General features: G+C 37.1%; 5 protein-coding genes across 6 annotated transcripts; 3 read left to right on the forward strand and 2 right to left on the reverse strand.

The window, feature by feature from the left end:
- Positions 1–15,077: 15,077 nt before the first annotated feature.
- On the reverse strand, positions 15,078–18,493 carry LOC138899263 (uncharacterized). Its single transcript, XM_070185407.1, has 4 exons — positions 17,783–18,493; positions 17,528–17,696; positions 15,580–17,431; positions 15,078–15,510 (listed from the first exon to the last, which is right to left on the reverse strand). The coding sequence occupies exons 1-4, from the start codon at positions 18,491–18,493 to the stop codon at positions 15,078–15,080; spliced, it is 3,165 nt and encodes a 1,054-aa protein (XP_070041508.1).
- A 6,072-nt stretch (positions 18,494–24,565) lies between these two features.
- Positions 24,566–29,851, forward strand: LOC104111504 (peroxisomal membrane protein PMP22-like). Of its 2 annotated transcripts, XR_011411043.1 has the most exons (8): positions 24,566–24,730; positions 25,694–25,792; positions 27,635–27,736; positions 28,019–28,094; positions 29,159–29,229; positions 29,320–29,405; positions 29,514–29,682; positions 29,721–29,851. XR_011411043.1 is itself a non-coding variant. In XM_009621216.4 (7 exons), exons 1-7 carry the CDS (start codon positions 24,659–24,661, stop codon positions 29,563–29,565), a joined length of 558 nt encoding a protein of 185 aa, XP_009619511.1. In that variant the 5' UTR covers positions 24,566–24,658; the 3' UTR covers positions 29,566–29,851. The 2 variants fall into 2 exon arrangements, 1 of the variants encoding a protein (XP_009619511.1); XM_009621216.4 differs by having other exon boundaries at positions 29,514–29,851.
- Positions 29,852–37,612: 7,761 nt separating this feature from the next.
- Positions 37,613–38,993, forward strand: LOC138899264 (uncharacterized). The gene is made up of 2 exons (XM_070185408.1): positions 37,613–38,166; positions 38,453–38,993. Exons 1-2 carry the CDS (start codon positions 37,613–37,615, stop codon positions 38,991–38,993), a joined length of 1,095 nt encoding a protein of 364 aa, XP_070041509.1.
- An 8,812-nt stretch (positions 38,994–47,805) lies between these two features.
- On the forward strand, positions 47,806–48,924 carry LOC104111507 (probable F-box protein At4g22030). Its single transcript, XM_009621221.2, has one exon. The coding sequence runs from the start codon at positions 47,806–47,808 to the stop codon at positions 48,922–48,924; it is 1,119 nt and encodes a 372-aa protein (XP_009619516.1).
- Positions 48,925–52,597: 3,673 nt separating this feature from the next.
- On the reverse strand, positions 52,598–55,136 carry LOC104111503 (S-type anion channel SLAH1-like). The gene is made up of 2 exons (XM_009621215.4): positions 54,213–55,136; positions 52,598–53,110 (listed from the first exon to the last, which is right to left on the reverse strand). Exons 1-2 carry the CDS (start codon positions 55,053–55,055, stop codon positions 52,847–52,849), a joined length of 1,107 nt encoding a protein of 368 aa, XP_009619510.1. The 5' UTR covers positions 55,056–55,136; the 3' UTR covers positions 52,598–52,846.
- Between the last annotated feature and the right edge of the window lie 16,953 nt (positions 55,137–72,089).

Consider the following 72,089-nt stretch of genomic DNA (forward strand, 5'->3'; position numbering starts at 1 on the left):
GAACCCGTAGCTGGGCCATATAAAGAAATGTAGAATCGATGAGAACTTTGTTACTTGAAATGAAACTTTGGTTAATTGGTATTTAGTATTTATACATAGTCAATTGCCCCTAATATTTTCAATGTTTTCCTAGTCTCTTAATTACTCGCCACATCATATTGGAGCTTGACCGAAAATGTAGCCAGCCTTTTCAATTTGGGACCTCATTGATAATTTTGATTTCAAGACCATTATTTATATGAATATATGTAGGTTTATATGAAAATCTGAATTAATCCAGATAGGATATGAAACATTAGGGAAGAAACCAAAAAAATAAATAAAAAATCATGGATTGTAAATTAGCGTTCTTCTTTGGGTCTTTATGACATCTTACGATGTGATGATGCGCGCATTCCTACGCCATTCCTTTACAATTGTCATTCTACTTAGCTATTGGACAACATCACTCAAAAATGAGAAATTAGAACAATTGCCTACAACGTTTTCACAGTCACGTATAAGAAAGTAATTATGTACGGTTGGTTATTAAACCACGATTTCTGTTGAACAAGGGTGTACATGACAGGAACGGCTCAATGAATCCCGTGGCCTAAAGCAAAATTATATTGAGAGATCCTTAAATTTATTTTATAAAATATTTACACTAATAATAAAATTTACTTTCTAATCAATAAATTAATCATTTAAGACAAAAATAAGCGAATTCCAAAAAAAAAAAAAAAGAAGAGCACAAAAAATAAAATGGTTGACTATTAGATGTTAAGGTCCACAAAATTTTAATTTGGGTATCATCACAAACAAGAAAAAGAAATAAACGTACATAACGTAATAGCTTAAATTTGAGCATTAACGGTGTCAAAAATATTTACTTCTTATGATCAATTTAAATGATAATCGTAATTCATTCTATTAAGTAACACTTATTGGTGAACATCTAAAATAAATTATAAATAACCTAATATAATATGTCGAATTACACTAAAAGAAAATCGGTGTGTAGACAATAAATTGACGTCAAGAAAATAAAATTAAGACCGAAAAATATTGCAACAATCGTAGTATTCGATTTCAAGTAATTTGAGTGTACAATCTCTATGAATCCTCTGATTCTACTTTTTCAAAATAAATTCAAGGGCCTTTGAGCTTGATCTTGAACCTATATTTGTTTTCACGGACGATGATCTTGGATTCAACTAGCACGAATTTTGATTTGAACTCGTACTCCTTGAATCTTGATTTGTTCTTCGTTTTTGAGCTTGAGCTTGATTTGAGCTTGAACTTGGCTTGTTCTCGTTCTTGAGCTTGAGCTTGATTTGAGCTTGAACTTGGTTTGTTCTTCGTTCTTGAGCTTGAACTTGATTTTTGAACTTGAACTTGATTGCTTGAAGCTTGAAACTTGTGGAGGAATTTACAGCATTTGATCCACGAGCTCTTTCTTGCTTCTTGTGATAACTTCTGGTGTCTTTTCTGGGTTATGAAGACCCCTATTTATAGTTGTGGGAGGGAAGAGTTATGATAAGAATAAACTCTTTCCGACCAATCAGATTGAAGAGTGACAAGGCCCTATTTGATTGGCTAGAGCATGTCGCTTGCAGATATGGCATGGCCTTTTAATGTGACTTGGCATGCCTTATCATTTTGACACGTGGCATGATCCAATTGGCTCTTCCGTTTGACTTGGCGTGCCACGTCATTTGACACGTGGCACCAAACTGAGCCTCTAGGAAAATGACATTTTGGGCTTAATGAAGTGGGCTCATTATTCGTAGCCAAACTAAATAGGCTAGCCCAACACTTTGGATTTATTTATTTAATCCATATATATTGGATCAGACTTATATAATTAATCCCTTTATATTAGCTCATAATATTTGTTTAGACTAATATATATTAAATTTAAAATATAGTCCAAATTATTTTACGAATTTAATTCCAATAAAATTTGTATGCCTACAAATGCCCCTACTTCAAGTCTTGTCGGATATATCAAACCTTTAAAGACTAGGCCTGAAGTATTAACTTGAGTGCGCGATACCTTTTATGTATACCAAAAAGAGATAATAAATCAATGTCTTGCAACACATCAAATGAAAACGTGGAAGACCCAAATCAATGTCATGTTTGTTATTAACTTCGTTTGTTCAAGTTGGAATTCACAAAAGTGCCAAACATTGCTAGTGACAAGAAAAGCAATATCAATAATCATTACAATAGTCATTAACATTGCATTGTTTCAAATTTTGTTGAACGATTGGATCCACGCTTTGTCTTATACAATATGAGACTTTGTTCTCTGATGGGATAAAAGCTTCAGTGGGCATAATCGAGTCCTTTTAGGAGTTGTCTATTCCACCACCGTCAATAAATCGAGTCCTTTTAGGAGTTCGATTTAAAATTTCAATCCCACATCGGCAGTATACTATTGTAAGCGGCCTATGGAGATCTATATAAACCCCTGGGCTTGTATTTGTCGAGAATCAATTCGCAGTGTTTGCCAATTTCTCGAGTGCATATTTGACATGTAACTTCTTCTTCTTTTTTCAATTTTCGTCACTTTTTTACAGCCAGCACATCTTGTGGTATAAAATTGATATCTTGCTGTAGAAAAGTCCAAATCATGGTCTGTTTGATTTTATAGAAGCTAGACTTTTAGTTCTAGAACATATCCAAAATTTAGAATTAGAATCTTCGCGGATCACCCTAGGTGAGTTTTCGAAATTAGCCTTAATTTTTGTTATACTGATATTTTTAGATTTGTACGACTTCACCAAAAGTTTTATATCTTGATGTAGGGACCTTGAAATCGCAAAATGTTTGATTTATCAGAACTAGAGTTCAAGATCTACAACATATCTAAAATTCAGAATTAAACACTTTCAGGATCATTTTAGATGATATTTTGAAATCAGCTCTACATTCTAACGCGCTAACAATTTCAGATTATCGTGGCTTCACCAACAGTTTTATATCTTGATGTAGGTACCTTGGAATTACAAACCGTTTAATTTATCAGAAGTTAGAGGTCACGATCTACAATATATCTGAAATTCAATATTAAACATTTTCAGGATCATTCTAGATAATTTTTTGAATTCAGCTCTACATTCTAACGCGCCAACAATTTTAGATTATCGATGCTTTACCAAAACCTTTGTATCTCGATTTTGGAATGTCAGAATTAAAAACTATTTTAATTGATAGAAACTAGACTCAAAGAGCTTTGTGCTCACCAAAAACCATGGCCCGCATCATGCCAGATTACTTTAGGCAATACTTTGAACTCAATTTTTGAATCTGACATGCCTTAGCAGGTAACTATCTTTCTTGTACTTGTATTCTTTTGTTGCCTTCTTTTTTATTGTTGTAGGCAATGGAGACATCTTCATCAACAAGGTTAGATGCACGCAGAAGGAGAAATTCATGGCAAAAAATAAAAGGACAAATCTTCAACATCATATGGGAGGACAAATCCATGACGCATATGGAAGGACAAATCCATGACAGTATATATAGAAGGGCAAATCCATGACAACATATAGAAACATCAAATTCATGACAACATATAGATGTATCAAATCCATGACAACATATAGAAGTATCAAATTCATGACAACATATAGAAGCATCAATCCATGACATCATATAGAAGGATCAAATCTATGAAGAGGACAACTTAAGGTGCAAAGGGACTTAAACGTCCACCTTAAGGTTGAAAAATTAAAGTTCCTTTTAAGGAAAAACCTATGAAGTGGTCAACTTAAAGTGCAAAGGGACTTCAACGTCCACCTTAGGATTGAAAAATTATAGTTCCTTTTAAGGACAAACCCGCGAAGAGGCCAACTTAAGGTACAAAGGGACTCAAATGTCCACCTTAAGATTGGAAAATTAGAAAGCTTTAACTCGAAGACTTGCTGGACTTGATGAAATCGACTTGAACACTTGGCAAACTTTGAAGATTTGGCGGACTTTGCAGACTTCAACTTGAAGAGTGGTGGACTTTTAAACTTCAACTTGAAAATTTAGCAGACTTGAAGACTTTAACTTGAAAATTTGGAGGGCTTAAATAATTCAGCTAGAAGACCGGTGAATTTGAGGATTTCAACTTGAAGACCAACAGACTTGATGACTTCAACTTGGAGACTTGGAGGACTTGAATATTTCAACTTGAAGACCAGCAGATTTGGGGACTTCAACTTGAAAACTGACAGACTTCAACTTCAAGACTAACAGACTTCAACTTGAAGACTTGGAGGACTTAAATATTTCAACTTGAAGAGCGGCGAACTTGAAGACCGGCGGACTTAAAGATTTGGCGAATATGAAGACATAGTGAATCTCTGGACTTCAATGCATACTTAGTAGCCTCCTAAAAGAATATAATTATTCCATTGAAGATACCAATTTACCATAGAGGCTTGCCCCCTTTAAATCAAATGGGATCTAAAGTTCAATAGAAGAATGGTATCTCAGCTCGATTTTCAAGTGATGATTGAATGGATTACATTCCATCATACTCCATTCGAACAATGATTGAGCGATATGCATCTTTTGAACTTATGCGACTGAACTCATAATGAAACTCTAAGCTGCCTACGTACCTTGGTGAAGAGGATCAAGTCATATAGTAGTTCAGAATGAGTGATTTTTTTTATTTTTTATGTCCTAACTTTTGCCTAGGCCGCCTCTTACGAGGTTTTCAACCTAGCGGACTCTTTTTTTTTATGTCCTAACTTTTCCCTAGGCTGCCTTTTTCGAGGTTTTTAACCTAGCAGACTCTTATTTTTTGGTGGGCCGTACACAATTTAGACTCATGCGGGCCAAGAGTGTAGGAACATGCAGTTTAGGCTCATGCGCCAAGGAGCGTTGCAACTTCAAGGATAATACTTCTTCAAAAACTTGCCATTGATAGGGCCAATTCTCATGCCATCTGCATCAACCAGCTTGTAAGCCCCACTTGAGTAAGCTTCTTGTACGATATATGGCCCATCCTATTTTGAAGTGAACTTCCCTTCAGGTTTATAGGAAGTAATTATAGGTCTTCGTACGGTAAAAACTTAATCTCCTGCTTGAAAGGATCTCGGGCAAACTCTTTTATTGAAGGCACGAGACAATCGAGCTTGATAACATTCAAGACTCTATTGAGATTCCAATCTCTTCTCATCAAGAGCCTCCAACTCTGCTAATCGAAGTCGAGCATTTTCTTCATCGGCGATCCCTTCTTGGATAGCTAATCGTAATAAAGGTATTTAACGCTCGAGTGGTAAGACGACTTCGACTCCATAAACGAGTGCATAAGGGGTCACTTATGTTGGCGTGCAGTGAGTTGTCCTATATGCCCACAGAGCTTCTTCCATACGGTCATGCCAGTCTCGTTTGGATTTAGATACGACTTTCTTTAACAAGTTGCATAGAGTCTTGTTAAATGCCTCGGCTAGACCATTGGCGGTAGCATTGTACATAGAAGAGTTGTGTTGCTTGAAGCCAAAGAGATCACAAATCTTGTCCATCAACCTATTGTCGAATGGCTTGCCATTATCCGTTATTATGTAACGAGAAATGCCAAAGCGATAGATTATGTTTACTCAGATGAAACTTGCAACATTCTCCTTCTTTACTTCCTTAAGAGCAACAACTTCAGCCCATTTCGAGAAGTAGTATGTTGCAGCCAAGATGTATAGGTGCCCACCAGAGGACTTTGGCAGTGGTCCAACAACATCTAATCCCCAAGCGTCAAATGGACAGGACGCAACAGTCGGATGTAACACTTCAGGAGGCTGATGAATAAAATTTGCATGAAATTGGCAAGCATTGCATCTTTGAGCGTAGTCCAAGCAATATTTCACCATCGTTGGCCAATAATATCCCATCTTTTTTATATGGAAGTGGATCTTTGGTCCAGACTGGTGTGACCCACATACCCCAGAATGTGCCTCTTGCAAAGCTTGGCATGCTTCTTCTTCCCCTAAGCATCACAAGAGCACTCCGTCGAACGACCTTCTGTATAGAGTATCTTTGTAGTAAAGGAAGTGAGGTGCACGACAACGGATTTCAGTCCTTCTTCTCGGATTTTCTAGAAGTATCACATAGCTTAAGTAGTCGATAATGGGTTGTAGCCATTATTATTTCTCAGCTTCAAAAATAGCGACAAGATACTTGAGATCATTTTCTTTACCTTCAGCCTCATTTGGCGGCGGTACTACCTATTTTCGGTAGACAGTAACTTGCACTTGATCAGGCAGGGTTAACGATGAAGCTAGAGCAGCTAAAACATCAACTTTCTTGTTTTTTTCCTTGGCACATGTTGAATAGTCACGTCACCGACCCACCCCGTTAATTTTTTAGCATAATCATGATATGGGTGTAGTTCAGGTTTCTTGACCTCGTAACTACCTAAAAGCTGGTTGATCACCAACTGGACAAAAGACTTGCAACTGCAACCACTTCATAGTAAACCGATGGGCCGCGACGGGCACCTGGTACCTTACTCAACCGAGTACCAACATAAAGTATCTTTTCATATCATACTATCATAGATAACTGAGTCGGAGAGGCTGCCGTGAGATAGATAGAATACAACATGTAATACCAATTTATACATAAGACATATGGGCCTATAAGACCAAAATAATCACTTGTACACTGAAAACAGGCCGACAAGGCCATACAATCCTTTACGTACATGACATCTGTCTACAAGCCTCTAAGAATATATAATTATCATAAAGGTAGGGACAGAGCCCCGCCATACCAAACAATATATATCTAAATCATACTGACCAAACAAACAACTCCGGAGCAAATGGAGTGCACCAACATCTTTCGCTGAGCTGATCGCCTACTTGGAGGACTCTCGACCTGTCTATCGAGACCTTCGGGCATGAAATGCATCGTCCCCCAGGCAAAAGGGGTGTCAGTACAAATAATGTACTGAGTATGTAAGGCAATATACTGAAAGCTGAAACTGAACTGATAATGTAATAACTGGGAGTCAAAGATAATATGAAGATATGCTTACCTACTGATACTAACTCAACTCTCTCAATATAGTAAGTAAAATAGTTGTCCGGCCCTATAAGGCTCGATATATATATAACTGCTCTGCCGTAGTAGGCTCGCTCATAGGTGCTCGGCCATACTAGGCTCTGTATCTCGGCCAACTGGGCTCGCTCATAGGTGCTCGACCACAGTAGGCTCGGTATATAACTTACCATCTGATCAGAAGTTGCCCTATAGGGGCCTGCCCAACGATTATAGCTCGATGGTAATGAAAATACTGTAATACCGTATATATAGGCTCTCTTCTCTCTTGACTGGAAGAAGATAATACTCAATTAAATATGAAGTCCTGATAAGGAGACTACTGTAATTTATGAGACTAGGATAATGTTTATAAATTCTGGAGTATGAACTTCTCTTTATGCCTCGTTATCAAACACATATAATTACGAGATCATGCCAAAATGAAGGAAGGGCTTAGCTTTAACATACTTGGACCGATTCTCTTGATAATTTCTCTAATACACATCTTTTGCGACGAAACACGTAACGGCGAGATCGAAATATGGAACAATCCTTGTGATATTCTTGAGAAAGATTGCACCGTACTCCCTTAGAATTGCAAACCCCACGTTGCTATAGTATTAAGTAGTCTTTGTATGGAACATTTGAAGCAATTACGCTGCCATTGTTAATCAACATCTTTGCTGAAGTTTTCTGTCACGTTTTGCTTTAGTGTAAAGAGAAATATCTACCTTTGTAGCTCAAATTTCTCAAGGGCCATTTCTAATCTTATTGAGAAGAAGCAACAAATGTATTTCTCTTGCTAGAAACATTGCTTGACCTACATGTTATAAGTATATCTTCCAAAAAGTGAATGGAAGGAAAGGAAATAACTCTTATATTTCCTTGCTTTACGTACTGCCACCGCCACTATCCCTTCTCCAAGACTCATTTTGATTCATGCCACATATTAAATGAATGTAAGAGTCACAATATTTTTAAGGCAAAAGCTGCCACGTAAGATTATCTAACTTTATCCAAAGATTTTTAATTCTCTCCCACTAAAATTTATTAATTACCCGATTATCCACATAATCAAGAATTATCTCAATTTACTTAAATACTACTCACTTTTAAAATACTTTATACACCTTAATATCATGGCCATGTGGTACCTTGTATGGTACTAGTCCATAAATACCGGGTATTTTAGCTCGGATCGTATTTTATCCAAAATGCCAAACTTCTACGAAATTTATTTTCTTCTATTTTCTTAAACTCTCACCTTTACGAATTTACTTATCCCTTGTTTGAAATAGCATAATACTTATAATTCCAAAATAATCTCATTCCCGAGCTTACGTCGATTAACTTACGACGAAACTTTAACGTACAAAAATGCGGGATGTAACATCTCATGTCCGAGCTTTCTTCAATTTATTTATGGCGTACTTTCTTGTACAAAAAAATATGGGGTGTAACATTATTCCTCCCTTTGGAACATTTGTTCTCGAATGTTGACTGATGCACTTAACATTCTCATAACCCATAGCTCTTGCGAATACTTTAATATTCTTCTTGCCATTTAGGCAACTGTTCTTTGAATAAATCCAAAGGCCAGGGCATTCCCCCCTTTATTCCTCTTTCTCATACCACGACTTTCCTCTAGCTCTTAGCCAATCTTTAGGCCTCACTTTGTGAACATATACAAAATTATGTCAAGTTGTCCCTCTGGGCGTCATTAACTTTACTACATCTAAGTAGGCCATACTATACCATAACTCTTACTTCGATTTATTGTTACTGAGGTATGCAACCAAACTCCAGGTTACTCTCGTTGCTTATCCTATATGCATAAAGCTAAGTCTTTTAATGCTTCCCCATTACTGTTCATCTTAAGAATGACGACCTAATCTCAGCTCATACTTTGTGACTTTTGTCCATCCATTATGATTCGCCTCAATATTGATCTACAATAAACCACTGATAACTTGAAACTTCTTGCGTAATACATTGCCACTAGGGCTTATGTTACATCGAGGAATATTTGAAGTGATTTTCCTGATCCACTTAGGGGTGATACTGTACTTCATTAATTGTATTTTATAGCATCCCAATGTGATTCACCTTACGTGGGTATTTTAATTCTGTACAATCCATGAAATCCTCTTCAAATCATTACTCAATTGAAGGCCTAAACGTTATCCTTCATATAACACAATTACACTTTCATTCTACTACCATGCCAACATTTCATCTCTTCTAAATGCTACTAGTCTTAGATTCCTTTGAGTTCATTCAGGCTATACTAATCTTTCTATAACTTGGAGAAACCATCAACTCTCTTGTTTTCATGGGCTTAATCCCGAGGACTCATCCATTTCTCGTTACCTTCTCACTCTCCCTTTCTTGTCCTTACTCCTGTCTTCCTAAAATCTTGTCGCTCTATCATACTTTAGCTTGCGATCTACACATATTCATTTATACAACTCGCAACCTTCCTTCAACTTGTTTGCACCATAGATTTCCTTATGTTATTCTGGAACATCAAGCGAGACATCACATCGTCTCTAACTCTTCTTTACTCTCTTGACTAGGTCTCTAGGTACATAGAGACCCTAGGCTGGAAGATATGCCATCAATGACACCGCTATTATTCCTGGATATTGAATCCCAACGCTTCTAGTCCTTTATCTGAAGTATGGATTGTTCACAACCTTCCGCATTTGAGTATCTCGTACGTTGTTCACCTTTACCTTACTTACCTTAAAATCTCGTCTCACATCTTCTATCTCTTTTATGACCTCCCTTCCACATAGGTATAATTCACATCCACGACTTGAAGCTCTATTATAATACTTGCACCTCTAGTGCATACATAATCCGGTGGGAGCTTCATACTGACTTCTTATGAGGTTGGTACTCTTCTAACTGGCTTTCTCATGGAGCCATTATGGAATACGGTTGTTGTACTATCTCTCTTGCACCTATGATATTAAGGGTGATTCTGCAATGTTTTTAATCACGATTTCTATAATTTTCTGGGTCTAATAATTAGACTCATGATTTACTTGGTTGATGTAACTCTTTAGTTTCCTCTTCCTTCTTATCACCCTTTGTGTAGGCTTAAGCTATCTTCCGATTTACGGCTCCTGGTATTAGTTATTACTTTAGCCTTTCATGGGCGCTATGGAATATCCATGATACAATCTTCTGACAATTCAATCCTTTGTCTATGCCCTAGGCTCAATTCCTTCTTTTAACTTATACCGGAGTCTTCTACGGCTGTATGAATGTCAACAAATATGCTGCATGGATATCACTATGAAGTCTTAAGTGCATAATCCCTTTTGTTCCTTCTGAGCTTCCTTTAAACATAAACTATTACTTTTCCTGGTCTTTCTGCCCATATGTTGCTTGTATACTTAGATTATCTTCGTTCCCATGCATGCCGAAATTTTTGTGCAACTCACATGATCTCGAATATTACTTTTGGTTTCATTTCCCGCTCATTAGATCCGATAAGTGCCACTTTCTTATGGAGTGCATACAATGTTGTAGTGAGACTGCTATTACAAGACCATTTCTTTTTCAAGTTACTATGCTTAGGTTGAAGGCTTATTCCTTATTTCCTCAGCTAGTCTTTCATTGTCGTACTTAGGGAGGATCCTCTGACTCTTGTAAAGTTGCGAGCTTATTACATCGTATACTTGACGAAATTTTTGATGTTCTTCCTCCCCTATAATTATCCGTAGTTACTTATTTCCACGCACTTGTGCTTGTAGGGTTGCTCCTGAACTGAAGTTTTGACTGTCTTCCCAGTAAGACTATCTTTTATTTCGATAACATTCATACGGTACCTTTAATTACCTCAACTCTTGTCTGAATATTTCCCAAGGGTCACGATGTCGTATCTGCGAGACTGAATTCCCCATGTTGGGGTTCACTATGTTCGTCTTGCACAATCTGTTGATTTGTCTGTGTCCTCTTGTTTAGCCATAACCAAGCTCTTCCTGAATCAACTACTAACTACTCGTTGGCCCATTCTCATATCAATATTCCACGTAATCTTTCTTAGGTTATTTCCTTTGTCTTAACTTACGTTTCGCATTGGTTCCTTATCTATCAATAACATCTCGGGTAGGAACCCTTACTTCCTCTCCTTGACATCGTGCTTGCATAATGTTCTAGAATCATAGCATATCTGTTGGATTTGAATGAGTGCAACCTCACCCCTTTCTCATTTTTTTATCGCATTCATCCTTTACCATTCCATAGTTACTAGAACCACTTAATTCTGACTTAATGCCATATCACACCATATTCCCCCACCTTTAGGGGAGCACTAAGATTTAGTGCTACGATGATCTACGTATAGATGTTTTACCTTTTCATCTTTGGCATCTTTTCACCTCATCGATGATCCTTACTCGCCTCGCGGTAATCTTTCTGTACCAAGGATAACAGAATTCCTCACTCGCGAGGGTGACACTTAGTGTAACCGGCACATACAATCCCTTAAGCTTAACTTTGCTCACCTTGCTTGCTTTAGGGAAGCGTCTTCCCGAATGACCTTTAAAGGGTATTCTTCTGTCCTCCATTCTATTATTGCCGGGACGCAATCTCTGAAATTCTCATGATGCCGACTATTACTTAGTCCCTAGTTCATGTTTAGTTTACCTTGTTCATCAGTCCATACTGATTTCTATTACTCTGGGGTCTAACGTTTTCTTCTGGTAGTCGCGTTGGAGTCACAAACTTATTTCTCGAAATGAGGATATGACTTTATGGCCTATACTTTTTTGTTGTCTCAAGGCCTGTCATCTCTCATCTTTTCCTTAACTTGACTATAGACTCTATAATACTGTCATCTTTTGATCTACCGTTGTCATCCATGTATCATATCTTACTCATAATGCTTCATTAACTCTTTTCTTATTTCCCGCTAATATTTATGTCTATCACTTTATTCTGAAAACTCGAACAAGACATTCTTTTGTTCTTAGCTCCCCTTTGCTCCATCCAGTGGCTCTTCTGGTTGCTTAACGTTCTCGTTCTACTAGGGATGCGAGCCACACTAAGCTAATATTTATCCCTTCCAGGCTTTTAGTGCCTATCTTCTGAATTTATTTTTGATCATGCTAGTATTCACATCTAATTGTAATATTCTATAGTGCACCATCTGGGTGCCTCACAAGGAGATCTATCAGCACCTTTGTAATATCCTTCGAAAAATGTCAACTAACACCAACAATTCATTCACCATTTTGGGTTACTCTAACCCAGCCGGATCCTGATATCCTTTCCTTTTCTAAAAATACACCTATTAGCCCCTAATAGGGTATAACTGAGATGGGTATGGCCAATTATACATACCTCTGTTATTGTTGAAGGTAACTCAAAAGGCTTATATTTCTCTTCATGAATGGTAAATAATGATAATCTTCACTAGCTGGGTACCTCGTACCCTCCTTCATCTTGCTTTTTTTACTTGTTGAAACTTGTATCTATCTTCTGAATCTTTCATTGCCTTTCACCATAGGAGTGGATAGATATTCATGCCTTAAGGCTCCTTATCAAAAGGCTTACACGTCTTAGTATACCCATGATCTACTGAAGAACTTACATTTATCCATCATAAGCATCATGCAGAATCGAGTTCCTCTGACTCAACTCTTTCACAGCCACATGCAATCTCTTACCAACCGTCTTTCTAGATGTAGGCATAGTCGTATTATGGATAAGATAGAGTTTAGGAAATTGAGTTCCTACAACTGGGCTCTACCACACGATCTAGAGTAAGAAGAAAGAGTGACAATCCTAAATGCCATGTAGCCTCCTGCTTATAAGTGTGGTGCACAACACACCCATAAACAAGACTCTACTAGACACGACTTGTAGACTCCCTAGGACATAACTGCTATGATACCACTTTTGTCATAACCCAAACCGATGGGCTGCAACGAGCACCCGATACCTTACTCAACCGAGTACCAACATCACGTATCTTTTCGTATCATACTATCATAGATAACTGAGCCGAAAAGACTGACGTGAGATAGGTAGAATACAACATGTAACACCAACTTATACATAAGACATATGGGCCTATAAAACCAAAATAACCACTCGTACACTGAACATAGGCCAACAAGGCCATACAATCATTTACGTACATGACATTTATCTACAAGCCTCTAAGAATACATAATTATCATAAAGGTAGTGACAAAGCCCCGCCATACCAAACAATACACATCTAAATCATACTGACCAAACAAACAACTCTGGAGCAAATGGAGTGCAACAATATCTTCCGCTGAGCTGATCGCCTACTTGGAGGACTCTCGACCTGTCTATCGAGACCTGCGGGCATGAAACGCAGCATCCTCCAGGCAAAAGGGGCCTCAGTACAAATAATGTACTGAGTATGTAAGGCAATATACTGAAAGCTGAAACTGAACTGATAATATAATAACTGAAAGTAACTGGGAGTCAAAGATAATATGAAGATATGCTTACCTACTGATACTGACTCAACTCTCTCAATATAGTAAGTAAAATAGATGTCCGGCCCTATAAGGCTCGGTATATATATAACTGCTCTGCCGTAGTAGGCTCGCTCATAGGCGCTCGGCTATACTAGGCTCTGTATCTCGGCCAACTGGGCTCGCTCATAGGCGCTTGGCCACAGTAAGCTCGGTATATAATTTACCATCTGATCAGAAGTTGCCCTATAGGGGCCTGCCCATCGATTATAGCTCGATGGTAATGAAAATACTGTAATACTGTATATATAGGCTCTCTGCTCTCTTGACTATTAGAAGATAATACTCAATTAAATATGAAGTCTCGATAAGGAGACTACTGTAATTTATGAGACTAGGATAATGTATATAAATTCGGGAGTATGCACTTTTCTTTATGCCTCGTTATCAAACACATATAATTACGAGATCATGCCAAAATGAAGGAAGGACTTAGCCTTAATATACCTGGACCGATTCTCTTGATAATTTCTCTAACACACATCTTTTGCGACGAAACACGTAACGGCGAGATCGAAATAGTTAACAATCCGTGTGATATTCTTGAGAATGATTGCACCGTACTCCCTTAGAATCGCAAACCCCATGTTGCTATAGTATTAAGTAGTCTTTGTATGGAACATTTGAAGCAATTACGCTGCCATTGCCAATCAACATCTTTGCTGAAGTTTTCTGTCACGTTTTGCCTTAGTGTAAAGAGATATATCTACCTTTGTAGCTCAAATTTCTCAAGGGCCATTTCTAATCTTGTTGAGAAGAAGCAACAAATGTATTTCTCTTGCTAGCAACGTTGCTTGACCTACATGTTATAAGTATATCTTCCAAAACGTGAATGGAAAGAAAGGAAATAACTCTTATATTTCCTTGCTTTACATACTGCCACCGCTACTATCCCTTCTCCAAGACTCATTTTGATTAATGCCACATATTAAATGAATGTAAGAGTCACAATGTTTATAAGGTAAAAGCTGCCACGTGAGATTATCTAACTTTATCCAAAGATTTTTAATTCTCTCCCACTAAAATTTATTAATTATTCGATTATCCACATAATCAAGAATTATCTCAATTTACTTAAATACTACTCACTTTTAATACGTTTTATACACCTTACTATCATGGCCATGTGGTACCTTGTATGGTACTAGTCCATAAATACCGGGTATTTTAGCTCGAGCCGTATTTTATCCAAAATGCAAAACTTCGACGAAATTTATTTTCTTCGATTTGCTTACCCTCTCACCTTCACGAATTTACTTATCCCTTATTTGAAATAGCATAATACTTATAATCCCAAAACAATCTCATTCCCGAGCTTACGTCGATTAATTTACGACGAAACTTTAACGTACAAAAATGCGGGATGTAACATCTTATGTCCGAGCTTTCTTCAATTTATTTATGGCGTACTTTCTCGTACAAAATAATATGGGGTGTAACATTCATATCAACAGCCATTTCAAGCCCAAGTATTAATGCTTGATACTCAACAACATTGTTGGAACAATGTTGTGTCAAGGTGTAGGACTAGGGCAAAACTTCACCTTGGAAAGTGACAAATACTACGCCAGCATCAGCTCCTCCGCGATGCGCAACATCATCAAAGTACATCTTCCATGGAGGTTGAACTTCAACAACTATTGCGTCCTCATCAGGTAGTTTGTCAGTTAGTTCCCAGTCATCAGGTATCGGATGATCTGCCAAGAAGTGTGCCAATGCTTGTCCTTTTATAGCCTTTTGAGAGATGTACAAAATCTCGAATTTTTGAAATTGGAGATACCATCTCGCTAGTCGATCACTAGGAACAGATTTTGACATCACGAACTTGATGGGATTTGCTTTAGAAACAAGACAAACAACATGAGCTTTAAAGTAGTGCTTCAACCTTTGAATTGAGAAGACTAGCGCCAAACACAACTTTTCAATTGGCGAATAGTTCAGCTCGTTTGGTGTCATCATCCTGCTCAAGTAGTAAAGAGAGTTTTCTTTCCCCTCACTATTTTCTTGGGCCAACAGCGCTCCAACAGACCTTTCTTGTGCTGAAATATATAGTATCAACGACTTTCCAAGTATAGGGGCTGCCAAAACTGGAGGCTTTATCAAGTAAGTTTTAATACTTTCAAAGGCATTGCTACAAGCTTGGTCCCACTTGAAAGGAACACCTTTCTTCATGAGGCGACTGAATGGTTGGCACCTCCTAGCTAGGTTTGAGATGAATCTTCTCAGGTATGCTAACTTTCCTTGCAGACTTTTCAATTCATGAATATCCCGAGGCTTAGGCATTTTCAAAATGGCATCCACTTTGGCTTGATCAATTTCGATCCCTCGATGTCGGATAATGAAACCAAGGAACTTTCCAGAAGTAACTCCAAAGTCACATTTCAATGGGTTCATCCTAAGTTGGTACCTCCGGAGCAACTCAAACACCATTCTCAAGTCTTTCAAGTGGTCGCTCTTCTCTCTTGATTTTACCACCAAGTCGTCAACATAACATTCAAAAGTCTTGTGGAGAAGAGCGTGAAAAATATTCTGCATAGACCTTTGGTAAGTAGCACCAGAGTTCTTCAAGCCAAAAGGCATTACCTTGTAGCAATAAATACCCTTGGGGGTACGAAATGCAGTAAGCTCTTCATCTTTTAGCGCCATGCAAATTTGGTTATAGCACGATGAACCGTCCATAAATAACATTTCCTCGTACCCAGTAGTAGCATCAATCATCAGCTCTGGAATAGTAAGCGGGAATTCATCTTTCGAACATGTATTGTTGAGATCCCTCAAGTCAACGCACACTCGAATCTGGACATTTTTCTTCCTTACAGGGACAATACTTGAAACACAAGTTGGGTATTTAACTTCGTGAATAAATCCAGCTTCGATGAGTTTGTTAACTTCAGTTTTAATCAAGGGAACCAAGTCCGGTCTAAAGCACCTTTGAGCTTGTTTAACAGGACGTGCACCATTCTTGATTGCAAGGTGATGGACTGCTACTTTCGGGTCCAAGCCAGGCATCTCTTTGTAAATCCAAGCAAATACATCCTTGAACTCCTTGAGTAACTCGATATAAGTGCTTTCTTCATCGATTGCTAGTAAAGCACTTATGTATGTGGGCCTTGGTTCTTCATCTGTTCCAAGGTTAACTTCTTTTAAGGCATCAATCATTGCCTTCACCCCTTCTTCAAGTTCTGGGGGAGCATCTTTTGCATCTTTATCTTCTTGAGGGTCTCCATCATTGAAGGATATGTGATAACACGGTGAAACATCCTCTAATTTCTCATCATCCTCCATTATAGATGAAACACCATTCCCGCCTAGTGCACTAACGTGATAAGAACCCATACTTTCTTCATCTTCATCACGTTCCTTAGTGTAGACCACAGTATATGGCTTTACCTTCAGTATTTCTTTACATGAAACCACAAGTTTTGTTAGTCGCCTCATTCTGGAAGGAACCAAACTTTGGAAATCCTTAGAGATCTTCTGGATTCTGGGTGAAGCGGGTGTTTTTATGCTTTGATAATTTCTCTGGAACTTGTTCCCGTTCTTTAATAGACACAATCTATCAAATCCGGAAGTCCTCACAGTTGATTTTCCAAGTCGATCAAATACAGAAGGCCTGTAAGAAGCGGTAGATTCATCTTCTACAGTAATATAATTATTGCTTGCCCTTCTTATGGAGATACGCACTAGTGAGGGTTGTTTATATCCCAAACCTTCACGTGGTTGCCTCGTAGCAGATTCTGATGGGAGCTTCCCTAACTTTGATGGTTCATTGGGATTGTATCCATCTTTTTCAAATAGCCTGTAAGCGTTAGGATCAAAACCTTTATTTGTTCGCTTTGTAGGGAGTGCCACATTCTGCAAACGATTTTGGGCCACAAACCCTGCAAGTGGCTTTGAGGACAACTTTACTACCTCAATTCATTTTATCAGAAGAGTTAACTCCTTTAGCATGTTAGTTTCGAGATTAGATAAGTCACCTTCATCTTTCTTCCTTCTAGGGGAATATTGGAGCGCACGAGTTACTTTCTTGCCATAAGACGCAATATCCCCTCTATAAGATTTATTTGAGTTAGGTTGTACTTCCTCAGTAACAGCTTTGGCTCTACCAGCAGTCACCTCAGCTCTTTTAGTTGTGGTCTCATCATTCTTGCTTTTTAGCCATCATCAGCTTTTAGCTCCTTCACAATGCGGTTCTTCAAGTAGAACTTTGCATCGGCGAAGTGTGACTCAACCTCGGTGAATGGCTCATCATCAACAACTATCTTCTTCTCGACTTCACTCTTATAGTATTTTAAACATTGATGGTAGGTAGATGGAACTACTTTATTCTTATGTATCCAAGGCCTTCCAAGCAAGACGTTGTATGAAGTCTTTTCATCGATCACATGCAACCATGTACTTGATTGCATATCTTCAATGGTGATTCCCAGCCTGATCAAGCCTATGGCTCTTTGCCCCTCTTTGTTGAATCCTTGGATCATCACATGACTTTCTGAGAGTTCGTACATGGGAATACCAAGTTCTTTCACAGTGCAAATTGACAAGATGTTCACTGAGGATGCTCCATCAACCAAAATTCGATTTACCCTTTCATCACGCATATAGCCAATCGAGTACAATGGGCGGTTATGAAGAGTGTCACCTAGCAGAAGATCATCATTTGTGAACGTGAATTTTTCCTCGCATGCGTTAACTTCTTGAGGAATAGACTCGATGAGCTCTTTTAAAAATGGTGCCAACGGTAGGTCATCACTCTTTTCTTCCCCTTTATCAGCGTTGCAACAAGAGGCCTCAATACCGTCACGGAAAATCTTCATGCGGAACCAACATGGCAAAAAATCCTCCAAGGTCACTGGATGTCGTGGGTTTTGAGGGTGGCGCGCCTCCACTTTTCCTTTCTTCAAACGCCTAACTGGATTATGTTTCATTGGTCTTTTTACCATCATCTTCCTTGTTGTTTATTCTATTGATTCTTTTCATAGGATCCTTTTGTGGCGCTTACGACGAGTCATCAACGTCCAACCTTCATCGTCATCATGTTGATCGACTTCAACTTTGTTGTTCTCCAGTAATTCTTCATCTTTACTTTCTTTAAAACCACATAAGTCATCCAGACTGAATGAACCAAAGGTGATAGAGACTTGGTTTGCACTTGCTTTATCATCTTCAAGCACGATCTTCTTTTCACGAGCCAAGTCCATAACTTTATCCTTGAAGACAAGGCACTTCTCTAGAGGGTGGCTCACAAGTCGATAGTATTTGCAGTAATTTGGGTCATTCGTTTGACCAGCTTCATTTGGCCGCTTCATTTTCGGAAGCTCAATGAGATTTAGATCGAGGAGTTCTTTCAAAAATTGTTGGCACATCAGAATCCAGAAATGGGTACTCCTTCTCTTGCATTTCTTTTAGAGTCAACTTCCTACTTGGTTTATCTTGAAAAGAAGTGGATTTCGTACTCTGCTTTTTGCTCACCTCCATTGTGAACTTCACAGGTAATGTGTTGACATTCATAGTTTCTTTGTTTTCAGACCTAGATACAAACTTGCTCCATTTCCTGACTTCTTGCTTGTCGTTCCTTTTGCTAGGCTCATAGATAGGCAACCTTTCGTTTCCAGCGGAGGTCATGCTTAACTCCATGTCATGGGCACGATTTGCAAGTTCTTCAAATGTGCTAGGATTGATACCTTGCAGGATGTAGCGGAGTCCCCGATGCATGCCTTGGATGCACGTCTTTATTCCAGAAGCTTCACTAACCCTCTCTTTGCAGTTGAGGCTTGTATTCCTCCAATGATTGATAAAGTCAATAACTGGTTCACTTTTTAGTTGACGAGTATTTGTAAGTTATATCATACTCACAATATGTCTCGTGCTATAAAAGTGATTGAGGAACTCTTGCTCTAGTTGATCCCAGCCAGCGATAGATCCAGCCTCGAGGTCTGTGTACCAGTCAAAAGCATTTTCTTTTAGCGAGCGGACAAACTGCTTGACGAGGTAATCTCCATAAGTCTCAGCATTGTTTCACGTCTCAATGAAGTGCGCCACATATTGCTTTGGATTACCTTTACCATCAAACTGTTGAAACTTTGGAGATTGATAGCCGGCAGGCATCTTCAACATATCGACCCTTGCAGTGTATGGCTTTGCATATGTAAGGGAGGACTTGGCAGCAACTTCATACTTTTTCTTAATGGTTCCTTCAATGAACTCCTTCAGTTGATCGATTGGAATCATCCCTTCAGATGAGACAGGGATAGCCTTAGCGAATGCTACTTGTCTTGGGGGAGAATCAATCTCTGGAACTTCTGGGAGCTTGCCAGGTGCATGGGTGGAATTTTCTTCCATCAAGATTCCCACCCTGTTTGTTAGCTTGTCAATTCTAGTATCTTGATTTTGCATGCACTTGGTCAAGCCATGGCTTGCATGTTTGTTATAGATGATGGGGAGTAGCATGAATTATCATACAGATTGATTCTCGAATGGCTCACGCTATGTGGTGTAAGTGGGGAGGATCCATCACTTGAAGCATCATCATCTTCCTTCACATCAGAGTTCTTGGATCCGGAGAGGTCAAGCAAAGCAAGAGTTTTCTTGATATTTTCAGCAACATCGCTTCCTCCTTCGGGTGCGTTTGTGGAAGATCTTGCTCCTCTTGAGGATGAAGATTCGAAAATAGGGGTTGATGCGGACGACACTTGGAGTGCTTGTTGTCCTAAAGAGCTTGCTTTGCTCCTCGTAACTGGTCCAAAGCTTCCAAAGGTAACATCGAGGATGCTCTCCACATCAGCATAGAACCTGGAGTTAGCAGCCTTGGTGGAAGTTGATCCGGGGTTGATTTTCTTTAAAACCATTTTGATGTTCTTAAACTTTGGCGATTGAAAAGTTGAGATGGGAGGTAGATATTGTCCCACTGGGCGTGCCAAAATTTATAGAGAATAAATTTGCGTCGAGAAAATAAAATCGAGACCGAAAAATATTACAACAATCGTAGTATTCGATTTTAAGTAATTTGAGTGTACAATCTCTATGAATCTCCTGATTCTACTTTTTCAATATAAATTCAAGGGCCTTTGGGCTTGATCTTGAACTTATATTTGTTTCCGCGGACGATGATCTTGGATTCAACTAGCACGAACTTTGATTTGAACTCGTACTCCTTGAATCTTGATTTATTCTTCGTTTTTTGAGCTTGAGATTGATTTGAGCTTAAACTTGGTTTGTTATTCGTTCTTGAGCTTGAGCTTGATTTGAGCTTGAACTTGGTTTGTTCTTCGTTCTTGAGCTTGAACTTGATTTGTTTTTCGTCCTTGAGCTTGAACTTGATTGTTGAACTTGAACTTGATTACTTGAAGCTTGAAACTTGTGGAGGAATTTACAGCGTTTGATCCACGAGCTCTTTCTTGCTTCTTGTGATAACTTCTGGTGTCTTTCTAAGTTATGAAAACTCCTATTTATAGTTGTGGGAGGGAAGAGTTATGATAAGAACAAACTCTTTCCGACCAATCAGATTAAAGAGTGACAAGGCCGCATTTGATTGGTCAGAGCATGTCGCTTGCACATGTGGCACGATTTTATTGGCCTTTTAATGTGACTTGGCATGCCTTATCATTTTGACACGTGGCATGATCTTATTGGCTCTTCCATTTGACTTGGCGTGCAACGTCATTTGACACGTGGCACAAACTGGGCCTCTAGGAAAATGATATTTTGGGCTTAATGAAGTGAGCTCATTATTCGTAGCTCAACTAAATAGGCTAGCCCAACACTTTAAAATTATTTATTTAATCCATATATATTGGATCAAACTTATATAATTAATCCCTTTATATTAGCCCATAATATTTGTTTGGACTAATATATATTGCATTTAAAATATAGTCCAAATTATTTTATGGATTTAATTTCAATAAAATTTGTATGCCTACACGGTGCATGAATGCTTTTGTGTTCATACAGTTTGAGAGAACATTGTAAAAGAAATTCATTATGTTGTCAATATATATAACTTAATTCCTATATAAAAGGGATAAAATTAAAATTGAAGACTGAAGCAGATATACTAATTAATCAGTAAAGAACATTATTATAATTTATGAATTTATTGATATAAAATAACCTCAAATAACCAAAAAAAATATACTGTAACACTTTTCTTTATACTAATTATTTATATGATTTATATAATATATGGTAATAATAATAATAATAATAATAATAATAATAATAATAAGACTAAGAATTTAAAATAAATTTTGGGCCTTTAAATTTTGGGGGCCTAAGGTGACGACCTCACTGCTCAAACCTTTAGAGCCGCACCTGGTACATGGACCAGGTTGGTTTGACTTTCATCAAAATCAAACCAAACCAGCTATATCGATTTGGATTGGTTCAGGGTTGTCGAATTTTTCGGGTTTTTCGGAAGTTTTTGATTTTTTCGTTACATAAGTATTATTCAATCTTACTTTGTTAAAGTTATAGATAAAGTTTTGATAAAAGAATATATGTTTAGCAAAAATTGAAAATACTAACAAATATATGATCTATTAAAATATTCTTATGGGAGAATTTATTTTAGTAATACATGATAGTAATTTTCTTAGTAGTCTAACAATAATTTTTCATTAATGTACATTTTCAAGGTTAATTGAATTTAATAATTCAACATAAAAATCAATATGATACCTACATAATGATATATTCTATTTAATTTTAAATTATCAAAAAATCATTTCAAATTCAAAAAGATATAAGAATTTAATATATCTTGACATATGAATATGGAAGAGCAAGAAGATTTACGCATTTTAGTAACACTTGATAAGCAAGTGATGATACAACCCATTATCTAAAGTAAACAAGAATGGATGCACTTCATAATTCTATTAAATATTACATCCTATGAGAAAATTCCAAATATATCTAGACATTTTAAAAAAAAATTTCTATATGGAGCCTTAAAAGTATATATAAAAATTATATATTTATATGTCGGTTTGGTTCAGGTTATGTCACTCAATACCAAACCTTTTCGGATTTTTTAATCGGTTTGGTTTGACTTTTCGACTTGGTGCGATTTTTCGGTTTGGTTTGAAAACCCTACTCTTTAACATTTTAACATGCCATCTCTTGCTACAACCACGATTTCTATGCGACATTAATTTCCTTTTAAAGAGATTGTTAGGTTTAAGATTTCAAGTTACACTGCGTTTGTGTTAATCCAATAAGAGTATGCAGTAAAGAGGTGAATTCTAAATATAACTCATCAATAGATAATATTGTTCGAACGCTCTAAAATATTGGCGTACTTGAGTCACATTCTCCAAATATGCATAGTTTTTTGGAGGATCTAATACATACTATTTTTAGAGAATCTGACACACACTCGGTTTCTTTTTTTTCTTTTTTCTTTTTAAATTCGTGCAACATAGTCAATAGGTGAATTTCCAAACGAAACCTGCATATATTGCAATGGAAATCCAATCCATGCTTACATTCAAAATTTAAATAAGATTTTCATATCCTATGCTCTGTGTGATACAAAACCAAGATCATAGCTAAATATAATAAACTAGAAATATATTAAATCTAATCCCAAACTGAATCATTCAACTCCAATCACAAAGTCTGCAGCAATTATACAGTTGAATCATTCCATTACAAACCACAAGGGACAACAAGGGAAAAGCATATTCTTAACCTCCCCAAAGATGAAATACCCAATAAATTAACATAAAAATCGCACATTCTCTTTTACAAATTATGGGTTTCTCCGCTAATCAAAATTTAATCACATGCTCCAAATTAGGAGTGTTCAAAATCGAACCGAAATCGTTAACCGAACCGAACCGATGGCTTATTGGTATCGAATTATCGGGGTAATGGATGATAAACAGATTACAATTTTATAATTAACGGCTTATTTGGGGGCTGATTACTCAATTTTCTTATTGGGTAAATCATTAATCCGTTAAATTTTTTTATATTTATACTTTTACCCCTATATATATAAAGTACTATTAAAACCCTAAATGGCTAAATCCCTAATTTGTATTTTCTAATTCTCAATTGTCTACAGCCACTAGCGACAGAGAAGTCGTCAGTCTTGTCTCTCTTTTGAACTGAGAACTAAGAAGTCGAAAAATCGAAATCTCAATAATTAATACGTGTATGCCTGTATGAGTAGTCTTGATGGTATTAAAAATTTGGTTAATACGTGTATGGTAATATGAGTAGTCTTGAAGACTCTTCAATTAAAAAATACTGTTTGGTTAGATCTTAGATGGTATTAAAAATTTAGTATTAATTTGAAACTGTTTGGTATTGATTGAATGATTGTTCAAAAAATTTCTATTTGGTTTAGACGATAAGCCGCCCGATAATTGTTAATCCGATACCAATCCGCCAGTTGTCTTATTAGATGGCTAGCGAATTACTATATGTATAATCCGATAACCGTTAAGCCGAACCGTTAAGCATAATTATCCGCCTGATTTGCCCGATAAGCACCCATACCCCAAATGGTTGCCTTACACTACTCAATTTATTGAGTTTAAGTTAGATGCATTGCAGTGCAAAATATATTTAAATAATCAGATTATTTATTAAGTAATTACAGATAAATTTTTCGATAAGTATTAACTGGTAGTCTGATTAAAATGTTAATTAACCTACTATCATATCTAAAAATTCATTAATAATATAGAAAAATCTTTACTAAAAATATGCTCCATGTGTCTCAATTTATACGAGGGTTTGACTAGATACAGAATTTAAAAAATAATTAAAGTTATTTAATATTTATTATCTAAAACAAGATATATACAAATTTATATGATTATAACTATTATATTTATAAAAAATTTAAAATTAAATTATTTATAAATATAAAATTATATGACAAAGAGTGTGACATAAATTTGGAGAGAGTGAGTATTATTTGAATCCAAATCTAATTACATGGTCCAAATGGGTCCCGCATACTATAACATAGTACTACTATTCTTCACTCCAGATATTTAGCTGAAACCAAACTGCGGAAGACTGAAAATAGTCAAACAAAGATCAAAACTTTCTTCTTGTTACAGTTGATGAACTGAAGAAGAGCAAGAAGAATGGGGTCAATTGCCAAAATTGGGTTGCAAAAATACTTGTTACAACTTCAGCAACACCCTTTAAGAACAAAGGTCTCACCTTTTTCTCGCTTTCTAACAATTCTTTGACTAATCTCTCTTTCTTTGCTTCATTTTCTCTAATTTGTTAAGTGGGTTTGGGTTATTTCGAGCTGTTAGTTCAATTCTTGATCTGGGTGTTTTTTTATATCTCGAAAAGTTTCCATTTAAGAACAAAGATCTCAGCTTTTCCCCTCTCTCCTAGTTTCTTTATATTTTTTGTTTTATTTGTTTTAATTTTTATATTAGTGAATATGGGTTTTAAAATAGAGACTAACTTAAAAATAATTTTAATGTAAAGTTTAAATATTTACACAATCAGGTCAGTTAAAGGTTAATTGCAGGTAACTCTATTTGATCATTGATTGTTAAACTTTAATACGTAAATGGTAAGTAACTTGTTATAACATGTTAAAATTATACTGATAATGTAAAAAAGTTATGACACTGTTAGTGTATATAACTTAAATTCTTAATGCAATGGCATCATGGCACCCAATGGTGTGGACTAGTCGTTAATGAAGTAAGAATGGATCACGGTAAATTACAATGGCAAAAAGTTAGGTGATTTATTTCTATTTGTCTAAATCTTGATAGATAGAGTTACTTGCTATTTGCACCGGTGGGAGGTAGCAAATATGGAGTTGATTAGTTAAGGTGCACTTAAGTTGGCCGAACACCACCATTACGATAAAAGAAATAGTATAATTATGATGAATTCAAATGCATTATATTGGAATCTGGGTGTAGCAAGTAAGAGGTTCATCAAATCGTTGCCTGTGTGTGTGGTGTATGAATGGACCTGAATTGAATAGAATGAATATAAAAGATTCTTGTAGTTGACTTTAACTAGTTTGGGATTAAGATGTAGGTTATCAAGTGGAATGGTGTGGGTTATTTTTAAGTTTTTTTTTTAGTTCAATTGGTACTGCGATTTTGTTGTTATAGGTTTCTAGTGTTTGCAATTTATAATTGCAGGCAATAACAGCGGCAGTTTTGTCAGCGATCAGTGATATAGTGGCTCAAAAGATCACTGGCATTAAGAGACTTCAAGTCAGACGCCTTCTTCTGAAAGTGGTACTGTTTTCATGGTTTCCTTTTAAATACACCCGTTTGCTTCTCTTTTTCCCTTTTCTTTTTGTGTGTGCTGTGGAAATCTGAAGTGCTAATGATTTTGTCAAATGTGTTCAACTTTATTAATTTTATATTCTGCATCTTGCTCGAAGCAAGGTAAAAGGCTACCAGTAGAATACTTTTCCAACTCTGCCCTGATCTTATTCATGAGTTCTTGGTATTCTGCTTTTTTTGATTAAGATTAACCTGATTCTGTAGCGCACTATCCTAGTCACTCATACTGTATCGTCAACTATAGATCACTTTTAGCCTCTTTGTACACTTTTGTGAAAACATCATGAAGTAAAGACTGACGAAGCAGACAATACCTTCTTAACATACTGTCCGACTTTATGCTTATAAATGCTATAGTAACCCACAGTACTCTCGTCCTGTTTCAATTTGATGAAGTTCAATTTTATTGATGTTGTGGGGGGAAACCCTGTCTACAAGACTACAAGTAGTATACCGGAATGTAAAAAACCTGCATCATATGATTCTCTACAAAAGACAACAACTCAATCTATACTAATAGGACTGTCATCTATGTTCATTGGGTTTGTTGTTTGTTGTTGTCATCAATGTTATCACATAATTTAGTCAAATTTTCTATATGACCGTTCTTAAATTAATTCACTAAAGAGAACTTCTATTATATTTCAGAAAAAAATGGATGTAAAAGCTTGATGATTTCCTAAACGAAGAAAGGATAAAATAGAAATTACTAACTTGAAATCCAATTTGAAAAGTAATAGATTAAAATCAAGAAAATAAAGTAATAGTAAAGCAAAGTCATAGTAAAATACAACGATTTTTCTAAAGTGTTGGGCGTTCATGTCACATAACCTTTCTCTAGCCAAGAATCCCATTATTGATCGAATTGGGATGGATCCAATTCATTGGCTAAAGAAAAATCTATCGTTTTAACACTCGGAAAAAAAACCTAGAAAAGAGGAAGTAAGCTCCTTACATTTAAAGTTCCTCTCCTTCGAGGGATAGGGCACATTCCGCCATAACCATGCTTTAAACCTCGATCCAGCTCTCAAACTATGTGATCCTCGTCACCAGTCAGCTTAATGTTGATAGTCTGATGAATCATTTTGGTTCTAGAGAGTTCTGATCTTCCCTTATATTTGAGTAAATTGATGTTAACATTTTTTTTTTCTTAAGTTAGAATTTCAAAACTTTTGCAAATCAATTTTGGTTACGTTGGTTTGAGTATGAGCTGCAAAGGATGTAACAGCTCCTGTCTTTGTTGGGAATCTTTTCCCTCTTCTTTTCCCAGAGTGAATCACCCTATTCATATGCTTGATCTGGTGTGCAAGGCTTCTGCATGGAGTCTAGCGAGGTCTGTTCTATAGGCTTACCCTTGCTTAGAAGAGAGATTATTTCTGCCTAAAATTGACAACCAAATTTATCAAGACGTTGAAAGAAGTTTGGATCTTATAACTAGCTTCGGGAACTTAATGACTTATCACTGTATTGAAGAAATCAGTAGGATAAGTAAAAGTTTGAGAAAACTTACAATGATATGAAAGTGGTGCTTGAAAACACTTTGATATCTTTTAGCTGCTGTGAAGTTCTGTCTTTTTTTGTTTGGAGAAAATGGAAACAGAACAAACAAATAGCAAGTAAGCATATATTAGGACTTTTCAGCTCTGAGGCATAGTCCAGTTGTAGTGCTATGTCAAGTTTACTTCCATCTCAAGGTTCATTTCTGATGTATCCTTTATATCTTTTCCTTTGCTTACCATATATAAGTTGCTATCTGGGACTGTCATTGGCTGCTAACATAACTGCGTGCAGCTTTTTGGCTTTGCCTATCTCGGGCCATTTGGGCATTTTCTTCACTTATTACTGGACAAACTTTTCAAGGGGAAGAAAGACACAACAACAGTTGCAAAAAAGGTAATCGAAACCCTTCTTTTTTGGACAATTTACAATAAGTGTCGGGAAAAGAAGTTCCAGATTCCTATTGAATCCACATCCTTTAGTGTCACGATTACCCGTCAGTCCTTTTTTTTCTCTTTTCGTTGTAATAGATTATTTTCAACATTAATCAATCGTAATGAAACTCTTTAGCTAGATTACCATTTTGGTCAAACAGTATTTTCAGTTGGGGAAAACTCTAAAAGAGTAATGACCAGATTAGTACACAAGAATATGAAACTTGCAATTTAATTGTTTCAGGTGGTGCTGGAACAAGTGACATCTTCGCCTTGGAATAACTTGCTTTTCATGATTTACTATGGGTTAGTTATTGAAAGTGAGTTTTATTCTGAGCTACAACTATATTTCATTTTTGCAACACTAACTATTTCAAGGATTCCATGATGCTTCTGCAAGTAAATGTGCGAGTAGATATATTGAAGTTCTGAGAATTGGAACCTTAACTGTTGACTTAGAATGCATGAATCATTTTTGGATAGGAAGGTGTGGAGGTTGGGAACTAAGGTAGAAGGCTAGGTATCCCACCGTTGTCCTTGCTCGTTCCAGTAGTTTTAGACTTTAGTGCATTACTTAGTGTTAATCTTGTATTTTCTTATTATTAGATTTTTGTTATTACTTGTTGTTTCTTTCGCTTCGGTTTTCCGATTGGTTTGCTGGTGTTGTTGCTGGTGTTGTGCTCATTCCTCTTTATCTTTCCTGAGCTGGAGGTCTACTGAAAATCTCCTCTCTACCTTCTTAGGGTAGGGGTAAGGTCTGCGTACACACTGTCATTCTCAGATCCCACTTGTGGGATTGCATTGAGTTTGTTGTTATTGTTGCTGTAATCTACAAAATTTGTGAACGTCAAATGCACTCTGAAGCACTACACCTTTACAAAATCTGCAAAAAGAAAAAGGACTGCAAGAGATATTTGTACATTCATAATATAAAAGCAGGAAACAAAAGCTCAAAGCTTTAGCGGAATCCCAGTTAAATAAAGTTTCGGTAACGTATCTTTTAAAAAATAATCATTCAGTTATTGGGGAAGTATGTATATACATGCGAAGACACTTTTTGATCTTTGTTGCTTTTATGCTATTTTACATGTCCAAACTCTTTCTCACCGAATAAATTCTTTACAGTGTACAAGCTTTGATCAAAGGACAAAGTTCTCTCATGTGAAAGAAGCCTGAAACTATTTTTCTTGTTCCAAAGTTGTTCATCTATATTTTCTAGATTTCCTATTTTAACTTCTAGGAAATACCCTGAAATTAAATTCTTGTTCAAAAGAAGTATTTTGCTCGAGTCTTTTTATATTGAGTATTTTCATTAGCTAGAAGTATAGCAATATATATGCACATAACAAAGCTTTGAGTTGATAGAATCTTATAATACGTACAGGTAGACCCTGGATCCAGGTGAAGTCTAATATTAAGAGGGAATATCCAAAAGTGCAGTATACAGCTTGGACGGTTTGTCAAATTCCCCCTCTTTCAGATTCAATTTTTTTAATTCTATTGTATAGTGAACTATAACTCTATCAATCGTTCAAAACTACGCAGTTTTGGCCAGTCGTGGGTTGGATTAATCACCAGTATGTGCCACTGCAATTCCGTGTAATCTTTCACAGCATCATCGCGTGTGGCTGGTATGCTACATTTACCTACTCGTCGCTACTGTTTATGATATGGTCAATTTCATTTTCACCTCAATTTTTTCACAAAATAGTTGATCCTTTCTTGTATTCAACTTGTAGGGGAATATTTTTAAATCTACGTGCTAGATCAATGGCTTTAAAGAAAGCTTGAAAAAATCTCAAAGTTGCAATTTGGACATGGTAACATATTCATATATAGTTCAAAGATTATAGGGGCTTGCTTCTTCAAGCTCCATCCAACCTATACAGGACGTCGCTCGCTTTGTCTCTGCTACTAGTGGCTTATGTAGTGGTTGGCGTTCCGACGTCCTACTAGTGGCTTGTCTTTAATGAATGCTGTCAGTTTTTAGTTTGTTGTATTTTATCTTTTTTTTTTTGGGGTTTTTATTTTCTTGAATATTAGGACATCTTTTTGAATTAAAAGGTTGGTTATCATAGAGCACCATTCTAATTGATGATGGCCATATTATTATTATAACTACAAAGCGTATATTAGGAATAATTTGACAAGAGGGGTTGTTCAGATGGTCAGCACCCCCACCTACAACCCCGGGTCGTGGGTTCGAGTCACTAAAGGAGCAATAGCTGCTGCAACAAAGGGAAATCAAAGGTGAGGGGAATAAAAAAAAAGGATAATTTATTTCTTCCGAAATGCTTTTTCAATTTGATTTCTTTATTTGCATTAGTCATGGATGACTAAACAAATGCAAGAATTCAAAGAATGCCAAAGCTATGTGCTATATTTATGGGCAAAGTTCATTTTTAGTTCGCGGCCGAAACTATTTACATCCGGTAGCCGCAAAAGTGTATAAAATTTGTATATTTTTTTTTATATATTTAACATACATTAATGCATATACATACAAAACATATATATTTATTCGGCTATTATTTTAAGAGCGGTTATACAATGTCTTTTTCCCTATATTTATTTATTTATTTATTAGTCTTTTGAAGGAGAGTCTTGGCATAACCGATAAAGATGTTATGTGATCAGGAGGTTACGGGTTCGATCCGTGAAAACAGGCTATTGCAGAAATACAGGGTAGGACTGCAAACAATAAACCTTTGTGATCCGGCCCTTTTTCGGACCCCATGCATAGTGGGAGGTAGGGCTGGCAAGTGGGCCGGTCCCGGGCCTAAACTGGCCAAGTGGGCCGGTCAAAACGGTCTCGGGCCCGGTCCCCGGCCGGACCCAAATTAAACGGGCTTTTTGTAGGGACCGGCCCTGGACCGGGACCGGGCCCAACATATTTTTTAAAAAAAAATTAAATAGATATTAGAGACAAAAGGATGTTAAAAAAAATATCTAACACAATGTTTGTAAATTTTATTATAGAATTGTGTCCTAAATTTTAATATTCAATATTTAATATCGAATATATATAGTATATAAGATGTATATATAGTATATCGATATAAGATATATATATATATATATATATATATATTAAATGTATAGTATATATATATATATGTATACACACATACATATTATATCGATATATATATATAAAAGCTATATTCGATAAGCTATATATATACATTAAATGTATAAAAAGTTTGGGGTTAAAACAAAGTTGGGGGGGTTAAATGACTTTTTTATAAATAGCCAACGACTATATTTAAAAAAATATATATATATTTAAAAAAAAAATATAGCTGTTGGGACTGTTTGGCCCGCTAAGGGACCGGTTCGGTCCCGGGCCGGTCCCTATCGGGCTAAATGGTCCCGGGCCTGGCGGGTCCAAATCATAGGACCGGCCAACAAGACCGGCTCAGGCCCACTAAAACCGGGCCAAACGGTCCTGGCCTGTTTAGCCTGTTTGACCCGCGGTTCCGGACCTGGACCGGCTCACTTGTCACCCTTAGCGGGAGGTTTGCTGCTACTTTTTCTTTTCCTCCTGACCCTTCAACTGTGACTTCAAAAGGGAGATTCTTGAGAATAAAAAGATTGATTTGTCACATTGACAAACAATCTTTATTTATTTAGCCAGGTTATCGAGGCCTTGAGCCCTTGACCAATTTCCCTTGGCACCCCACAAACGTTTTCATCATATTTTTAACGAGGCAGTGAGCTGAACTTCTGCTATTTCTTCCTTTTGTTTAGTCATTTTTCTCTGTTTGGAGTGCCATGTTGATGAATATGTTTTTTCCTAGATGCTCGGCTAGAGATCATTCATCTCGAGTTATAAAAGTAATTTTTCTGAGTTTAAGTTCTATGCCGTAACACGATATAAAAAGTTGCATAATCAATCATTTATAAGATAATTATAGGTAAATTGATCACGCCCAACTCTAGTTATAATAAGAATATGCGATCGCTGCAAATATAATCCGGTATAAGAGTCCGAAGTAGAATTTCACAGAGAACTAAGGTTTAGTTACAACTGTTCACTATCACTATGAAGACAAGCTCGAACAAGTCCTAAGTTATAAATATTAAGATTCTTATATCTAATTAACTAACAAATTAAAGTAGTAGATTAACAACTAAAGACACTACGGGTTGGAGAATAGATTAAGAAGGTCTAGAGTTATAATTTTTTCAATTGTCGGAATCCTTCCCACTACGTCTTCTATAATTTCGCCTAAGTATTCTCTACCGATCGTGAGTATTTTGGGTGTCACGACCCAATTTCACCTATAGGTCGTGATGGTGCCCTACACTACAACTAGGCAAGCCAACTAATAATTTAAACCTATATTCAATTCTTTTAAAATTAACCGAGTAATTAAACTCTTCTTAATTTCAGGAATTTAAAATAATATGAAAAGATTCTAGTAAATTAAAAATAATCAAGTCCAAAAATTCTATTAGTGTGTGTGCCAAGACCTGGTGTCACAAGTGTATGAGCATCTAGTGGATTATACAAAAACAATCTCAAACACTGTCTGAAATAAAATAGACATAATACAAATACAAGAAGAAGCACCGATAGCTACAGAATGGCTCAGAAAGGCAGCTTACCACTACGCCTCTGGATAACGTGGATGTGCGATGATTGATCCTCCACTAGTGCCTGTCTCAGATCCTGCACAAAAAGTGTAGCAAGTGTAGCATGAGTACGTAAACAACGTGTACCCAGAAAGTATCAAGCCTAATCTCGAAGTGATAGAGACGAGATGACCAACTTTGACACTCACTAAGGGTCAATAATAATAATTGAAATAAAATAGAATTATTTAAATCAGCATAATTCACAGAGTTAACAATAATTTTATTCAATTAGCAGAAATAATAAAAATCTTTCAATTGCAATAATTTTCAATCCGTTAATTAAATCCACAAGCTGCAATTAAAATAGTAAGGTATCGTGTAATTATTATCATTATTAGGCACGATTTCTGCCGAGGTCGTACGGCCTGATCCAGAGTGTCGTGTACACTGCCGAGGGACGTGCGGCGCGATCCATAGATGCATCTATCCTGCCGAGGCGTTCGGCCCGCTCCACAAGAAAGGAGGACATTTTCTTATGTACCTCCGGAAGGAGAGTATATTTATTATAAGATCAATTCGAGAGGAATGAACAATTTCTTTTAACAATTAATTAATTTAAACATAAAGTTAAGCATATGAGATTTAAATCTTTTAATATTTTTACCTAAACAATTCATAATTTATATATATATATATATATATATATATATATATATATATATATATATATATATGTATATATATATAAAATTTTAATTAAGTAAGGAATACAACTTGCACAAGTAATTCATGCTTTGAGTCCTAAACTACCCGTAGCTACGCACGGACTCTCGTCACCTCGTGCGTACGTAGCCCCCACAATTAGAAACATTTATTAATTTAATCACCTATGAGGTAATTTCCCCCTCACAAGATTAGACAAGAGACTTACTTCAATTTGCTCCAATTTAATCCAATAGTAGGCCCTTTCCTCAATTATCCAACTCTGAATGGCTCAAATCTAGCCAAAGTAAATTTGATACAATCACTAAATATTATAGGAATCAATGTCATAAGAAAATACTACATTTTTAAATAAAATCCAAAATTAAATTAAAAATTGTTTGTGGGGCCCACATCTCGAAATCCGGCAAAAGTTACGAAATATGAACGCTCACTCAACCACGAGTCTACCCATACCAAAATTACTAAATTCCGATAACAATTCGACCCTCAAATTTTCAAATCTATCCAAGAGGATTTTCAAACTTTTCCAACTGAATTCACCAATTAAATGATAAAAACAGTGTTGGATTCGGGTAATTTAACCAATATTGAGTTAAGAACACTTACCCTGTTATTTTCTCTAAATATTTCCCAAAAATCGCCTTAATCCGAGCTCCAAATCGATAAAAATAGAAAATCGGCCGAAATCTCATTTTCAGAACTTAAACTCTCTGCCCAGTGATTTCTTCTACGCGATCACGAACATCCTCACGCGATCGCGCAACACAAATTTTTACTGCCTAGAAAATAATCCTACGCGATCGCAAACAATGCCACGCGATCGCGATGCACAAGGTTCCAACTATACGCGATCGCATAGAGCAAACGCGTGGCCCAAATCGGCTATAAGAATAGCTATAAGAAAAAGTGCAATATCAATGGCTATAAGAAAAAGCTTGGAAATCTTAAAGTTGCAGATTTGGACATGGCAACATGTTCTTATGTAGTTCAAAGATTCTGGAAATGGATGTGTTATGTTGCTACACTAGTTGTCTCTTCTCTTTTTTCTTTTTCGGGGTTTTTATTTTTTTGAGTATTAGGACATGTTTTAGCTAATTAAATAAACCACCCTTTAGTTGATGGGCATATTATAATTACAAAGCTTATATAAAGGGTGGTTTATTTCTTGGGAAATGCTTTTTCAATTTGATTTCTTTACTTGAATTAGTCATGGATGACTAAACAGATCCAAGAATTAATAAAACGCAAATCACTTGCCGCTATCTTTATTTATGTGGTATAATACCTCGGATCTCTAAACTTGGCAATATTTATTCGGTGCACACCTGAATTAGTTTTGGTTCTATTACCTCTGAACTTCACGGTTTGATAGCGTTGACCCTCTAATAAATCGTTGACGAGACAAAAAACGTGAATATATTCTTTTAGGTGCGTGAAAATGAAGAAAAATATGAAAAATTTAATTTTCAAGTAGGATGTTTTCTAACCATTTGATGGCTACATAGTTATATAAAATGTTTTATTTGTTCTAATTGTGTATTTCTTTTTAATTCTTCTTCATATACAACACATTTTACCTTAATTTTGTATTTTAAGGCAGATACCGCACACTTGAGTGGCAACAAAAAAAAAAAGACACCTTAAATTTTCTCTTCTTTTTTGGTTAAATAAAATTTATTTTTCCATGTTAAGAAGTTAACCAGAGCAGATTAAGTTTGAATAACATAATAAACTAAAGTTTTTCATTTGTAAAACTCCATTAGGTAAAGCTTTAATCAGGGGCGGCCCAAGAAGATTGGTGGCCTAAAGTCAATTTTTAATTTGGGGCCTTTCAGAAGGAAAAAAAATTATCATAACATCGATGATTCATTCCGATGTTCCTACACATAGAACAACATAATTTAGCGCAATTGTCGCACAATAACTCACTTAAACCAACAAAATATAGGGCGAGTAATGTACTAAAAGTATAGAATTTTGGCATAATATCAGTTGTTAATAGTTTCTTTTATAAATAATTTAGTCTCTCCTAAGATGTTGTTGATCTTAGATAATAGAACCAAATTCATATAGATACCTCACTAATGATGTCACTCGTAAAATTTAAATAACGAAAAATTTTATATTCACGACAAGGATTTAGGAGGAGTGATTCTCTTTCTGCATTTTTTGCTCAAACGGTTACATCACTACTAAATTAAAACTTATCTTGACTTTTTATAAAATATTTTATTTTTTATTTTAACATACCCAATATATTTAGATCCTACCCTAAAGATTGTTGTGAGATGTATTTGATCCAATTTACGTTAATTAAATATATTGGGTTCGAGTCCTGCGGTTAAAAAAAATTATGTTAAAACGTGTTCTCTCTTTTACTAGGCCTTATGCGATACGAATCTAGATTAGTCGGGGTCTCAATATAAATACGAGTAGAAAAATAAAAGAAAAATTTGGAGCCCTCAAAATTTGGGGGCCTAAAACCTTTGCTTCAGTGGCTTGACCCTTGGGCCGCCCCTCGCTTTAATAGTATTTCGGTAATAATTAATTAATGATTTAATCTGAGTCTTTTTTTTTTTAACAGCCTGACTCCTAAGTTGGAGATTGTGCTGCAATTTTCACACAGTTAATCATACCATGTGGCTTTGAAAATGAGTCAATCATATACTACTCGTTTGCATGAATAACACTATTTTGGAAATACATGAATATATTAAGATTTTAAATTCCTAAAAGTTCCAAAAATGTTGGCAATTGAATATCCACGTGATTCTTAATTTATTTTTTTTTGGGGGAACGAGCATCTATACTAGTAGGAGTAATAATTAAGGAAGAGCAGAGCAAGTCTATTGTTAGATATGAAGTCTTTCAAAATCCCTTTCCCCCAAAAGCAATTTTTTATAAGCATCCACTAACAAGTAAAAAGAAAAAGAAAAAAAAAAGAAGAAAAAAAATATATTTTTAGCCGCTCTAAAAAATAATAGCGGACAAAATGTATACTTATATATATATATATATATATATATATATATATATAATTGTATAGGGTAAAATATATTCATATTTAATGATCGCATAAGGAAGCGACACGTGGAGCCGAAGACAGAAGACAGTTTGGTCCGAAGGCAACAATCTCAAAGAGAATGGTATTCATAAAGACGAATTAAATACCTGCCATCCGGTAGCATTTAATGGAGAATATTCTATAGCATTAAGCTGCCCACCGTTACACATTCTTCAATGGCCCTCATAATTGTCATTTAAAAAGGGCTTGATCCTAGGACTTTGTCCCTAGGTGCAACTATAAATAGTGAGTTCTACAGTCATTATAAATGACACTAATTTTCTAACAAACGAATACTATACTCTGTTCAAAAGTTCAATAATATTTTATCTTCTTGCTTATTAATACTGTTGTTACTGCTTCCAGAAGCTCTGCTCCCAGAATCAAGATTGTTACTATCTTATCTTGATTTCAACACTAAGTCTTATATTCTTATCTAATTTATTTATCATTTTGGGATCATATCGATTCACTTGTCTATAAACCACATATAAATTCAATTGTACCGTTTTACGGGTAAACAGTTTAGCACCCACCGTGGGACTTAGACACTTGTGTAATTGAGTTGATCATTGTATCTATTACTAACTCATTTGATTATTTGTTCTTAGGAAATAACATAGAAAATGGCAGATAACAGTGTCAACATCGCTCACAAAGTTGAGGCTCAAGGAAATCAGCCTCATCACGAAGATTCAATTAGTGATACTCAAAATGAGGGGGACGAGGCCACCCCGGTCCACGACGTGCAATATTCGCGACATGTTCGAGAGGCGACTCCTGATGATGCCGAAGACGAGCACGTCGTTGAAACAATAAGGATCATGGGAGAGCAACAAAAGGCCATTATAGGCCATCTCACACGACATGATCAGGTTATGACGGAGTTGAAGCAGGCATTGTCAGGTGCTTCCAACAACGCGAATGGACGAGGCCCAGTTCCTCCCAGTGCTCCCGCAAATCAAACAACGCAGAGGATCGACAACAACACCCCGAGAGGCGAGGTTGGCTTTGATGGGGCCGGGGGGAACAATAGCGGATATGGTAACAACAACGAGTAATCCCTTTAAAATCGAACTCATGCGATTTAGGAGGGAAATAAACGCCCGAATGGATCGAATTCCGGGCGCACCACCAGTGTTGAAAAGACCAGACTCAAATAAATATACCCAGCTGCCGTTCAAACCAAGCGCGACACCAGAGTTGATCCCAAAGCGGTTCAAAATGCCAGATGTGCCGAAGTATGATGGAACTTCAGATCCTCAGAAATACATCGGCACCTATAAAACGGCGGTGAAGGGGAACGATCTAGTTCCCCACAAGATTGAGTCAGTCTAACTGAAGAAATTCAGGGAGATCCTTACGAAGGGAGCCCTGTCATAGTATTCACTTTTGCCCGAGCACTCCATAGACTCATTTGAGATGCTCGCAGACTCTTTCATCAAGGCCCATGCCGGGGCCAGGAAAATGAATGCTCGAAAGGCCGACATATTCAGGATTGCACAGGAAGAGTTCGAATTGCTACAGGAGTCCGTGACCAGATTCCAGAAGGAAAGGATGTTGTTACCAGACGTATCGAATGAATGGGCAGCTGAAACATTCACTAAAGGTCTAAATCCGAGAAGTTCCGACGCTTCCCTAAAATTGAAAAAATGTCTTCTCGAGTTCCAGGCAACAACATGGGCAGATGTTCATAACCGGTATGAATCAAAGATAAGAATTGAGGACGATCAGCTCGGTTTCTCGACATCAACCAAGGGTCGGGACTGGGAGAAGATTAAAGAGAAGTCGAAAGATGATTTTGAGTCTGATCGACGGTCTTCAAGAGGTCAGGTTTTGCCCTATGAAAGGGCTGAAGGATGCAGTAGAGGTTTTCGGTCGGCGGATAGATTGCAACCGAAAGGAGAATTGATCATGGCCGGAATAACAAGTCACTGCAGGACAAGGAGATATCGGGTTCCCGAGATTCCTCCTACCCCAGGCTTTCCGAATACAACTTTAACATCAACGTTGTGGAGCTGGTATCGACTATGAGAAACATTACAGAAGTACGATTCCCGAAGACGATGAGATCCGATCCCAGCCAGAGGAATCCTAACCTGTGTGCAAATATCACAGGACTAACGGCCACCGGACAGGGGACTGCCGATATTTATGAGAGGAAGTGGCGACATTACTAAAAAATAGCCATCTCAGAGAATTCTTGAGCGATCGAGCCAAAAATAATTATGGCCACAATCGGGATAACGCGGAGCCTTCAAAAGTAAGAGAAGATCTTCCACGTTTGATGATCAACATGATTTTTAGGGGGAACGAGATTAATGGTGTGACATTATCAACAGCAAAAAAGATGAAGATATCAGTGACCCACAGTAAGAGACTCCGGGAAGTCACTGAGGATGACATTGCTTTCATGGAGGAATATCCAGATGGACTACTGCTGCCGCACAATGATGCCTTGGTAATCTCTTTAAATGTCTTAGACTTTAAAATTAAACATGTTTTGGTGGACCCAGGAAGTTCGACCAATATTATCCAGTGGAGAGTGCTGGAACAAGCCAAGTTGACCGGAGGTATCATTTCAACCACAAAACTCCTCGTCAGATTCAATCTAGCAAACGTTATAACCCGAGGAGAGATCCTTCTACCCACAAATGCCGGGGCGGGAGGGGAGGGGGGGGGTGATGAAGATGACCCTTTCCGAGGTAGTGGACGGCGATATAGGTTACAATATTATCTTAGGGAGACCATGGTTGTACAAGATGAAGGCCGTACCTTCAATATATCATCAATTGCTGAAGTAGACCAACCGGTTGCAAAGGAGATGAATGATCTCAGTTTCCAATAGCAAAGGGAAGAAGCATGCAACATAGTAATTACAGGAGTTGGCGCCTCCTCCCGAGCCGAGTGAAGTAAACTAGTGGGAGGAGTCGTTGGAATCCTATCAGGTGCCAAGATACTTCCAGGTACCAAAATCCACGACGGAGGAACTTGAACAAGTTGCATTGTTCGAGAAGTTCTTGGAGAGGAAGTTCCACTTGGGGACAGAACTAAACCCCGAGCTCAGGTCTGGATTTATCGAATTTCTTAATGTTAACTATTTTGCGTGGTCGCATGCGGATATGACAAGTATTCCATTAGAAGTGACCATGCACAAACTAAGTCTGGATCCCAACATCCCTTCGGTAAGACAAAAACAACGTCCTATTACTGAGGTTAGAAACAAATTCGTCAAAGAAGAGGTAACTCGTTTGCTTGATATCAGTTCAATCTGAGAGGTAAAGTATCTTGACTGGTTAGCTAACGTAGTAGTAGTTCCAAAGAAGAATAATAAATTTTGCTTGTGCATAGAATATAGGGATTTAAATAAGGCGTTCCCAAAAGACTCGTTCCCACTGCCAAATAGCGATCAAATTATTGATGCGACGGCCAGATATGAGTTAATGAGTTTCCTCGATGCTTACTCCGGGTACTGCCAAATCAAGATGAACCCGAAGGATGAGGAAAAAACTTCATTCATAACAAACTTTGGCACATATTGCTACAATGTGATGCCCTTCGGGCTTAAGAACGTCGAAGGCACTTATTAAAGGCTCGTGAACAAAATGTTTGAGAAACAACTAGGGAAAACTATGGAGGTTTACATAGATGATATGCTGGTTAAGTCTTTGAACGCAGTTGATCATCTTAAACATTTGCAAGAAACCTTTGACATCTTAAGGAAGCATAACATGAAGCTTAACCCCGAGAAGTGGGCGTTTGGGGTCAGCTCCGGTAAGTTCCTGGGATTCCTGGTGTCAGAAAGGGGGATTGAGGTTAACCTCGATAAAATTCAAGCCATCGAAGACATCCCGGACTAGCTATCAGGCGTGAAAAAGGTTCAAAGTTGACAGGGAGACTGGCTACTTTGAGCAGATTCATCTCCATATCTTTGAAAAAATGCCATCATTTCTTTTCACTACTCAAAAAGAAGAACAACTTCGAGTTGACTCCGGAATGTCAGCAGGCTTTGAAGGATTTGAAAAGTTATTTGTCAAGTCCTCCATTACTGTCAAAACCGGAGGAAGGCAAACAACTGTTGATCTACTTAGCGGTCTCGGAGGTAGCGGTAAGTGACATTTTAGTCCGTGAGGACAAAGGTACACAATCTCCTATTTACTACGTTAGTAAAATTTTAACAGGAGCAGAAACTCGGTACCCACATCTGGAAAAATTAGCCTTAGCTCTCGTAGTCACCGCTCGTAAGGTTAGGTCTTATTTCCAATGTCATTCGACAACCATGGTGACCACTTTTCCTCCGCGGAATATTCTTCATAAGCCTGAAATTTCAGGTAGACTGGCCAAGTAGGCCGTCGAAATGAGTGAATTTGACATAGAATATAAACTTAGGACTGTGATTAAATCATAAGTTTTGGCCGACTTTGTGGCTGATTTCAGTCCGGGACTGTTACCTTTGGCTACCAAAGAAGCAGTGATGTTGTCAGAATCGATATTAGGAGTTTGGACCTTGTTCACGGACGGAGCTTCCAATGTGAAGGGGTCCGGGCTCGGCATAGTTCTAACCACACCCTCAGGAGAAACCCTAAGGTAGGCCATAAGAATCGTTCCTCTGACTAACAATGAAGCATAGTATGAAGCTTTGATTACAGGACTCGAGCTAGCCTGGGGACTGGACTCCGAGGTCATAGAAATCAAATGTGACTCCCATTTGGTAGTAAATCAGGTCTACGGGATCTTCGAAACTAAAGAGGAACACATGCAACAGTATGTAGTGAAAGTCTAGGATCTGCTCACTCGGTTAAGGGAATGGTCAATTACGCACATCCCAAGGGAAGAGAATGCGGAAGCAAACACACTAGCAAATATGGGTTCGTCCACGGAAATGAAAGGACTGGACTCCAGTACGGTCATACAACTTATGCACTCGGTACTGGACGCAGATTGTTATTATGAGGTAAACACGACTAATTTGTTCTGGGGCTGGAGAAATCAGATCATTGACTACCTCGAGGACGTAAAATTACTTGAAGATCCCAAGGTATCTCGGGCGTTGCGTACTAAAGCAACTCGATACAGTTTTCAAGGAGGTCAATTATATAAAAGATCTTTCCAAGTCCCATTGGCCAGATGTTTAGGGGCTTCTAAAGCTAACTATGTCATGCAGGAAGTCCATGAAGGAATCTGCGGAAATCACTCAGGTGCGAATTCCTTAGTTCTAAAATTATTTTGGGCAGGATACTACTGGCCCCGGATGGAGCAAGACACCAAGTTCATGAATGTCAATGCTACGCACCATTGGTACATCAACCAGCAGAGCCACTACACTCAGTTGTGTCACCATGGCCTTTTATGAAGTAGGGGATGGCTATAGTCGGTCAGTTGCCACCAGCCCCCGGTAAGGTAAGATTATTTTTGATTTTAACTGACTATTTTTCTAAATGGGTTGAAACAGGTCCATATCAAAAGATCGGGGAATACGAAGTGGTAGATTTCTTATGGGAGAATATAATTTGTAGATTCGGGATACCAAAAGAGATAGCATACAATAACGGGCCACAATTTATAGGCACAAAGGTCACAAAATTCCTTGAAGACTTGAAAATCAAAAGGATCACATCGTCACCTTATCCAACGTGGGAAGGCCTCTACTAGGTTTCAACTGTCACCGGGAAAGGGTCATACGAATGAGAAAATCAAGACGGAATAAATAAAGTTGTCGAGCAACTGGAACGTGGCACACCTCAAAAGATACTATTGCTGATGAGCCTCGTCTACACTGAAAGTATGTGCTACATTTTTTTTTCCTTCGTCCGATTTTTTTCCCAATTGAGTTTTTCTGGCAAGGTTTTTAATGAGACAACAATGAAAGTATATTATGAAGAAAGCTTCATCAGTAGAAATAAGACCTTAAAATGACAAGGCACACAAAAAACGGACTAATACGGAATGGTTAGATAATCTTTGGCTCGGTAGCAAAAGTTCCTACCCAGAAGTAAAATTTGCTATCGGCCAAGGGTTACCTGACCGTTCACGAGTTCAAAGGGGAAGTGAAGCTTACTACTGAACTAAAGATTATCTAACGATCCACTAGTGGAATTTCCAAAGGATCAAGACTTAGTGTTCAAATCTCATCCTTCGCATCAAACACTGGGTGGGTTGGGGGGTGGGGAATGATATAAGAGTACGACAACAATGACTGCCGCATCGACCGGCAACCCAGAACCCCAAAACAAAATTATATCATCGGGACCGAGGACTGTGTGGCCAGCCCCGTAGAAATAAGTTGTACAAGTTAGCCACAAGTAATGGCAATTTCTTTTTAGCATAACGAATGCTTATATACTTTTGAAAATGGAAGGAATAAAGTAAAGCCCTTTTATTTTTATCTTGTTTCTTGTCCTATAGATGAATTAATTTTATCATTTTAAAGTTAAACAAGTACTTCAAATGCTAATACTGTAATGAACAAGAAACGTCCTCTTCAAGAGCACCGTAAACATAAGAGGGCCTTCTCTTATGAAACCTTTACGGTAAAGGGTTTATTCCGGAAGAACTTATGCCCGGAATCCAAGTGCTCTCAGAGACAAATACACCTGAAGCCTTGCACAATTCGACGCAAAAAGTAAAACTTGCGCAAATACTTGAACGAAAAGGGCGCAAAGAGTAAAACTTGCTCAAATACTTAAATGAAAAGTACGCAAAGAGAAAAACTTGCACAATATTTAAACAAAAAAGTACTTCTATTCACAGCAAACGTGCCAAGTAGCACAAATATAAAAGTACAAAAGGAAAAGAAAGCAAAAACTAAGTTACTGCATCTCCGGAACCCGGAGGAAGAGAAGATTCTACTCCCCCAAGAGAAGTGGGTGGTTCTGCCGCCGACTCAATATCTTGGCCTTCACCATTTTGGCCTTCAGCATCATCACCTTCTGGTTCTTCTTCAGTTCCCGAGAACTCAGAACCGGAACTAGAAGAGTCGGTACCATCAGGCCGGACTGGAAGACCCCTTCGGCCAGTTGGCTCCAGCTCACGGGCCTTAGCGATTTCGACATCAAAGTCAATGACACCCGCTTTGGACTCTTCCAAGTTTTTTCTCCTCATGCTATACATAGAATAATATTTTTCAACAATGAGGGAAGCCGCTCGGCGCTGAAGTTCTTCTTTAAGTTGGTCAACCTCGACAGAAAGGATGTCCCGCTCGGATCTAGTGGCTCGGAGACTGGCATCAAGGTCACGGACAGTGGAGCTAAAACCGTATTGTGCTCTATGACCCTCTTATGCCTCTCCTCTAACCGGGCATACTTATCCTCGGCAGCAGTAACTTCTTCAGTTTTGGAGTTTAAGGCTGCCTCCAAATTATTCAATCTTTCTGCAGAGGGAGCCTCACGATTGGATTCAGCAAGAACGGCATTATGGACTTCAACCCATTTGGCCTTAGCTTCTTCAAATTGTACCCTTAACGGGGAGACCTCCTGGATAAGGGTCACTACTTTTTTATCGCTTTGCTGTAACCAGGACTCCAACTCAACGGCCTTAGCAACTCGTACTTCCTGTTCTGAGAGGCGAGCAACAATCTGGTCTCACTTTGCCAAAAGTTGATCCCGATCGGAGGTAATTTCCTCCTTATCAAGAATCAGCCTTTGAAGGCCCTCAGAAGCTAGGAAGTTGGCCTGCAAAACAAAAATGCAAACTCAAAACCCTGCCATAACAATAATAGAAGAAACAATAGAGGAAACAAAGACTATTCCATTGTTGTGTTATGCATGTTAATGTTCACCAAACACTCTCCCGAGAGAGTTTGTATTTTATTCCTATCTTTTTCTGAAGCCAAAAACTTCAGATAATTAGCAAGTTCCACTGGTCGGGATAACAAATGTCATCCAGTAGAAACTGAGGGACGCTGCTCCTCCTTTGGGGATCTTTAGAGGGGGCAGAATAATTATGCCCCAAATTCCCAAGAACTGGGATTGGGGAGGAGGGGTATCTTCCTCTCGGGAAACTACGATCGGTGGAGATGATGTAGCAGTTGCTGGTGGCGAAGGCAAAGTTGGTGAAGAAGGAGATGAAGCTGATGGCGTCGTAGGTTTAGAAGCAGCTACGGCAAACGCAGTGCTGATTGTTGGTTGCTCATCAACGAACATGAAAGGGACCCAATACTCAGTTTCATGGTACCGAGAACGACGATTGGGACTCGGAAGCGAGAGTTAGCATTTTCCGCCATATCATACTCCCTAGATTACCGAGGCATCATCCTCGGTTAGTGTAACTAACTCAACAGATTGAGCATTCTGTTGAACTGATGAATGCCGTCATCTTCTATGTAGAGAAGCCTCCTCATCACTGGCTTCTCCATCATCATCGATCACCATGGTGTCTATGGCTGGCTTGGGCGCGAAGCTCATCACCACAATATCCAAAGACGACTCGGGCATTGCATTCTTTGCCATTTTATTTTTGTCCCCGGCCATGGAGGAACATCTCCTTTTTGGTTGCTTGTTCTCCGGCGAGGGACTCCGAGAAGAAGCACTTGCACCAAAAGTAGGCTCGGAGACACCTGTTCGGGTGAAAGCCTCCTGCAACAGCCTCGCCACATCAGCACGATCAACCAAAATGTCCTCGTCGGGGACGACAACTGAGCCTTGAGGGAGACCTGAATTCAACAGGAGAGAAAGGTTAATCAATTTTCCTATACGAAAGGTAAAAACAAGATGAGTTAGACTTACTATGATTTTTAGCCTTCCACCCATATTTAAGAGCATGTTCTTTCCACATGCGGGTCTTGGGCATGGTGGCATCCAAATTTTCTAGACCCAATGGTCCAAGCCTTCAACCCTAGGCGGTGTTCACCTAGTTACTGAAATAAGTAAATGAAGAAGGGCCAGTAACAACGTGAGGTGATCTTTAACTAGAAGAAAGAACAAATGATGAACTTACGAGTACAGTTCCATAATTCCGGAAAGGATGAAGTCGTGGCCGGAATGATGTCTCTGGTGGCAACTGCAATGAACCGTTCCATCCACCCATTGTCGTTGTCGTCATCCATGCTGGTTAGCAAAGCATGGTGGCCACGTTTGCTGAAATTTATCATTCCCTCATAGAAAATCTTGGGGGAATAAAGGTTCATTAATCGAGCCAGGGATGGCTTCTCTCCCGTCTCCTGGCATAGACGCCGAAGACAAGCAAGTGTCCCCCACACATATGGACTTATTTGTGCCGGCATACCTGGTAATGGATGCAAAACTCCATGATAACGGAGTCAAGCTCCCCGCTTAAAGAGAACGGTCCCAAAGTGAAGGGATACGTATAAAAATACGTGAAACCCTTCTTGGGTAAGGTTAACCTCTCCGCCAGGTCAGGAGCGATGATGTTTAAATCATGGCAATGACAGTCTTCCTTCACAACAAGAATGCTGGAAAGACGAATGAAAGAAGGATACACACTAACAACCCACGTACGAGGGTTAGCAGAAGGATACTTCTCTTCAAAGTCCTTAGTTGTGATAGGATTCCTTAGAATAATAATGCTCGCCGTAGGTGGAGCAGCATCATTATTTTTACCTTTGTTCTTTGAGGAACTGGGATTTTGGGAAGAAGAGGCCATGTTTGTCAGAAGGGAGAAAAGGGTTTCTTTCTGAAGAAGAAGATTAGAGAAAGTTGAAGACAAGCATGAGTTGAGCAAAGAGAGTTCGAGAGAGTTTGGAAAGTTATGAAGTGTAAATGAAGAAGTTTGATGCGTATAAGTAAAGGAATAGGTGGCTAAAATCGTGGCCTTAATTACCTCGATAACCGGAAAAAGTGTGGCTTAATCATGGGATGACGCGTGTTTGGGGTATTAAATGCGGAGAGACGTGCATCTAATCAACTGTTAGAAACTTTTCAGAGGGGGTCAGAGGATTTCCCGCCAAAAAAGGTAGCTCTACCAACTTCCCGGTGACACAAGGTTATGCCACCGGAAAGCAGGAGGACTATCTGTATAGGGTAAAATATGTTCATATTTAATGATCGCATAAGGAAGCGACACGTGGAGCCGAAGACAGAAGACAATCTGGCCCGAAAGCAACGATCTCAAAGAGAATGGTATTCATAAAGGCGAATTAAATACATGTCACACGGTAGCATTTAATGGAGAATATTCTATAGCATTAAGTGCACGGCCCGTTACAGAGAATATGACATTTACTGCCCACCGTTATACATTCTTCAATTGCCCTCATAATTATCATTTAAGAGGGGCTTGATCCTAGGATCTTGTTCCCCAGGTGAAACTATAAATAGTGAGCTCTATAGTCATTGTAAATGATACGAATTTGCTAACAAACTAATACTATACTCTGTTCAAAAGCTCAATAATATTTTATCTTCTTGCTTATTAATATTGTTGTTACCGCTTCTGGAATCAAGATTGTTACTGTCTTATCTTGACTTCAACGCTAAGTCTTATATTCTTGTCTAATTTATTTATCATTTTGGGATCAAGTTGATTCACTTGTCTATAAACCACGTATAAATTCAACTGTATCATTTTACGGGTAAATAATAATATACATATGTTATATACTTTTTAGCTAATGAATCTAATTAGTTTCGACCGACCGACTAATTTTGTATTTTGGCCAAAAGAAAAAGGGCGATTAAAGCGTGGTCATGATGTTGAGTTTACTTCCTTTGTGTCAAACCTATTGTTTTCTTTCCTATTATGCTAATTAACTCCTACCCTATATATATTTTTTCATACTGTGTGTCTGTTGTTTTTTTGGTAATCAAAATATAAACTATGTGCACGCATAATTATCGAGTTTGGTATATAATATTGAAAGGCTTACACCTGTCGGCCTGCTCTTATCGCATAGGCGAGTCCAAGATGGATTTAGATTTTATGGGTTCAACTTTTAAATGTTTTTAGCATTGAGCCAATTGTATTTTTAAAGTAATGGGCTTAAACCTATTATTTGTTGTAATTTTAATAAATATTTACACATAAATTTATGCTTCACATCGAAAGTACCAGGTGCAGATGAACCGAGAGGACAAACTCTACATCCGCCCCTTATGTTTTTAGCCAATAATGTAGATATAATGAGTTGTCATTTGAGGATATTCAATATACATAATTTACTTTATTTGGTAGAAATAAAATCTTACACAATCAACGTTTTTTTGTGTTTCACGTGGTAATTATCAAACTATAAATTCATAATGTAACGTGTATTTGTCATCTTTTTGTACCAATATGTGTCACGTAGTGTAATTAATTAATCGCTTACAGGTGCTTAATAATTATTCAATTTGGTCCAGATAATTTATCTTTTAAAATTATAACACACTCCTTAAAAGATATATTTAATAAATTTAATCATAAAAGTATTTACCTAAATTACCCTTTGTCTTACTCAATAAAAGGAAAACTAAGGGGGCTTAGAATTTACAGAATTAGTCTTGGCCTTGTTCCCATTTAGTTCAAAAGTTCAATAATTCACACAATTGCCTCTCATTCCCTTTCAAACCTTTTCTCCTCATCAACTTCAAACAAGTAAGAGGAGGATCAACCTCCCTACCCCACAAGATAGTAGTAAGGTCTGAATACATTACCCCTTTCCCTCCCCCGATCTCATACTGTGGGAATACACTGAATATGTTGTTGTTATAAGAAAAGGAGGATCAATGAAGGAACAGGACGTGATAAATGGTTACACAGCTATAACTACTTGTAATCGAATCGAGCAACAACTTAGCCCATCAATAAAATCTGATGTCAATAATAGTCCTGATCCAGTAAATATCGCAAAACTTTACGCAATTAAAGAGGCTATTGCAGATAGAGTGGAGATGCATAAGAATATTGGAGAGCAGAGAAGCCAGTGGAACAACATGCTTTTGACATCAATTAATATCATAACTTTAGCAGCTGCTACAATGACTGCAATTGCAACTACTAGTGCTAGTCCATTTTTGGGACTCAAAATTTCTTCCACTTTATTGTACTTGGCTGCTACTGTAATGTTGGTGATCATGAATAAATTACAACCATCCCAGCTTGCTGAAGAACAACGAATCGCAACTAGATTGTTCCAACATCTCCTTCACCAAATCGACACAACTTTATCAATCGGTCACCCTATGACTAGTGATGTTCAGGAAGCTATGGATAATATCTTGGCTCTTGACAAAGCCTACCCTCTTCCTATCCTCGGTACAATGCTCGATAAATTTCCATCTTCTGTCGAGCCTTCTGTATGGTGGCCTCAACAACGACGAAGACAAGTCAAGAAGATTAATCAAAATATAAACGATTGGAATGGTTGGAATGGGAAATTGGAAGAGGAAATGAGAGAAATAATGGGAATTTTGGGAAAAAAAGACCAAGAAGAATATATTAGGCTAGGGCAAAAAGCCTTGAAATTGAACAAGATTTTAGCCATTTGTGGTCCTTTACTAACAGGGCTAGGAGCCATTGGCTCTGCTTTTGTGGGATCTTGGGCAGCTGTGGTTGGAACTGTGGCGGGGGCGTTGGCGACTATCGTTAACACAATTCAACATGGTGGACAAGTTGGAATGGTTTTTGAGATGTATAGGAATAATGCAGGTTTTTTCAAGTATATGCAAGAAAATATTGAATTTAATTTGATGGAAAAAGATGTTGAGAGAAGGGAAAATGGTGAAGTGTTTGAATTGAAGGTAGCTTTGAAGTTAGGTAGGAGCTTATTAGAAGTAAGGAATCTTGCTAATGCTTCTTCTTGGAAAGGAGAACAGCTAAATGAATTTGCAAGCAAGCTTTTTTAGTACTAATTTGACAGAATCAAATACACATTTCGTTATGTTTATACATGTAGATTTACTAAGGTATTCTTTTGTTCAATTAACTATGTATTAGAGTTCTGGTCTGGGAGTTTTTCTAAGCAATTGTAAATTGACAAACGATTTGATTCTAAGCCATTCCATTGGTACAATACTACTTATTTCACATGCGGATACAGGATTTGAAGGTGACGGAGCACATGAGCGGACTGCTCAACTAGTGCCTTCTCGAACTTTTGATCTTAAGAGTTCCAAACAAATATAAGAACATTTTCAACATATAAACACATATATATCTATAAATTTTGCCGAGGTTAAGGGGGTTCGAGGACCCCTCTACTCCATACATAGGTCTGCTTCTGCCCGCGTTAATAATTATAGAGGCACCCAGGCTTAATAAGTTCAAGCAAAACAGTTGAGAAAGCAGCCTACACCTGGCTTAACATATAATTCGATATCAGTTTCAAAAAGAACTTAATTTTCCTGTTAGGCTATATTAAAAGTTGCATATGCCTTGTGTTTATTAGATCCTCAAAGATGCGTACCTTGTTAGCTCTCTCGTCTCTCTTTTTTTTCAATAACCTATATATAATTTTAAGAAGTAAAATTTACACATTTAATACTGCGAACTAAATACTGCATTAATTATGCAACCGTTACTTTTTTTAAACAATCAACCGACTATATTATCTTATGCGAGATTTTACGCTGAAATTAAGTATTTAGATAGCTTCAACCAAACGACTCCGACATGTATTAGTGTTGAATATCCCACATCAGTTGGGGATGAGAGTATTGGATTCCTTATATGGTGTAATCCTCATCTTATGAGCTAGCATTTGAGATTGAGTTCGTTCCATCCCAATTCATTGTTACTCGATGTTAGACCCCTATTTTATATTTTTCACGCTCCAGTTGTTAGGTCCGGGTGTGCTGAGCAATCCTTACCTCATGAGCTAGATTTTAGGATTGAGTTAGACCCAAATTTTATTTATTAACTAGCAAAGTGGGAATTATAGTATTTAAAGACAAAAATGCCCTTAAAGTAAGTAATCTCTATTAAAGATATAAAAGCCCTTAAACTACATAATAATTCCATTATTATTAATCACTGCACAACTGTTCCTACATTATAATCATCACATAACAATCTCTTTATTACTATTATTTATAAGTAACATAAACAATATTTGCATGTATAGTCCCCGCATAATAAAATGTGAATCAAACGATGCCTAAGTTTATTGATTACAAAATGATGGCTAAGAAGTCTGCTAAAAAACATGATAAAACCAAGGATAAATTAAGCTGATCCAATATTTAGGCTATGTTTGGACTGGTCAAGATGGGCTGAACCAATAAATGGGTCAATGCCCAACCTAACCCAACTCAAAATTCACTTGGGTTAAGATGAGTTAAACACTGGGTTATAGTTATACCCCAACCAGCCCAACTTGACCCAAATTTTTACAATGTCATCAACTCTGTCTTTATCCAAATCAACAATACAAATTCAATCTTTCTCATTACAATTTTTCAAACTATAATTTAACCTGTTTGTAATTAACTTATTCTCATGAAATTGCAGCAGCAAAACAATACATTGCAAATTTTCAACATAATAATGCAACCATTTTAGAATTTGACATCACATAACTATTTATGTTGAGTTGTATGTTTTAAATTTTGTTAGTCATAAGTTTTACTAGTACTCACATATTTCTCTAACAAAATTAATTAATGTGAAACTGATATTTAGTGAGTATTACATTATTTAATTTTACCTTATCAAATTTTTTTAAATCAAACCCAATCAGAAAAATCTATATATTTTGCTATGATTGTCTATTCTAATACTTTTCCAAAGAATAACAAAAAAATAGCTAATACTTCTAGGTCTATTTGTTTACATATTTTTTATTAGATGTGACATTAAGCATTGGTTTCTGAAACAAAAACAATATATGACAATAATATTTTCCAGTTCTTTCTAGAGTACAATTCAGTAATTAATTTTGAGTCAGTCAAATAGAAAAAGAATTATTGTTAAAAGAAATAGAGAAAGTCTAACGAAATGGGAAAAAGAGCAGAGAGATGGGCTATGCCAAAAGTTAGCCCATCAGGAAATTATATTATGCCCAACCCATGAAATATTTGGCGGGTTGGATGGGCTTGGGGCATTTTTGCCAGCCCTAACGGTAGCGGATTCATCTGAATCACTTTCGACTCTTAGTATAAATTTATGCGTAAGAATCCAGTAAAACTGTAACCAGAGATGAATGTAGCATTATAGGGGTGAGTTCAGTTGAACTAATAATTAATAGACATGAATCTATAACATTAAAACTATAACGAATTTAATGCTAAGAACCTTAAACGTTCAAACTATATAGTTTAAATCTTGAATACGCCTATGCACTCTTACATCTATGAAATAAACATTATTTTGTGCACCATGCCATGGTAGGGAAGTTGCTATAATACTTGGCACTTTACTAGGAAACAGTAAAGTTGCTATAATATTTAGAGCAACAGCAAAATTACCTCAGTATAATCTATTGGTGACGAGTTCGAGGCGTGAAATCAACCACTAATACTTGCATTATGATAAACTGTTTACATCATACCCCTAGGGATGTAATCCTTTGCGGGATCCTATGTGAATACAGAATCCTTTATAAATTGGGACTTTACGGATACCGTACGACTTTTTTCTTAAAAAAAAACTGAATTTGAAAGTTAATATTTGTGGACTAGTGGGAGATGTTTAATTTAGTTCACTTTAAAGCTTTACTAGTGCATGGAAGTATGATGTGTGTGTTGGTTACCATTGCCGAATTCGTTGACAATTTTTTCCAGTTCACTATGGCATCTGCGTAAGTATTAGACACTTAATTAATGGAAATATGATGTTTTATGGGTTAATAACGCAAAAATTCTTTTTTAAATATTAAGTGGTCGTGAGATTTAACCCAGGACCGCTGAATGTTGATTACCATGCTCAAATGTGTTACCATCTTAATTATCTAAAAACTCAAATTATTTTAGAAAGAACATACATTTAGTTACTTAATTATGTCTTAACATTTCCATTCTCATGGCTTATGTTTTATATATTGGATGTGTAAAAATATTATACAATCGAGTCACTTATTATAAGATAATTACATGTAATTTTCTGACAAGCAATTTGTTAGAACCTAGACAAAATGGCAAGTAACCTGTTATAATAGATCAAATTACTTAATAATGTATAAATCTTTTAAATTATTTCTCTTTATGAGGCAAAGTTTGAACCACATGGGAGTTTAAAAAAGAAATGAATACTTTTGAAACTTATGGTCTAAAACAAGTTATTTTTTGTGTGATTATAAAAGTTTCATATTAAGGGAAGAATACAAAATTTAAGTTAAATTATTTCTAAATTTAGAAAGTTGTTACTCTTTTTAAGCTAAAAGAAAATTTATCACATAAATTGGATGGTGAGAGCATATAATTATATACAACTTAAGGCTCATTTATATGCACGCATTTGTGGTTTCATATTGAAGGCAAGTTGTGTCCGCCATCAATTTTCTTTATTCTTAGTTTTGAATTATTTTTATTTTTTTAATTGTAAAACTTGTCTCAATTTGCCTAACAATATCAAGCAAAAACATAAAAAAAAAAACTAGTCTCATATATGTTACTAGGGTTATAGTATTTAATTTACAGAGTCTACAGAATCTTGAAATTAAACAATAAAGAAAAACCAAATGAGGAATTACAATAATAATAGCACTAGGCATTGTCATAATTATTTCTTGAAATTGTTGAAGCCCTTTGTGTCTGTATTAATTTCTGACCGAACAGAATCGCCATAGCCAATTTTCTCCATTTTTGATAGAAGATGCTATCTTTGATACGACTAATTACGTTTAGTGAAGTTTAAATAGCGATCATTATCAGCCAAAAGCATGTCAAGATTGAGAGCAGTGGAAACTGTCAAACCAACAAAAACAAGAACTGAAAGGGCTGAGAGAAGCAGCATAAGTCCAGCAGAAACAGGACCTTTCACTTGATGTGCATATTGTGCAGAGGCTAAGGCTAGGAATGTGAGAGGAAATGAGTAAGCCCACCATGCAACATTGAACTTTCTCATTGATTTCTTGAATAGTGCTGGCCTACAAACCTATATCACATCAACAAGAAAAGTCATTAGATATGTATTGTATGTAAGCAGTAACATATTCAGAATTTTAAGTTTATGGGTTTGCGATTCTATTCTTTTTGCGTTATCGGGTTCTAAATAAATATCTAATGAAAAGACAAATATAGGGTTCAGACCGAAGTTATATAGTTCGCCAGAATACGTAACCTATGGATGCCTTTGTATGTAGGATTTCCTCATTCCATTAGCATATTAAGATCAACTAAATTTTGAAAGAAGAGGTAATTTAATACTATAAATCAGTTATAGATAGATGTAAAAATATGGCTAGTTTCAGCCGATTATAGTGATGTAAAATTTCATTACATTGTTAGTAGATACTCCTTCCAATTTATGTGAGGATGCTTGACTCAGCACGAAGTTTAAAGTCAAATTGTTATTAAATACAGAAAGATATCATTCTTTTTGGGACTAACTAAAAAGGAAAGAGTATCATATATATAAATTGAGACAAAAGGAGTACTACTATTTAAATCAGAGAAGAAAATCTTTTCAATTGATATCTAATGTCCATCAAGATCAAGCATAAGCAATATGATCAATAACTCATTAGCAGTTTGGTTAATTAGCATGAACAGTCAACACATTTAGAGGAAATGTAATCAAATTGCATACTGCTTGACAAAAAGAAGTTTTGAAGAAATGTATATATATGAAGGCCAACATGAAAATATTTTATACTCCCTGTCCTATTATGCGAAGCACTTTGATCGTATCACGAAGTTTAAGAAAGAAAGAAAGATTTTTGGAACTTCTGATCTAAAATATTTACATGGCTATAAATCATCTCATGAATGATAAAATGAAAAGTTTATAGTTCATTATAATTTCTAAATATAAAAATTACTGTTTTTTAGACAGACTAATAATGAAAGTGCATGCATCACATAAATTGAGACAAAGGAAATACTATGATTCTCATCCTCATTTTGTTTTTAAGTACTATGTACAAGACTATATATAATGTGAATAAGACTAGTACTAGATATGTCCCTAACTGTAATATAATGCATATATAGTATATTTTGAAGTTAATAAAAACCCAAAGAAGATGATAACTTACCAAAGAAGTGAAGAGAAATAGTGAGAGAAAAAAGAGCATTCTGCATGACATATCAAAATTCCCAGAAATAGAAGCCCAAGCTAAGCTAGCCATACTAGGAGCAGCCACAAACAAAAAGAAAGAAGGTCTAAGCATAGCAGGTAGGTTATTACTACCAGATAATCTTTGATAAAGTGTAATAAACACTACCAAATAATGTGTTAACCCTAATGTAAATATACAAACAGCACTCTCTTTCCATTCCTTTTTACTTGCAACCCAAGCACCAGTCAAATTTCCCAACACAGAAAGTTGGCTAGTTGGATTTGCAACCATTGATAAAAACCTTTTCTCAGTAGTAAACCATTGTCCATATATTTTCACATCAAGAATCCCAACCGGAACGACGAAAATCCACCAAAAAACTTGGCAAGAACCAACATGTGGAATACTAAATGGTGCTGATTGGAGTAATAAAAGCCAAGAAATCCAAGGAGCAAAGAGATAGTTTACACCAACAGGATGTAAAAACTCTGATTTAACTAATGAGAAGTGAAAAATGCACCTTAAAATGTAAAGAAAAGAGAGGATGAGAAGGGTACAAAGGGAAATCCACCATAGTAAGAGGAACGTAGTTGAAGGGAGAGTATGAAAAAAGTGGTGAAGAGTTTGTGATTTATCTAAATGTTCAATTAGAACTTTCCATAACAAGGCTTGACCACCTAAAGATAGGCTTATTCTGAAATAACCTGCATGTAGTTTAGTCAAAAGAGAGGCAGAAGATGATTTCTTGGCAACATTTGATTTCATAGTATCATCACTTATTGTGACTTTGATTGTTGATTCAAAAACTTCTTCCCCCATTGAAATATTGGATATGTAAATTAAATTACCAAATGTAGTTCTTGCTTAGTGCTGAATGTTAGGAGAATATGGTGTACATTTGCAGAACTTAATTTAGGGCTATATATACTAACTTAAAGAGTAAAAAAGTGCACACTCATATAATCCAAGATTAGTAAAATTAAAGCAAGATATAGTGTGGGATCAGTCATGATCATTTGTGGTATATAAAGTAAACTTCCTTTGTTAGGTCACTTAGGTGTATCCTTTTAATTTAGTTGTAAAAAAACTTATAAAATACACTTGAGGAATTAAAGTTGCGTTCATTTTCAAATGGAAGTCTGAAACTAAATTATTCATATTTTTATCCATTATGTGTATTTGTTGTTTTTCTTTTAAAATGTCACGACCCAAAATCCCATCTCAGGTGTCGTGATGACACTTAGTCTCTAAGACTAGGTAAATTGATTTCAATTTCATTTCAAGACTTTTTTTTTCAATAGATAATCGAACCCCACAACGAAAATAATTATAACAATCTCCCAAGACTGGTAATACTGAGTCACGAACTCTAACTGAATACATGTAATGATCTCTAGGATCGAATGTACAATACTGTTCGAATAAGAGTCTGATATCTCCAATACATGGCTCTGCACAAAAATGTGTAGAAGTATAGTATGAGTACACCACATTCGGTACCCAGTAAGTATCAAGACTAATCTCGGTGGAGTAGTGACGAGGTACAGTCAAGACACTTGCTAGTCCAATAACATGTGCAATATAGAATACAAAAATAATGAAAAATAAATGGCAGTGATAGCAACAACAATCAACTAGTGATGTAAACAGCAAGACAACAAGAACATCATAATTATTACTCAAACGAATAAGAAACACAAATAACCAATTAAACAAGTCCTTCAATTATAAATCTTTCACATATAATTCTTTCGAATAAATACCTTTCGAATAAATATCCTTTGAATATAAAACTCTTTCAAATAAATATCTTGCAAATATACTCCTTTCAAATAAATATCTTTTGAATATAGAACTCTTTCAAATAAATATCTTTCGAATATACTTCTTTCAAATAAATATCTTTTGAATATAATTCTTTCGAATAAAAGTCACTTTGTGACACCTCGTTTCATAATCATAAGATACGGGTCTCAGCCCACTTTCATATTTTCACTGCACTTCGTGCCCATATTTCTGTCAACACCGCACGGACAACTCACGTGCCAATAATAAAAATTATTATATTTTCCCGACACCTCGTTCCCACATTTCATATCACATATGCACGGACAGTTCACGTGCCAATAATATAAATCGCCCGGCAATAGCCACATGCTCACAATTTCAACATGAATAAGACTATTATCAAGTTTACCGAAATAACAAGACAAGTTGCACAAGAGATAAAATAAATCACAACATCACATAAAAATCACCAATACAATAATCCCACATCATCACGTATCATCCGTGACAATAGCCACCCTTATCTCTCCTATAGCCACCCGTATCACTCCATAATAATAGCTATCCGTATCACTCCGACCTGACAATATCAATAGCTACCCTTATCGTTCCTATAGCCACCCTTATCACTCTACCCAGGCAATATTCCAGCACCCATAACAACAGTGAAATGTCACCCTTATACCCACATAATATCAATAATGCCCACACACTAAATCGCCTTCTTTCTTGAATTGACTTTCATAGAGCTCAAATCTATTCAAATTAACTGTATAACTTCATTAAAATTCATCAGAACTAATTCTGGATAATATAACGTCGATTTAAAATTTTATTCTAAAATATCAACCAAAGTCAATGCGGGGCCCGCCTCTCGGAACCCGACATAAGTTTTACGAAATGCGAACACCCATTCCGATACGAGTTCAACCATACCAATTTTATCAAATTCCGATAACAACTCGACCTCTAAATCCTAAATTTTCGTTCTTTAAAAGTTTTCAAAAAATCTTGATTTCTTCCATTTTAATCCGAATTAAACGATGAATATAACCATGAATTTATGAAATATAATAACTTTTAGATATAGAAAACTTATCCAAGTCAAAATCGTGTAGAACTCCTCAAAATCGCCCAAAAATCAAGCTCCAAAATCTCAATCGAAAATGGTAAAGTAATTGATTTTTGGTCCTTATGTTTCTGCCCAGTTTCGCACCTGGGGGCAAATTTGTCGCGCATGCGAGCACTGTTCACGCTTCTGCGAGAAAACCAGCAAGCTGCCAGCTTCGCTTATGCGTTCTTACTTGCGCTTTTGCGATCGCACAGGTGCACATAAATGTCCACTTCTGCGAGTTCAAGCCAACCTCTGCCCAGCTCCCTTTCCAGTCACTTCTGAGATGATTTCCTAGCTTCTGCGATGAAGCTTCCGCAGAAGTGAAAGCATCAACTGCTGCCCAGAAATTCCAACAGCTTTTCTTCAAGTCCGAATTGATCCGTTAACCTCCCGAAATCCATCCGAGACCCTAGGGACCTTAACCAATTATACCAACACGTTCCAAAATATAATACGAACTTAGTCAAGGCTTCAAACCACGTCAAACAATGCCAAAATTATAAATCGCACATCGAATCGAATTATGAGTTTTCAAATCTTCCAACTTCTATATTTTGCGCCGAAACGTATCAAATCAATCCGGAATGACTTTAAATTTTGCACACAAGTCATAAATGACGTAATGGAGCTATTCCAATTTCTGAAATCGAAATCCGACCTCGTTATCAAAAATTCAACCTTCGGTCGAACTTTCCAAAAATCTTCTATTTTCCAACTTTCGCCAAAATGCGTCGAATTGTCCTACGGACTTTCAAATCCAAATCCGGACGTACGACTAAGTCCGAAATTACCATACGAAATTATTAACATCATCAAAATTTTATTCCGGAGCCGTTTGCTTAAAAGTCATATTTCCGGTCAACTCTTTTCATTTTAGCTTCTAAAATAAGAATTGTTCTTTCAATTTAATTTTGAATTTTCCGAAAATCAAACTCGACGGCACACGTAAGTCATAATACATATTACGAAATTTCTCGGAACCTTAAGTCACTAAACGTGGCATTAATTCTTAAAACGACAAGTCGGATCGTTACATAAAATCACCTTATTTGCTCTTATAGAGCTAAATCATTTACATAGGTCTGAATTATTCATATCTTGTACAGAGTCTAAAAATCATCAAAACACGATCTTTAAAGATCTTTGTAAAGGTAACTTCTTATCATTTCTAGCTTTTATACACATACATTAATTAATTATGGTTATTGATAAAGGTGCATATGATAGACGCATGTCATGTGTTTGTTAGTGTGATAATATTGGGTGCGAATAATCTTTTTTTTATCGATTACAACAATCCTAACAAGGCATTGAGAAATCAATGTATCATTATTAGAGATAATAATTATTTGATCGTAATTCTTGCATGAATAACTAGGCTGTTTTACAAAAAATCTGTTCCCTATAGTAGAAGAATGATAGGAATCGGTTCGGATACCCTATACTGGAATTTGTTCCCTATTTTTTTTTTCTTTCTTTATTAACAGAAGAATTAAAATGTAATATAAACTGATCATTATGAGTGTTTACATGATGTTCTAATTACATAGTTTAATGCCTTAGCTTAAAGTCTTAAACCCTGTTTTGTGTGGTCCTCTTTATTAATTAGGCCAAATTGCTTGTGCTTCTCAGCAACAACCATTCTTTTAACAATATAAAACACAACTTGATATTAGGTATAGAAATACTTTTAAATTGATAATTTTAAAAATGTACGTAACAGAAAGATAGGACACTAGTCGTAGCAAAGTTACAACATGCTTATTAGCTATACATGCATGAATATAACCAAAGCATAATTCTTTGACTTCGCACTACATAGTTATATCAGTTTTAAAAAAAACCTAAAAAGGTTATTAAGAATGTCTTATACAACGGAAAATAAATAAATAATCATAACAGTGCTCCAATTGAATGTACTAATATAAATTTGTACTGTTATAAAGAAGGATTAGAGCTTGGGGCGGATTCAACATTCACGACTATAGGTTTTAACTTAATTTCTATTGTGATCTCAGAGGGAAACCGTGGAGTAAATTGTGTGAAATTATGGTGCAGACATTGTCAAGAAGGCAGTGTATTGATATATTTTCAGTTACACGAGTCCTATGTATTTATATAGAATATTGATCCTATATATTGGCTATACAACGTAGAGTATGACTCTTCTAGGATAGCTAATACAAAGTCCTAATTCTTGTAAACTAAGATTAAGTGATCGCATAGTTATCAGGTTTGTTAGCCTGATCATTATCTTCAACACTTCCCCTCAAGCTAGTGGGAAGTGACTTCACTACACCTAGCTTGTCTCGAAAGAACTGGAACTGGTCTTTGCTAAGAGCCTTTGTATGAACATCTGCTAGTTGGTCCTTGGACCTAACAAACTGAGTAATCAATTGTCCTTGAGCTACCTTCTCTCTAACAAAGTGGTAATCTAGTTCTACATGCTTAGTTCTAGCATGCATTATTGGATTTGTAGTCATGTATAGAGCACTCAAGTTGTCACAAAATAAGACATGAGCGGTCTTGATGTACATTCCAATGTCTTGTAGAATGTAGCTTATCCAGGTAAGTTCAGCTGCAGTTACTGCCAGTGCTCTATACTTAGCTTCAACACTTGACCTTACAACAGTGTTCTGCTTCCTTGATGACTAGGAGACACAATTTGCACCAAGGTATATACTATATCCAGTAGTAGACCTCCTTGTAATGGCATCCTGCCCAGTATGCATATGAGAATCCATACAGCCTGAAGGAAGACTTGTTATATGATTCTTAGTCCTTGATCGATGGTTCCTTTGACATACCTCAATATTCTCTTTACCGCCTGAAGATGCATGCTATTTGGATTCTACAAAAATTGACTTGCTAGATTAACAACATGAGTAATGTCTGGTCTTGTGAGGGTGAGGTACTGCAAACTTCCTACAATTCTTCTGTAGGATGAGGGATCAACTGCTTTACCAGCTGCTTCTTGTAGACCATGCTTCTGAGCTAGTGGAGTATGCATTATTTTTACATTTGCCATATCCACTTTCCTAAGCAGATCATTTGCATATTTGCTTTGATTCAAATGGATTCCTCCAGGAAAATAGCTTACTTCAATACCTAAAACGTAACTCAAGAGTCCAAGATCCTTCATAGCAAATTCATGCCCTAGATTTTGCACTACTTCCCCTATCTTCCTTGAGTTTCTTTATGTTACAATTATATCATCTACATATAACATGAGTAATATTGTTCCTTCTGCATCATGGAGAGTAAATAAGGAAGAATCCGATCGACTGCATTTGAAATCAACATGAAGTAGGAATAGACTAAATCTCTCAAACCAAGCTCTAGGAGCTTGTTTGAGACCATATATTGCTTTCATCAAGAAACAGACATGGTCAGGATACATTCAATCAGTAAAGCCTGGTGATTAAGTCATATAAACCTTTTCTTATAGATGACCATGTAGGAAGGCATTCTTAACATCTAGTTGCCTAATGGGTCAATATAAAGTGCAACAACAGAGAGAATAACTCTTATAGTTGTAGCATTAACTATTGGACTGAAGGTTTTTTCAAAGTCAATCCCTTCAAGTTATGAGTACCCTTTAACAACTAGCCTTGCTTGTGTCTTTCTATTGATATATCTGGCTTTATTTTTATTTTAAACACCCACTTATATCCTACTACATTCATTGTTGAAGTTCTGGAAACTAGTATCCAAGTTTCATTTTGATGTAAAGTTGCTAATTCTTCTTGCATAACTTTAAACCAGTGAGGGAATCTAAGAGTTTCTTTTATAGTTTTAGGTTCTTCTGGTTTTGTTTGTACAATAACTAGTGAGGTATGAGTTAGGAAGAGACTTAGCTTTGCCTCCGGTGACCATTTTATGGCCTTGATCAGTGATATCAGGTTCAACATGAACTATATTTTCTGTTGGAGGTGCTTCATCCCGGGCATTGAAGAAGTGTGACAAGTCCACTTCTAGCTACAATCCTCTTGGATCTGTCACTGTGAACTGCATAGGTGTTTCATCTGAGTGAGAGGCCTTTGAGTGAAATTCATCAGTGTCTGAGTTTTGCATGTCTGCAGAGGGCTCATCAACACTATTTGTGACCTCCACAATCTCATCCTGATCAGACTCAACAACATCACTGTGATCAGTAGTTGGAGCAGCTATTTGAGCAGTAACACCATCATCCCGATCATTTGAAATATCAACTGCAACTGCATCATGATCAGCTCCCAACACAACACTTTTGATCATTTGAAACATTAGCTGCAACAACATCATGATCCACTCCCAACACTTCCCCTGCAGTTGTAGGGTCTGATGAACCAGACTTAGCCTGTTGGAGCACTGTCAGTCTTGTTTTCCTGCACATAGGGAAGTGTTAGTTCATCAAAGACAACATGTCTTGACGTAAAGACCTTCCTTGTGGTTGGATGAAAGCACTTATAGCCTTTATGCAAACTGTTGTAACCAATGAATACACATGGATATGACTTAGGTGAGAACTTGTGTTTTCCCTTTAAGTAAGGGAAACACATGCACCCAAACACTTTCAAACTATTGTAATCAAGGTGTGAACCATGCAATTTGTGAAATGGTGTTTCCTTTTTAAGCACAGATGATGGTAATCTATTATCCAGAATACTGTTGTGAAAAAAGTTTCAGTCCATAAATATAAAGGTAACCTAGCATATAGTAGTAGCATCAATCTAGTTTCCACTACATGTCTCTGTTTCCTTTCTGCAATGCCATTTTACTGAGGAGTGTGAGGAAAAAAAAATATGTCTTACAATGCCACAGTCTTCTAAGTACTTAACAAATTTCGAACTTGAAAATTCACCTCCACCATCACATTAAAAGATCTTGATACTCTTTGAATACTGTTTCCCAATCATTTTGTGGAATTTGACAAATATTTTAAAGAAGTCAAAATTTTTTTAAAGGATACAACTAAGTATATCTATTGTGATCATCAACAAATAAAGCATAGTATTTTATATGTTGGGAAGATTCAACAAGAGCATGACCCCATAAGTCACGGTGAATTTTCAATAGAGGTTCATTCTTAACTTTATTTCTCAACTTGAATGGTAGTTTACAACCTTTTCTCATTTGAAAACTAATACAAAATGTAGGAGTTTTATTCTAACATGTGACATTGATAGACTTATTGTTACTAAGTACTTCTAAGGACCTAGAACTTGGATGCCCAAGTCTGGCATGCCAAATATCATTAGAGCTTCTCCTTTTCTGTATTGCATTCAAAGCAAGCAGGTTGTCCACTTACAAGGGATATATCTCTCCTCTTTTAGCACCCTTGGCCATCAGTTTTCCAGTCCTCTTGTCCTTTACAACAAAAGATGATTCATCAAACTCAATGGAGCAGCAATTATCTCTAGTAATCTTACTTACAGATAACAAATTCTTTTTGAGCTTAGGAACTACTAGAACTTCACTCATCCTTAAACCAGAAACTGTTTCTTTTCCAACATGTGTGCTATTCAGTTCTTGTCCATTTCCTACTACAATTTTGTCATTTTCATTTGTAAGGTGTAAGGTTGGATAAATTACCTAAATTATTATTCATGTGAGTGCTTGCTCCAGAATCCATATAGTGAGCATTGTCTCCACCACTCTGACTATTCACATTGAGTGTAGCAAGAGCCTGTGGCAAATGTTTCTGGTGCTTGATAGGAGAAGTTACATCCGTAGAAGCACTTTATTGCAGTGTGATTGTTCCTGCCATATATCTGGCAGGCTGATGATCCTGTGGCTTCCTGTCCCTTGGCAACATTTCTAGATCTTTGAGTGTTTTGGTTGTTGTTCTGTCCAGCAAGCCTGAAGCCTCTACCTCTTGAGCTGTAGTTCATGTTACCTCTTATGTTTGAGAAACTTCCTCTACCTCTGTTACGGATCATCTCCTTTATCCTCTCTGAGATCAAAGCCTCTTAGGGAAGTGACCAACTCGCTCAGAGTTGGATAAGGTTCTTTGCCAAGCATCACTGTCCCAAAAGTTTTGTATTTAGGACCCAAAACTCTAGCAAAGTTGATGACCTCGCTATCTTCATCTACAGGCTTGTGTATGGCAGCCAGGCCATCACAAATGCCTTTGAATTCCTTCAGATACGCATCAATGGTTCTACTGCCAAGCTTGATGGTTTGAAGTTGTTGCTTCAACTGGAATTTCTTGTCCTTTGTTACCTGCAAATATGTTTCTTCTAGGCATTTCCACATCTGTATAGCAGTCGTGTATCCCACAATGAGATACATGCTCTCTTTTGACATTGTCCCAGATATCCAACTCCTTAACAACGCATCTTTTTCAGCCCAGTCATTATCAATATCAGCCTTTTTGTCACTGGCTTTGTCAACTCTCTTGCCACTGTCCTTATCACTGCTTTCACTGGAGCCTTCTATGTTTATAATTTCTGACTTTCTGTCAATGTGATAGTTCAACCTCATTACTTGGATAAGTTATATCATTTGTGTTCTCCATATCAGATAGTTAGAGGGCTTCAATTTCACAGGACATAAAGAATAAAATGATGAAGAGAGGCTGTTGAAAAGGTGTTAGAAGCCATATAGACAGAGTTATAGTAAGAACTGAATTTTAGCAGCGGGATTGGCTTTAAAGAAGCTCTGATATCATGTGAAATTATGGTGCAGAGACAATGTCAAGAAGGCAGTGTATTGATATATTTTCAGTTACACGAGTCCTATGTATTTATACAAAATATTGATCCTATATTTTGGCTATACAACATAGCGTAGGACTCTTCTAGGATAACTAATACAAAGAGTCCCTATTCTTCTAAATTAAGACTAAGTGATGCATATTTATCAGATTTGTTAGCCTGATCATTATCTTCAACAAATTGGTCTTCTAATTTAATTTGCTCGGTTAGTCTTGCACTAATACAAGCTCCCAAATGGCCAAATCATATATATTAAAAGATTCTTGTTTTACCGCACCGTCTTGGTTGTGATTATTTTGATCTTATCCAATCTAATATGAATTCATATCCATTTTAGCATATGCAATTTTTAATATATATTCTTCTTGTGAATATGTTGTACACTTAGGTCCAACCTTCACTATAATATAACGTTGTTGATCTTACAAGTATTCTATTAAATGTATTTCTCATATTATTAGGTATCTTAATATTGCATTGTGCTCTTATAGCATTCATCCATTTCATCATCTCATTTTAATTTCAAATGCTGTGTGTTCATCGATCATTCCATTCTCCTATGAGAATAAGTTTAGATTATGAATTGTTTGTATTTTAATTAACACAATCTCGTATAATCTTATTTAACTTTCATCTCCTAATTATGAGAGTTAAGCGCAATGTACGTATTATCTCATATTTTACTTCTTCATAATTCTCTTAATCCGATTGTTTAATTAGAATACATCATTGTGATTATTCCTACGAATATTCACGTTTTGTGATTTCAATCCAGTACGATCTGATATTAAATTGAAGTGTTTTCTTATGAAAAGTTTAAACATTTATATGAAATAGTCAGATGATTTTTACACAAGCATAATAATATTTATTTTTTCAGGAAAAGATAACTGCATGTCTAGCTGGCTTAAAGCAATTTAGGACATGAGAAGGTGGAGCATATAAGACTAAATTTGGTTATATATGATTAGGTACGTACTTATTTTATTAATCGCCGTACTTTAATTAACAGACCTTTTTAATTAATCAATCTTTACTCCTTAGGTATCAACACTTGTATCTTATTGGTAATAGCTGTTCGACACCCATGTTAAAGACCAAACAAGACCACACTTTTTGATGATAAAAAACAAAGAAAAGATATTAATCTTTATGCGAATAAATAATCTTACTTTAATTTCCTTTAAACAATTTCCTTAATAGCTAGTTTAGTGGTGTGTAGTGCATGCATCTAAAAGTGTAATTTATTCTTTAATCTTGCATAATTTAATTACATTAGTAATGTAGTTATTTACATATGGATCAAATGCAAGTGACTATTGACGTACTCCACAAAAAGCTTTCTCACTTTATCTCTCTTTTTTTTTTTAATTTTTAAAGTCAAACCGTTAAAAGATATTCGGTTAATAAAAATACGCTAATTTATTCGGTTTGTTTTTCAGTTTATTCCATCGATTTATGGTGCAATTATAATTCATCTGACCCTAGGTGATGCCAAAGGGTCAAATGATAGATCTAGAAACTTTGTTAGACCCGAGTTGTGGGATGATAAAGATAAACAGCTTTAGTAACGAATGATTTTTGTGAACATTAACTAAATGATGAAAATAATGAACAAGGAATAAGGGTATGAACTGGATTTAGTAAAACCAAGATTATCATCTGAGACGGATCCAAAGTTTGATGATTATGGGTATTACTGTTTTGTAATGCAAAACCTATCGTTAGTGAAAAAGATTAAATTAGATTGTTAGTCAATTCGATTCGTTTTTAATTAATCCGGTTGGTTCGGTTCGATTCAGTCCACTTTGAATTAGTTCGTTCGATTTACAAGTTTATCGGTACGTAAATAAATATGATCACCAAATCAAACTAAGTTTCATTCAATTCGATCTAATTATGTTGATTCAAATTCTATTGATAATGTGATTAATTAAAACCATAAAATAGAAATAAAATTTTAGCAAATACACTCCTTCAATTTATATATAGCTAGAATAATATTATGTCTATTGATACCATTATTCTTAACCATTTGGAACTCAAGGAAACAACAACATTAGATGGACAAAAAGAGTAAATGATTTAATTCACATTTAAAATAAAATTTTGAAGATCTAAAAAACAAAAAAATGAAGCAAATGTATTGTCACGACCCAATTTCTCCTATAAGTCGTGATGATGCTCAATGTCGCCGCTAGGCAAGCCAACAGTCAACTAGCCATGTGTTTATTCTTTTTAATAATTTTGAAATAATTGATTTTTATTTATTAAGTAAGTAAGAGATGAAAGATTTAATAAAACAAAGCATAAACAAATATAAGAACAAGTGTGGTGAAACAAACATTCAAAAGCCATCGAATGTCTACTAGCATATTTTTCAAGACCTTGTGTCACAAGTGTATGAGCTACTAGTAGATTATACAAAACACTAAACTACTGTCTGAAATAGAGTAGACAGAAAATAAATGCAAAAGAGAGACTCCGGGTGCTGCAGAATGGACTCGGGAAGCAGCTCACCACTAAGTCTCGAAGTATCAGGGGTGCGCGTCGGAATGACTGCCAGATGCACCTTTCTCAGATCCTGCACGATTAGTGCAAAAGTGTAGCGTGAGTACATAAACAACATGTACCCAGTAAGTATCCAGTCTAACCTCAAAGAAGTAGTGACGAGGGGTCGACATCGACACTTACTATGGGCCAACAATAAAATACAATAATTCTAAACATGTATGAGACATGGAAATAATAATAATAATAACACAATGTCAAGTAGTGAATGAATGACCCATTAACTGATAATAAATTTCAAAATCTCTAGTCAAGATCTACTAACCCCAAATCAATTTCTGTAATTAAACAAATTATAATCTCTCGAGCCATAAAGTAATATCAAGTGTAACCAGGCTCCGAGTATTATCACGCACGATTTATGCTGAGGCCGTACGACCCGATCCAAAAATATATTGTGTCTACTGCTGAGGGTCGAATGACATGAACCATAGATACATCTATTACACTACCAAGACGAACAACCTGCTCCTATGAGAATAGAGAAGTTTACATCGCTCGCGGAAGTACTTGCGACGCGAGAGGACATGAATTTCTCAGAGATATTAAATATTCATCAGTTCTTCCCCAAAATAAAATTGGAAGTTTTAAACTTTAAAATCTCTAGTCTCAGCCCTATTCAAGATAATTAATATACATAACAAATATGACAGTACAATTAAAGCATGATATCAATCTAAGACTACCCGGACATCTAATAAAATATAGCTACGCACAGACTCTTGTCACCTAGTGTGTACGCAGCTCCCCACTCAAATAACACACAACAAAATGCACCTAAGGGGATGAGTTCCCTCTTATAAGGTTAGGTAAGAGACTTACCTCGTTCTCAAGCTCACTTCCTATTCACAAATACGCTATAAGTCCTCAACTTGGTGCCAAACAACCTGAAACTAGCCAAATATTATATAAATAAATCAATATATACTCAATTTTTTCATAATTTAACTATTTGAGTAATTACCCAACCTAATTTGAAAGATTCCTAAAATTCACCCCTAAGCCCACGTTCCCGGATTCTAGAAATTTTGAAGATAATTTTTACCTATAACCTCACGAACTCAAATATATAATTTTCACCCAATTCCATAACCATTTTCGTGGTTAAATCCCATTTTTATCAGAACCTTTTTTACTATTTTACATATTACAATCTACCCATAATCTATGCATTTAACTTATATTGGGTAGGGATTATATACCCTCAATATCTAGGTGGAAATGCCTCCCTAAGAAGCTCCAAAAATCACCCAAGAAGTAAAATAAATGAACTAAGATGGCCCAAGTCCCGTATTAAATGGACCTCACTGTCTCCCAGTAACCCCCGGTCCCGGGGTCGTTTACCACAAATATTGACCCAAGTCAAACTTAACCCTTTTAAGCTAATAATAACGAACTAAGTGTTCTGATTTCAACCCGAACCCTTACAAACCCGAACACACCATTCCCTCAAGTAATAAAACAGTAAAAGCACATACAGTGAGGGTCTTATTTAGGGTAACAGGGATCTAGAAAACAAAACGATCGATCGGGTCATAATATTCTCCATCTCGTAACTAAACTTTCGCCCTCGAACGGGTCTAGAATCGTACATGGAGTGTCGAATAAGTGTGGATATCTGCTTCGTGTGTCCTCGTCGGTCTCCCAAGTCACCTCCTCGGCTGTTTGACCCCTCCACTGAACTTTTACCATAGAAATCTTCTTGGACCTCAACTGGCAAACCTTCCTGTCAACAATGGCAGCTGACTCCTCCTTGTAACATAGGCTCTCATCTAATTAAACCGTGTTGTAGTCTAACACATGCGACCTGTCGGCATAATACTTCCGAAGTATAGACACGTGGAAGACTGGATGAACTCCCAATAGACTGGGAAGCAAAGCAAGCTCATAAGCAACCTCCCCAACCCGTCTCAACACCTCAAATGGACCTATAAACCTTGGGTTCAACTTGCCCTTCTTCCCGAACCTCATGATTCACTTCATCAGCGAGGCATTCAAGAGAACTTTCTCGCCATCATAAATGATAAATCACGCACCTTCTGATCCGAGCAACTCTTATGTTTGAATTGTGTTGTGCGAAGTCGCTCCTGAATCAGCTTTACCTTTTCCAAGGCATCCTTCACTAAATCGGTAACATATAACTTAGCCTCGTCGAGCTCAAACCATCCGATGGGCGAACGACATCGCCAACAATATAAAGCCTCAAATGGATCCATCTCGATACTGGAATGATAACTATTGTTGTAAGCAAACTCGGTCAAAGGTAAGAATTGATCCCACTGCCCTCCGAAGTCAATCACACATGCTCTGAGCATATCCTCCAAGATCTGAATCGTTCGCTCCGACTACCAGTTGGTCTGCGGATGAAAGGCTGTGCTTAGCTCTACCCGGGTCCCCAACTCACTCTGTATTGCCCTCCTAAACTGCGAAGTAAACTGAGGGCCTCTATCTGATATGAGGGAAATAGGCACACCATGCAACCAAACAATCTCCTGAATGTAAATCTGGGCCAATCTCTCTGAAGAATACGTGGTCACGACCAGAATGAAGTGTAATGACTTATTCACCTTGTCATTAATGTCTCAAACTGCATCAAACTTCCTCAAGGTCCGCGGCAACCCAACTACGAAGTCCATATTGATGCGCTCCCATTTCCACTAAGGTATACCCATTTGTTGGAGTAGGCCATCTGGCCTATGGTGCTCATACTTAACCTACTGGCAATTTAGGAACGTCTCTACATACTCAACTATGTGCTTCTTCATCTGCCGCCACCAATAATGTTGTCTCAGGTTGCGATACATCTTTGTAGCACCTAGATGAATAGAATATCGAGAACTGTGTGCCTTCTCTAGAATTTTTCCCTCAATCCACAACATTAGGGACACATAGACGACCCTTGAGTTACAGAACACCATCCTCATCGATAGTAACCTCTTTGGCACCACCTTGTAGTACTATCTCTCTAAGAACCAATAAGTGCAGATCATCATATTGGCCAGCCTTGATCTGCTCGAATAGTGAAGACTGGGCGATGACGCATGCAAGAACTCGGATGGGCTCTGAAATATCCAACCTCGCAAGTCTATTAGCCAAGGACTGAATGTCCAAAGCTAATGGACTCTCCTCTCCTGAAATGAATTCTAAACTACCCATACTCTCTGCCTTTCTGCTCAAGGCATCCACAAAAATATTTGCCTTGCCTGGAAAATAAAGGATGGTAATATCATAATCTTTTAGTAACTCGAACCACCTGCGCTGCCTCAAATTGAGATCCCTCTACTTGAACAAATGCTGCAGGCTGCGATGATCAGTGTACACCTCACAAGACACCCCATAAAGATAATGCCTCCAAATCTTATGAGCATGAACTATCGTGGCCAACTCCAAATCATGTATAGGATAATTCTTCTCATGGGGATTCAGCTAACGTGAAGCATATGCAATAACTCGCCCCTCCTGCATCAATACATAACCCAGGCCAACGCATGAAGCTTCGCAATACATGGTATACATCCCTGAATCGGAAGGCAATGCTAACACCGGTGCTGAAGTCAAGGTGGTCTTGAGCTTCTGAAAGATCGTCTCACAATCATCGAACCATTGAAACAGAGCACCTTTATTGGTCAATCTAGTCAAAGGTGCTGCAATAGATGAGAAGCCCTCCACAAACCGACAATAATAACCCGCTAACCCCAAGAAACTCATGATCTCGGTCGATGTGATAGAACGAGGCCAACTCTGAACAACCTCGATCTTCTTGGGATCTACCTTAATACCCTCGCCTGATACAACATGCCCTAGGAATGCTACAAAATCTAACCAAAACTCACACTTGGAGAACTTAGCATATAACTTCTGTTCTTGCAAGGTCTGAAGTACCATTCTTAAATGTTGCTTGTGCTCTTCCATGCTACGCGAGTAGATCAAAATGTCATCAATGAAGACAATGACAAGCGAATCAATATATGGCCTAAACACCCGGTTCATCAAATCTATAAACAACGTCGGGGCGCTAGTCAAAATGAAGGACATCACTATAAACTCATAGTGGACATATCTAGTCGGGATAGCCGTTTTCCGAACATCTGATTCACGAATCTTCAACTGATGGTACCCCGATCTCAAGTCAATCTTAGAGAACACCTTGGCACCCTGCAACTGGTCAAACAAATCATCAATACGCGGTAACAAGTACTTGTTATTAATGGTAACTTTGTTCAATTGGCAGTAATCAATGCACATTTGCATAGTCGCATCTTTTTTCTTCACGAATAACACCGGTGCACCCTAATGCGACACACTCGGTCTAACGAACCCCTTTGCTAGCAACTCCTCAAGTTGTTCTTTCAATTCCTTCAACTCTTTTGGAGCCATGCGATACGGAGGAATAGAGATAGAATAGGTACCTGGAGCTAAATCAATGAAGAAATCGATATCACGATCTGGCGGCATGCTTGGAAGATCTGAAGGAAACACATCGGAGAACTCCCGAACTACGGGTACTGAATCAATTGTCGGAGTCTCTACGGTAGTATACCGTACATAAGCTAGATAATCCAAACAACCATTCTCGACCATGTATCGAGCCTTCAGAAAAGAGATAACCCGACTAGATGCATTGACAAACGAACCCTTCCACTCCAATCTAGGAAACTCCGACATCACCAAGGTAACAGTCTTAGCATGGCAATCAAGATGGCGTGATATGGATACAACCAATCCATGCCCAGGATGACCTCAAAGTCAGTCATATCAAGCAACAGAAGATTCGCTCTGGTCTCAAAACCACAGAAAGTCAGGATACAGGACTGGTGGATTCGATCCACCACAACAGAATCGCCCACTAGCGTGGACACATATACAAGAGTACCCAAGGACTCGTGAGGAACACCTAGGTGATCAAACAGAGATGAAACATATGAATATGTAGACCCTGGATCAAATAGCATCGAATAATCCTTACCATATATAGAAATAATACCTGTGATCATGGCATCTGAGACAACTGCATCTAGTCTGACCGGAAAAGCATAGAACCTAGCTGGAGCGCTACATGGACTCTACCTCTAACACGGCCCCTACCCACCTGCCCTCTGCCTCTAGGCAGCCGGACGGCTGGTGCGGCAGCTGGTGCTTAAATCATAGGCTGATGACCCTGTTGTACTGCCTTGACCCGAAGTCTGGGACAAAAACTCTTCATGTGGCCAGGAACCACGCACCCATAACAACCCCTCAGAACGGTGGACTGCTGACCTGAAGTTTGACCCTCATGGCATGAATACCCACTGGAGGAAGCCTGAATAGCTGGTGAGCGGAAGGAGCTCTCTGGCATGGCGCTGAAATAGGGCTACACTGGAGCACCCCGAGAAGGCGGCGATGCAGGATATGTGGGCCTGCTAGGCCGACCTCTCCCAAACTGACCTCTTCCCCAGACGGAGCACCACTGAAACCTCCAGAATAACGGAACCGCATGTCCCACGACATCTGCTCTCGGCTCCGCTGACGAACACCCTCGATCCTCTGAGCTATCTTCACAACTAGCTCATATGAAGTCCCCATATCAACCTACCGGGCCATGGTGACCTGGACACCAGAGTGAAACACTGCAATAAACCTCCGCACCATCTCTGCATCAGTAGGAAGTATCATAAGTGCATGGTGAGAAAACTCATAGAATCT

This window comes from Nicotiana tomentosiformis, chromosome 9 (genome assembly GCF_000390325.3).
Source record: "Nicotiana tomentosiformis chromosome 9, ASM39032v3, whole genome shotgun sequence".
NCBI lineage: Eukaryota > Viridiplantae > Streptophyta > Magnoliopsida > Solanales > Solanaceae > Nicotiana > Nicotiana tomentosiformis.

Excerpts from the sequence above, each read along its gene's own strand:
- LOC138899263 (XM_070185407.1), bottom strand. The coding sequence starts at position 18,493 with ATGGTAAAAAGACCAATGAAACATAATCCAGTTAGGCGTTTGAAGAAA. Across the intron at positions 17,697-17,782 it reads ATGATGAGCCATTCACCGAG|AATGATGAGACCACAACTAA; the intron begins GTTGAGTCACAC and ends CTAAAAAGCAAG. Across the intron at positions 17,432-17,527 it reads TAGAAGGAAGAAAGATGAAG|GGTTTGTGGCCCAAAATCGT; the intron begins GTGACTTATCTA and ends AGCCACTTGCAG.
- LOC104111504 (XM_009621216.4), top strand. The coding sequence starts at position 24,659 with ATGGGGTCAATTGCCAAAATTGGGTTGCAAAAATACTTGTTACAACTT. Across the intron at positions 28,095-29,158 it reads CTATGGGTTAGTTATTGAAA|GTAGACCCTGGATCCAGGTG; the intron begins GTGAGTTTTATT and ends TAATACGTACAG. Across the intron at positions 29,230-29,319 it reads TGCAGTATACAGCTTGGACG|TTTTGGCCAGTCGTGGGTTG; the intron begins GTTTGTCAAATT and ends AAAACTACGCAG.
- LOC138899264 (XM_070185408.1), top strand. The coding sequence starts at position 37,613 with ATGAATGCTCGAAAGGCCGACATATTCAGGATTGCACAGGAAGAGTTC. Across the intron at positions 38,167-38,452 it reads ACATCAACGTTGTGGAGCTG|GGGGAACGAGATTAATGGTG; the intron begins GTATCGACTATG and ends CATGATTTTTAG.
- LOC104111507 (XM_009621221.2), top strand. The coding sequence starts at position 47,806 with ATGAAGGAACAGGACGTGATAAATGGTTACACAGCTATAACTACTTGT.
- LOC104111503 (XM_009621215.4), bottom strand. The coding sequence starts at position 55,055 with ATGGGGGAAGAAGTTTTTGAATCAACAATCAAAGTCACAATAAGTGAT. Across the intron at positions 53,111-54,212 it reads TATTTCTCTTCACTTCTTTG|GTTTGTAGGCCAGCACTATT; the intron begins GTAAGTTATCAT and ends GATGTGATATAG.